This window comes from Barbus barbus (genome assembly GCF_936440315.1).
Source record: "Barbus barbus genome assembly, chromosome: 41".
In the NCBI taxonomy this organism is placed as follows: domain Eukaryota; kingdom Metazoa; phylum Chordata; class Actinopteri; order Cypriniformes; family Cyprinidae; genus Barbus; species Barbus barbus.
Window position 1 is genome coordinate 1,104,341 of NC_136719.1, and position 58,308 is coordinate 1,162,648.

At 40.6% G+C, this 58,308-nt stretch overlaps 2 protein-coding genes across 2 annotated transcripts; one reads left to right on the plus strand and one right to left on the minus strand.

The window, feature by feature from the left end:
* The first annotated feature begins 1,069 nt into the window (after positions 1-1,069).
* LOC306860354 (V-type proton ATPase subunit S1-like) lies at positions 1,070-38,216 on the plus strand. The gene is made up of 10 exons (XM_079402012.1): positions 1,070-1,206; positions 2,117-2,243; positions 2,815-2,889; positions 3,071-3,261; positions 4,146-4,186; positions 4,322-4,407; positions 4,966-5,228; positions 13,793-13,843; positions 13,983-14,220; positions 36,892-38,216. The coding sequence occupies exons 1-10, from the start codon at positions 1,088-1,090 to the stop codon at positions 37,099-37,101; spliced, it is 1,401 nt and encodes a 466-aa protein (XP_079258138.1). The 5' UTR covers positions 1,070-1,087; the 3' UTR covers positions 37,102-38,216.
* A 5,367-nt stretch (positions 38,217-43,583) lies between these two features.
* On the minus strand, positions 43,584-53,974 carry LOC306860975 (troponin C, slow skeletal and cardiac muscles-like). Its single transcript, XM_079403004.1, has 6 exons — positions 53,584-53,974; positions 47,809-47,839; positions 46,350-46,496; positions 44,676-44,790; positions 44,454-44,590; positions 43,584-44,339 (listed from the first exon to the last, which is right to left on the minus strand). Exons 1-6 carry the CDS (start codon positions 53,605-53,607, stop codon positions 44,308-44,310), a joined length of 486 nt encoding a protein of 161 aa, XP_079259130.1. The 5' UTR covers positions 53,608-53,974; the 3' UTR covers positions 43,584-44,307.
* Positions 53,975-58,308: the final 4,334 nt, after the last annotated feature.

Sequence of the window (58,308 nt, forward strand, 5' to 3'; positions counted from 1 at the left end):
ATTTGCAAAACACTGGATTTGTTTGATAAATATTGGCACAAAAATCGCTCCATACAAAAGAGACAAATAATACAGACCAAAGAACAGAACATATGAGGGAATACAGAATAGAGAGAAAAATATAATACAATTTCCAATTTACCATTGTGTAATACAAGATGTCTTCAGAGCTTTTTTATTGGAGGAGATTTCTGAAGTGATGACAATAATAAATGTAGATCAGAAGTTTTGCAGTTGGGTTTAAATTGAAGGTATCTAGCTTTGTGGATGTGGTATTTACCCATCATACATACCAAATAAAGTTTAAGACGTCATCTAACTCACTATTATCAGAAATATCAGAATGGAAAACAACATTACTGATGGAAATACTACAGAGCAGAAGTAGAAGCTGATATTTGAAGCCAGAATTGTTTATAATAATAACAGAAACAGAATAAATGTGAAACAGATTCTTCTTCCTCTTGACAGAAAGAGCAGAGTGGAGAAATATTATGGTTAAATTTGCTCAGATACTTATTACAGGGGGAATAATGATGAATGATATTAAAATAAATTCATTTTACTTTATTATTAAACAAAAATGTATTTGGCATGGTCCATACCTTAAAAATAATAATGTTTGGTTAAAGTGCTAATGAGAAAGTTTCTCAAAACGTATTAGTACAATTTGAATGCAATATACACCATTTATAAATGTTGAGGTATTTTCAAACTGACCCTGCTGAAACAAAAAACATCGATAGACACCAACACAAAATTTGTAGTGGTTTTTACTGGTTATAATGGGGCTTGTATTGGTTTTAATAGACCCTGTGGGTCTCTACTGGTAATTGGTCACCTTCTACTGGTGGCTTGTTATTAAAAAAAAAAATCCTAATGGAATATGTCCCAAAAACACTACAGGAAACCATTTTTTAATGGTTAAAAGTGGATTGTTTGTAATGGTATTTGTTTTGGATACCACTGGGATTTTCTGTGATTTCACCAAAAACACAAATTAAAGGTGCTGGTGTTTTTAGCCTATCTCGGTATACGTCACTGCTCGGCCGGTTGTGACGTCACGCCTCAGCTGCGCGCGAGGAAGATGGCTGCTCTGAGGACGGTCTCCGGTAACACCGGGATGATTTCGCTTTTCCTTCTGTGTGTGATCGCAGCAGCGAAGAGCGACGAGCAGGTCCCGCTGGTCGCATGGGCGAGCGACGGGTAAAGAGCGACAGGAACGTTATTTGAGTGTAGTTCTGGAGACTGGAGATAGTTAGCTTCGGCGGTTTGCTAGCTGGATGACACGGTCGCTGTCCAGTACTGAAAACCAGAGTAAACACTTCAAGATCAGCTTTAAACACTTACATTCTCTGATAAACAACACGCGTTTAGTAATCGAACAATATGTACACGCTTCAGTGTGCTGGCATTAGACTGCAGGGAGCAGTGTTGATAGATGGTTGTCTTAAAGCTAGTAAACTGTCAGGCAGCATTATGGCCTCATGGATGTCTGGACCGTTTACTAGGATCAAATCCGGCTCGTGTTTGTCAAAGTTACACTCCTGATGCTTATTGTGTGTTTCTGTCTTATGGATATGTGACCCTGGAGCACAATAGCACGGGGATATAGCCAAAAATACATTGTATGGGTCAAAATGATCGATTTTTCTTTTATGCCAAAAATCATTAGGATATTAAGTAAAGATCATGTTCCATGACGATATTTTGTAGATTTCCTATTGTATCAAAACTTAATTTTTGATTAGTAATATGCATTGCTAATAACTTAATTTGAACAACTTTAAAGGTGATTTTCTCAATATTTAGATTTTTTTGCTCCCTCAGATTCCAGATTGTCAAATAGTTGTATCTCAGCTAAATATTGTCCGATCCTAACAAACCATACATCAATGGAAAGCTCATTTATTAATTTATTCAGATGGTGTATAAATCTTAATTTTAAAATAGACCCTTGTGACTGGTTTTGTGCTCCAGGGTCACATGTGTTTTTCTAGACCTGTGCTCTTGTAATGTCTTGTGTGTAGGTTTGCCTTGTCTCCTGTGAATACTCCATCAGCGGGTCACACATGTGCTTTTCTAGACCTGTGCTCTTGTCATGTCTTGTGTGCAGGTTTGCCTTGTCTCCTGTGAATACTCCATCAGCGGGTCACACTGTGTCTGTGGAGGAGCTGGAGTCACACCTGAACACAGCGCTGAGCACTGCACCGCATAATCTGCTGCTCTTCCTGCAGGATAAAGTATGCACTATACTCAAAACACATTATGCAAACAGCTTTATATAGGTTTGATTTAGTGTGCTAATAGGAAATTATTTCCTGATCTGTGCTGCTTTTTGTGGTCATCATTACAGTTTTGTCACTTCCACAGTATTGGATGACAATAGGAATTGAACCCCAGGGTATATAATTATATATAATACAATACAATTTATATATAATACATTTCGTGACAGATTTTGCATACAATCATCAGTCATACAGTCAGTGTGTTAATGAAGTATAAAATTAAATGAAAAAAGGAAGAAAATAAAGCATGAAAAAACCATTCTAAGCATATACAGTTTGCTTTGTCCACTTGTGATTAGCTCACATTACAGAATACATTAATAGTAGTTGTAAATGAGGCCAGAGAGACAGACATCGAGAGAGGGAGAGAGGATACTAGGCTATAATTTCACAATATCACTAATAGATACACATTTCTAAATGAATTACTACTAGAGTTCCTGATGGGTTTTATTGAAGACAAGAATCTGAATTGCTAGTTGAGGTAGTGCTAATCTTATTGGTTGAACTCTGTTTCATTCAGTTGAGTGTTGATGACTTCACATTGTATGGAGGAGTCTTTGGAAACAAACAGGATAGTGTCTTCCAAAATCTTGAGGTATGTTGATGTCTTTTCCATCTGTCACTACTTATATTTATTACTTCTTATGTTTTTGATTTTAGTTGACTTAAAGTTGTTTGTTGGTATTGAGTTTTTTCAGTTATTTCAGACTAAATCACTTGTGCTTGTTAGCTCAAATATGAAAAAGCAGCTCTCAGGTTCTGTGGCATGTTCACAGGCGGCTCTGCTGTCCTCCTCCTCCCTATGGTTGCCATCGGTATCATCGTCTGCCACTGCTTTGGTTTCTACACTGCTCCAGAATCAGATTGATGCGGCTCCTCTCTACATGAACCCAGACACGCTTGCTCAGCTCCGCCTCAATGCATCTGTTGCTGCTTTGCTGGTCTTCCGCCTCCCTTACAGCGGCGGGTAATCACATCTCTTCGACACTGGCTGGAGTCCAGAATGAAATAAATACTGTACTCTGACTACAGATTTTCTTTAAATAGTATATGAACTAATACATTATGCAATTGGATATTGTTTCAAATTGTACTATGCTGCGTTGTCACATGACCTCATTAATGCAGAGTGCCATCCAGTTATCATCTCCAAAAACTATGGCGGTTCTTTTACATATTTAATTATATAAGTTTATTTACAAAGTGTTTTATGCTGAAATGCATGAAGAAGATATAACTAGATTTCTCATCTGTTACCACCTTCTGCAACCAATGATGCAAATAAGCACAGTTAGAAGAGCAAACTGTGTGGGACATTTATGGGATCTTACTATATTTTAAGGCAATAGGATATGCATTGTGACAGAAATTATTACACCACTGACATGAGATTAAATGCACAAAATAATAATTAATGCTAAATAACAATAAAACCACTAATTGTAGCCAGTGTGTATGTTACCATGGATAAATATCTTGGATATAGTGAGTGAAGGGTAGAAAAAGAGATAAAGTGTCTTTTGAAATCCACATAGTAAAAAGGATGAGAGAGGCAGAGCTGAAAAAGGAGAAAAATCCAAGAACAGAATTAGATTTTCTGTCTTCTTTTAGAATTTTCTTCACCATGTGACAGAAATTTAAAGTGACAATAGTATGGTATGCGATTCTGAACACAGCCATTGTTTTCCATTTATCGGGTGAGCATTTCTTTATATAAAATCTCATTTAATTTGGAAACACATAAAGTAATAAAGGGTGAATAGATGAAAATCCCTTACATTTGGCACCTTCTTAATACCTGAAAAGGAAGTCTTGATCTTACGAGGACTGTAAGCTGTCTTTTTCTTGCAGGGCTGATTTGATGTCTACTAAAGAAGTGCTCAGCGGAAATGGTAGGTGTCATATTCAAACATCACTAAGTATCAAAAGCCTTGTGCTCCAACAATTATTATTATTATTATAATTATTATTATTGTAAAACAGAAGTGTTTTCCTGCAAATGAGTGGCATTGTGTTGTTTGTTGTAGATGAGGTGATTGGTCAGGTGCTGAGCATCATGAAGGCTCAGTCTGTGCCGTATACTGCAGTGTTTACTGCACTTGGGCCCTCAATGGTAAGACTTCTCTACAACTATCCTGTATGCATGTACATACCAAAATCAAACCAAAATTGAAATGAGTGATTTTATATGAGTGTAACGACATACATTGAAGTGATTTTAATATTACTGGAAATCAACCGAAAATGATTTATATGCTAAATAATGTATATTGTAAATCCTTTTGTTTAATTAAATACTTTTCATGTAAATTACTTTGTCTCAGTTGATGATTTTTAATTTTTTTATTTGGAGCTTAATAATGTAACGCATTAAGTAGAAAACTAAAAATCTAAAACCAGTAAAACTAATCATTCAAAAGGAATAGTTTCCACTGTAATATCTGTTACATTCGAAAATGTGCTCACATAAAATGGACAGTTTTCAAAAGAGTTGAATTTGTCAACGCAAGACTACTAAAATTAGTTTTCACAGGTGCAACTTTTAATATATTATTTAGGCAAGTGGCCCCACTGCTTTACATTTTCAATGGGAGATTGTGTGATTATATCAAACCAGTGTAGGAGTTTAATGTGAGCAGAATACATTTAAGGTGGCTTGTGTTTGTCTCAGGTGTTAGAGGAGGCGTCTCCAGCTGTGCACTCGGTCTGGTCACGATCCCTGCTGCAGTCCCGTCGTGAGGAAACTACTGCTCCAAAGCCGCCTTTGGAGTTTAAGGAGAAAGGCTCCACCTGCATTCTCTTGTGGGCGGAGAAGCTGGTGGTCAGCCAGTATCGCTCAGGAAAGTGGGAGAGGCATGACCTTGCCCCCAAAACCTTTGGTGAAGGTGTGTCACCCAGCCTGTCGGGATCATCCTGCAACGAGACTCACTCCCGGTAAATAGTGCTCAACTGCTTGTGAGGTTTAAGTTAAAGGGAACATTTTCCTCAGGATTTTATTTTTCTTCTAAAATCAATTTCTAATGTTAGATTTAGGTTAGTCATTATCATCATTATCATGACAATTTTCCACCCTTTTTTGAGAATTAGATGAAATGACTAAACTTTAAGACTACTACTGCTTTTATCATGATTGGCTAACTACTGTATGTGAAAATAGTAACAGTGCCCCTCCATACTAAATAGCCATTGATATGTAAACATACTCTGTCATGTTGATCACTGTGATTCAGTAGACCCTTCATAGAAAATCTGACCTGTGGAGGTTGGCCTACAGGGTTTGGACCATTCACATTAGAGCAAAGAAGGGGGCTGTGTTTTAAATTGCTCTGTATATTCTTGTATCGTACATTTTTTTGGCACCTCATGATCTGATTCTGATTCTGGCAGTAATAATTCTTATCATAATTGCATGCATTCATTCACACTAATGCAAAGATCTGTTTGCACGTACGGGATGTTTTTTCCTGTCCTAAAGACATAACTGACTGTTTAAAATTATTTAGCATAAGATGCAATTGCAAATTTAGAGATTCAAGTGCATTAAACTGCTTGCGTGAATCACCTGCTTGCGGTAAGCATCCTGTCTCTAGTGCACACAAGTGCACTTGTGCATATGCAAAAAAATTAATTTATTTAAATGTAATTTTTATTCTTATGTAATTTTTTTAAATTTAAACATTTTAATGTATAATTTAGATTCAGAATCATGAAAAAAGAAATGCATAATTTGATTTTTTTCGATTTACATCCTTTTTCGAATAGTACTCTCAATGTTGACTGTGCTGCATGATATATAAAATAAAGTAATATTCACTGCTGTATAACAGAGTATTGCAGTTATAATTCAAGATTTTAGCAATTCAGCTGAAGTGACCACAGGTTACATTGAAGTACAATTTCAGAAAAAGAAAATATGTAAATGAGAGCTGCTTTATTGGGCATTAGTTGTATTAAATGCAGTCAAGTCAAGTCAGTATTATTTGTATAGCACTTTCAACAATGCAAATTGTGTCAAAGCAGCCCTACATCGGCTTGATACAAAGCTGGGTGGCTCCACATCAGCTTTACAGTATTTAGACGGGGAAATATTTTGTCGAAATAGTGTCATTCTCCTCTGGCCTGACAAAATCATCAGTTTAAATCTAGACTAAAGCAGAATCAGATTGTGTAAAGGACTCATCTGGTTCCTGTGGTCTTGTCCCGATTTCCGTCTTGGAGACAGGGTCTTCACTGGGGATCAGTCTCTGGGGCTCATCTAGGTGTCCTGGCTGTAGAGGTCATCTCTAGGTGCTGATCCACCATCTGATCTGGATACAGTCTGGATCTGGGTGGCTACGGTTACCTCGGAATAAGAAAGAAACAGACTAATATTAGCGTAGATGCCATTCTTCTAACGATGTAACAAGTACATTGGGTGTTTTGGGAAGTGTTCCCGGTTCCAGTTGACCTAATTAATACAGCCTAACTATCCTTTAACGGATTTGAATTATAGAAATGCGAGAGTATATTATGTGTAAACCAGGTTAAAGAGATGGGTCTTTAATCCAGATGGGTCTTTAATCTAGATTTAAACTGACAGAGTGTGTCTGCTTCCCGAACAGTATTAGGTAGATTGTTCCAGAGTTTGGGCGCTAAATAGGAAAACGATCTCCCGCCCGCAGTTGATTTTGATATTCTAGGTATTATCAAATGGTCAGAGTTTTGAGATCGCAGCGGACGTGAAGGACTATAATGCGATAAGAGCTCACTCAAATACTGAGGTGCCAAACCATTCAGGGCCAGAGCACAGAACCGGGTCAATGTGGTCATACTTCCTGGTTCTAGTAAGAACTCTAGCTGCTGCATTTTGAACCAGCTGGAGTTTGTTTATTAAACGTGCAGAGCAACCACCCAATAAAGCATTACAATAATCTAGCCTCGAGGTCATGAATGCATGAATTAATGTTTCTGCATTTGACATTGAGAGCATAGGTTGTAATTTAGATATATTTTTAAGATGTTTCTAGCATTTGTAAAACTGCATTTTTCCATGTTTTTCGAAGGAAAGATTGCTATCAAAAAGTATGCCTAGGTTCCTAACTGATGACGAAGAATTTACAGAGCAGCCATCAAGTATTAGACAGTGATCTAGGTTATTACATGCAAAAGTTTTTGGTCCAATATTTAACACCTCTGTTTTTTCAGAATTTAGCAGTAAGAAATTGTTAGCCATCCAGTTTTCGCGAAGAAATATAGATGATACCCAGCATAACAGTGAAAGCTAACCATGTTTCCTAATGATATCTCCCAAGTGTAACATGTAAAGCGTGAAAAGTAAGGGGCCAAGTACTGAGCCTTGAGGTACTCCATACTGCACTTGTGATTGGTATGATCCCTCTTCATTTACTGCCACAAATTGATGACGCTCAGATAAATACGATTTGAACCATGCCAGTGCACTTCCTCTAATGCCAACATAATTTTCTAGTCTATTTAAAAGAATGCTGTGGTCGATAGTGTCAAACGCGGCGCTAAGATCCAGTAGCACTAATAGAGAGATACAACCACGATCAGATGATAAAAAAAGGTCGTTTGTAACTCTAATGAGAGCAGTCTCAGTACTATAATATGGTCTAAAACCTGACTGGAAATCCTCACATATATCATTTTTCTCTAAGAAGGAATATAGTTGTGATGATACTACCTTTTCTAATATCTTTGACAGAAAAGGGAGATTCGAGATCGGTCTGTAATTAATTAATTCTTTGGGGTCAAGTTGTGTTTTTTTAATGAGAGGCTTAATAACAGCCAGTTTGAAGGTTTTTGGGACATATCCTAATGACAATGATGAGTTAATAATATTCAGAAGAGGATCTATGACTTCTGGAAGCACCTCTTTTAGGAGCTTAGATGGAATAGGGTCTAACATACATGTTGTTAGTTTAGATGATTTAACAAGTTTATACAATTCCTAATTTCCAATAGAAGAGAATGAGTGGAATTGTTCCTCAGGGGATCTATAGTGCACTATCTAATGAGATACTGTGGCTGACAGCTGCATGGTTGCAATTTTATCTCTAATAGTTTCGATCTTGGAAGTAAAGTAGTTCATAAAGTCATTACTACTGTGCTGCAGGGTAATGTCTGCACCTGCTGATGTTATATTTTTTGTTAATTTAGCCACTGTATTAAATAAATACTTGGGGTTGTGTTTGTTTTCTTCTAAAAGAGACGTAAAGTAAGCAGATCTAGCAGTTTTTACTCTAATTTAGTTTTTCTCCAGCTGTGCTCCATTTTCCGGGCTGCTGTCTTTAGGGCACGAGTGTGCTCATTATACCACAGTGTTGGACACTTTTCCTTAATCTTCCTTAAGCGTAAAGGAGCAACCGTATCTAAACTGCTAGAAAAGGGATAGTCAATAGTTTATGTTACATCATCAAGTTGTTCTGAGCTATTGGATATGCTGAGGAATTGAGATAAGTCAGGAAGATTATTTATAAAGTAGTCTTTTGTGGTAGAAGTGATGGTTCTACCATATTTGTAACAAGGAGTTGGCTTTACAGCTTTAGCTATTTGGAATATACACAAAACTAGATAATGATCTGAGATATCATCGCTCTGCTGCAATATTTCAACGCCACTGACATCAATTTCATATGACAGTATTAAATCTAAAGTATGATTTTGACAATGAGTAGGTCCTGAAACGTGTTGTTTAACACCAATGGAGTTTAGAATGTCTATAAATGCTTTTCCCAACGAATCTCTTTCATTATCAACAAGGATATTAAAATCACCAGCAATTAGGACTTTATCTGCAGCCAGTACTACCTCAGATAGAAAATCAGCAAATTCTTTAATAAAGTCTGTTTGGTGCACTGGTGGCCTGTATACAGTAGCCAGTACAAACATCGCAGGGGATTTATCATTAACACTTTCTTTGGATAACGTTATATGAAGCACCATTACTTCGAACAAATTATACGTGAAAGCCGACCTCTGAGAAATACTGAAAATATTGCTATAAATTGTGGCAACACCTCCCCCTTTACCTTTTGGACGCGGTTCATGTTTGTAACAGTTATCGTGGGGGGTAGACTCGTTTAATGTAGTCATCTGGTTTTAGCCAGATTTCTGTCAAACAAATCAGATCTATATGGTCAGTGATCTTATTTACAAAAAGTGCTTTTGTAGAAAGGGATCTAATATTCAATAAGCCAAGCTTTATCATTTGTTTATCTGTATTATATCTTTTTTTTATTTGTTGAACATCAATTAAATTGTTACTCTTACTTTGGTTTGGATGTTTTCTGTATTTTCTAGTTCGGGGAACAAACACAGTGTCTATAGTGTGATATCTAGGTGAAAGAGTCTCTATGTGCTGAGAATTAATTGATTTCTGTGACGTGAGGTGGCTAGCAGGCGATCGGTTTAGCCAGTCTGTCTGCTTCCTGACCTGGGCCCTAGTTAGTCAAGTGCGAACTCTAAGACTATGTGCCACATTTCTAAAGAGAAGAGCGGGACCACCCTAGGAGGGATGAAGACCATCTTTTTTCAATAGGTCAGGTCTGCCCCCAAAATTCTTCCAATTGTCTATGAAACCTGTTATTCTGCGGGCACCACTTAGACATCCAGCCATTGAGTGACGACAGTCTGCTATGAATCTCATCACCCCGGTAAGCAGGGAGGGGGCCAGAGCATATTACAGTGTCTGACATCGTACTTGCAAGTTCACACACCTCTTTAGCATTATATTTAGTGATCTCCGACTGGCGAAGTCGAACATCATTAGCACCGACGTGAATAACAATCTTACTGAATTTACGTTCAGCATTAGCCAGCACTTTTAAATTTGCCAAGATGTCAGGCGCTCTGCTCCCGGTAAACATTAGACTATGGTGGCTGGTGTCTCTATTTTCACGTTCCGTACAATAGAATCGCCAATAACCAGAGCACTTTCATCAGGTTTCTCAGTGGGTGCCTCACTGAGTGGGGAGAACCTGTTTGATGTTTTGATCGGAACGGAAGAGTGGTGTTTTGTCCCGCGACTAGGCCGCCTCACAGTCACCCAGCTGCCCTGCTGCACGGCTTCTACCGGAACCAAACAATGTACAGGACTCCCTGAGCTAGTCGCATCCAAAGCAGTATCTACAGCCCTCACATTCTTACGGTCCTCAACTAAAGTTTGGATGCGTGTCTCTAATTCTGAAATCTTCTCTGTCAGCCTAACTATTTCCCTGCATTTATCACATGTGTTACGGTACTGTGGTTTTAGAATAAATGCCACGACGAAGGAGTAAACAAACAAAGAAACTTTAATCTGCATAAACACACTTTCTATTAATTAACATACGGTCTAAATCCTGACTGGAATTCCCCACAAATACAATTTTTCTCTAAGAAGGAATATAACTGCGAGGATACTACATTTTCTAGTATTTTTGACAGAAAAGGGAGATTTGAGATCGGTCTGTAATTAACTAAATCTTTGGGGTCAAGTTGTGTTTTTTTAATGAGAGGCTTAATAACAGCCAATTTGAAGGTTTTGGGGACATATCTTAATGACAGTGATGAATTAATAATAGACAAAAGAGGATCTATGACTTCTGGAGGCAGCTCTTTTAGTAGTTTAGATGGAATAGGGTCTAACATACATGTTGTTGGTTTAGATGATTTAACAAATTTATACAATTCTTCCTCTCCTATAGTAGAGAATGAGTGAAATTGTTCCTCAGGGATATAGTTGTAAGGGAACTGTTGTGTGTCTGTATTGTGTTCCTGCCTCTTGTCCCCATATTTGGTTTGTTTCCTGTCCTTGTCATGTCATTAGTAGTTTATTCTGGTCCAGCCGTGTTTGTTAATTTACCTGTGTATTTATAGTCCTGTCTGTGTTGTGCCATTTCGTCTGGTCTACTCGTTACTCCCCGGTGTTCCTGTCAGTGTCTGCCTTGCCTTGTCCTGCCCTGATGTCCTAGTAAAGTATGTTTTTGAGTTACATCCTCGCTTCCGTGTTTCCTGTGTCCTCCCTGCTGTGTGCACCGTGACAGAAGACCAGACCAGTACAGTAAGCGTCGTCCCTTCACCGCGTTTTGTTTTGTCCAGTTTTCTAGTGTTTTTTTTGTTCCTGTGTTTGGTGTTTTTGCCCGCCGTTTGCGGGAGTCAAGCCCGCCGGATCGCCGCTGAGTCAAGCCCGCCGGATCGCCGCTGACTCAATGCCCGCCGGATCGCCGCTGACTCCAGCCGGCCGTTCGCGGGAGATCACGCCGCCGTCCGCGGCTCAAGGACCCCGCCGTTCGCGGGGTATCACGCCGCCGTCCGCGGTTCACCGTCCCCGCTGTTCGCGGGAGATCACGCCGCCGTCCGCGGCTCACCAACCCCGCTGTTCGCGGGAGATCACGCCGCCGTTCGCGGCTCACCTTGCCCACTGAATCGCGGGGAAGGCCAACCCGCCGTCCGAGGTCACTCGGCCCGACACCGGTTGGGGCTGCCTCCAGCCCACCGGTCCCTGCTGTTGGGATGGTCAGCCGGCCAGCTGCCACCGTTGTTGTAGTGGCAGCCGGCTGCCGCCGTATTGACCAGTGACCGAGGACTTTTTAACTTGTGTCTAGCCCCGGAGGGCTCCTGATACCCCCACGCCCCCAGGGAAATTTTTGGGGGGGGGTAGTAGGGTTCCGGCTGTAGGGGCCGGGCCGAGAGGGGTCCGAGGCCAAGGCTCCGTAGACCATTTGCCTTGGCCTTCTGTGCTCCCTGCACCGCCATGGTCACCTGAGCCCCTGGCTCCACCATGGCCTCCTGGGCTCTCCTGGGTCTCCGCTGGTCTCGTCCAGCTCTCCTGGGTCTTCGCTGGTCTCGTCCAGCTCTCATGTGTCTCTGCTGGTCTCGTCCAGCTCCGCTGTGTCTCCGCTGGTCTCGTCCAGCTCTCCTGTGTCTCCGCTGGTCTCGTCCAGCTCTCCGATGTCTCCGTCTGTCAGTATCGCTCTGGAGGTCCCTGTCCTGTGTTCCGGTCCGTGTCTGTCCTGAGAGGCCTCCAGAGCGCCCACCCCCCCTCCCCGATGGAACTGTTAAGGCTCGGGACGAGCCTTTCGGGAGGGGGGGAGTAATGTAAGGGAACTGTTGTGTGTCTGTATTGTGTTCCTGCCTCTTGTCCCCATATTTGGTTTGTTTCCTGTCCTTGTCATGTCATTAGTAGTTTATTCTGGTCCAGCCGTGTTTGTTAATTTACCTGTGTATTTATAGTCCTGTCTGTGTTGTGCCATTTCGTCTGGTCTACTCGTTACTCCCCGGTGTTCCTGTCAGTGTTTGCCTTGCCTTGTCCTGCCCTGATGTCCTAGTAAAGTATGTTTTTGAGTTACATCCTCGCTTCCGTGTTTCCTGTGTCCTCCCTGCTGTGTGCACCGTGACAATAGTGCACTGTCTGATGCGATATTGTAGCTGACAATATCGCAAACAACAAGAGAAGGAGAAGCCATTACGCACCGTGATTGAAGAATGATTCTCTTACTGCTGTTCTTTGATGAACTCGTGAAAAACGGAGCGAGAAAAAGTATAAATAATAACAATAATAGGCGTGAATAGAAAAGCTAATGGAACTGCGAGTGACAAGCTAACCGGCTAACGAATGCTAACGCGCTGCACGCGCTTTGCACTCACGGTTTTAAAAAGCGAATGATCAAATTAGGTAGATTAGTTTGATAGATAATACCAGAAATATGGTGGGAATTAAGTTATATATTATCACTTTAAACAACAGAGAGTGAAAGTAAGAGAGATTCAACAGAAAAGTGAAGCTATACGGAGCTACAATCGCAAACCTCTCAGCAGCACGACAGATAGAAGCAATCGATCAGCAATTCAGTAGTCTACTGTTACAGTTCAGAGTTAAAATAACCATGGTTTTATTATAGAAAAAGTCTAGTAACCATGTTTTTTTGGCAAATTGATTACAATTTGCATAACCACAGTTTTACTACAAATACCATGGTTAAACTATGGTTAGTGTAGCAAGACAATGGTTTATTTGTGGTTACCATGGTTTAGCTCTAGTAACCATCGTTTTTTTTGTTTTATTTGTAGTAAAACCATGGTTAATTTTCGTTAACACGAGCACTGATGACTTCATGAATATGATAACTAAGCATATATAAAGTTGAATTGTTATATAAAGTTATAAGTATGTTTATTAAAAACAAGTTTTGTAATAATTATTTCGGACCTTTTGACGTTGATGATAATTCAGATTCGGATCTTTGAATGTAAACTTTGAAAACCCCTCCTATAGGAGACACTGATTCAGTGATGCTCCGACAGTGAATCAGTGCTCCTTTCTATTTATCACATTCTCCATGGACCTGCAAAATTTATGACCACAGGATAACTGGATTTGAAACTTGCACTTTGATATGTTCAGTATAGGTAGCATGGAACGGCAACAGTGTAGTAGACAATTAAAGTGCTGTGCTATTAACAAATAAATGTTTATGTTGGCAGTTCATGAACCACAATTTTCTCTTGAAACACAGGTTGGTTTTGAACTATGAAGACGTCCTGGATTACCGTTCTTTTAAGATCATGTAAGTGTTTAATTTTCGTATTTACACACACACACACACACACACACACACACACACACACACACACACACACATACACACAATCTCTGTGTTCTGTATCTCTGTGTTGGGCTTGAACTGTGTTCTGTATTCTCCTCAGTTTTGTAATGAACCGCCGTTACTATAAGGTTTCTGCCCGCCATTGGTTCACCATGAATCTGGTTCATCTGGAGTATGATGGGAAAAATGCCATGTTCAATGGCAGCCGTTACATCTACGCCCCGGCCGAGTACTCGTACCGCTGTGAGTCCGTGAGCAGTTCCCGCTACACTCAGCTGTCACCCCACTCAGACAAGGACAACGCCAACGACTGGCAGATCTCTTTTGATGACTTCCAGGTAGGTTCTGAAACAGTGAAACCAAAGACAACTAGACTTCATGGTTTCCATGGTTTAAAGTCTATTATAAACATTTTCTATATTAAATGAAACATTTTCTTGTTATGCTCAGCTTAAAAAAAATTATCGACTAGAAATTGCTCTTTGTGAGTGCAGTCTACTTCAAAAATTTATATCCAGTGATCACGACTGTAAAAGCCATGGAGAGTGCTTTGCACACATAGGCAGGCAACAAAACCAAAGTTTAAAACAAACAATTCCTTACTAGTGTGCAGTTAAAAGTTAAAGCATGCTATATACAGTAGTACATTAACTATTACCTAAACATTAATATGCAGTAGTCGATTAAATATTTAACACTTAAACGTTACATTATAATATAAATTTTAAGTATAAAGTATACATTTTATTCTACACTACCAGTCAAACTTTTTTGGACAGAAAGATTTTTTATGTTTTTAAACAATTCTCTTCTGCTCACCAAGCCTGCATTTATTTGATGTAAAGTACAGCAAAAAAATATTTTGACTAATTAAAATAACAGATTTTTATTTGAATATGTTTTAAAATGTAATTTATTTCTGTGATCACAGCTGAATTTTTTAGCATCATTACTCCAGTCACACGATCCTTCAGAAATCATTCTAATATTCTCATTTGCTGCTCAAAAAGCATTTGTTATTATTATTATTATTATTATTATGTTGAAAACAGTGTAGAATTGTTTTTTAGGTTTCTTTGAAACTTCAGAAGAACAGTATTTATCTGGAGTAGAAATCTTTTGAAATAATTATAAATGTCTTTATCATCACTTTTGATCAATTTAAAGCATCCTTGCTAACTAAAAGTATTAATTTCTATAATTTCTTTCCCAACAAAAAAAATGATGCTGTCATCAGAAGAGAATGATGCTGAGCAGAAGAGAATTAAAAAAAAGCATTAAAAATCTTGCTGTTCAATAACTTTTGATTGGTAGTGTACTTCTAATTCTCATGTTGCCAAGAACTTTTTCTTTGGGTACTACAGCTAATATTATCTGTAGCAAAGAGTTTTCTACGCATATGCTTGTAGAAGTTGTCAATGAGTTGTTCTAGTTAGTCTAGTTACTTCACTAATAGTTACGTTTTTGCCTGTCTTTGAATACCAATGTAATCTTCTAATCTCAGAATATGTTGTGATCAGGGTTTGAAATTAACACCCGCCACCCGCCAAATGCGGGTAAAAATCAGCTGTGGCGAGTAAATCAGCTGTCAAATCACTAGCCAATTTGGCGGTTACTTTTCGTAAGTTGTGTTCACTCATTAATGTCTTGGGTAAGTTCATGCAAGCCAAGTCTGCGCAGGTTTAGCACAAATACTGAACTCATAAGACAGCATGACATTATCGAGTATATTGCAAAAACCAAACAAAACACCTACAGAGTGCACGCATACACGACATGATAGTCTGGTTAGACTAACTTAGACTGAATCATGCAGTGAAAGAAAGCACTCTATTAATATGCATTCAGAATAATCACATAATTCAAGATAAGGGGGCAGAAATTGTATATATTTATATCAATTCATATAGTTAATCAATATCACATGAAGAGTGCCGTTTTTTCTTTAAAAATCAGGTTACAAATGTGATATTGATTTTATACAACAGTTCAATTAACAATAAGTTAATATCAAGAGACCTACGCTTTAGACATTATATTGGCTGTTTTTTTCTCTTTCGCCAACAAAAAAACAAACAAACATTCCAAACACAACCACAGCACTGTTTTGCGTCTCTGAGCAACATGAATGAATCAAAATGATTCAGTTCAATCACAACGACTTGTTGCCACCTGCTGGTGTTTTTAATTTCACATTTAAAGTATCTTTTCATTTTTAAAATAATTTCAAATGTCAGTATTCAACATTTCATGTTTAAAATATCAAAACATTATTTATGCATTTGTAACTGCAGGTTAAAGCATTCCATGTCCCTCTAAGCTGCATTACCATGTGTAAATACATATAAATGCCACTTCAGATGCATCTTCTGTAAAGATGAATTTTCTTGATACTGATTTCATTTGTTTAATAACAGCCTAAATTTATTATTATTATAATTGTCTGATTAAATACAAGAATTTGACTCAAGAATATCAAAAACTTTAGGACTCAGCTGTCCACTTAAGATATCAGTACAATAAAACACTCAGCAAAATGTTGTCTAATTATCATTACAATCCAAGAAAATACTGAGATATTTTTCTTTCTTTTTTGTCAATATCGCACACCCCTAGTACTAACACAAAATGATATGCAACAGTCGCTTTGTCACGTCCAGTGTAGAGAGCCTCAAGCTGTTGTTTATTTCCCTTTTTGTTGGCTAGTAGAAGTTATGAATGGCCGGTAACTTAAAAAATGTGTAGCCAAATTGGCTTGTGAGTGAAAAAGTTAATTTCAATCCCTGATTGTGATATATAGCGGTGGAGGAAATTGTTACTAGTAAACTGGTTTATGTGGTATATTGGATTATTTTTTCATCTAGCCACTGAATAAAACTATGTATCCTCAGTATATTTCACAGTAAAGATAGAGCTCTCAGTATAGTAATTCTTTCTGTGTGGCTTATTTTTATACCGAGCCATTACTAATCAAAATTAAAGTCGTGCCTAATGTTTCTCAACATTGTTACATAAATGACTGCTGAACAAATTTTAAACATATGTTGAACTCTCATCAGACTTTTAAACGTCTCGGTTACGTATGTAACCCTCGTTCCCTGAAGAAGGGAACAGAGACGTCACGTCGGTGACCGACGAATTGGGATCTCGCTTAGAGAGACCAATCCCCTACGAGAGTATCTAAACGAGCCAATGCACATTGGCATGCGATTATTGCATCCAGCTGCCGCTAGTCACAGCGTGAGTATAAGTAGGCAGCGGGTGCAGCGCATATTCAGGTTTTCGCTGAGGAGCCGAGCCGGTGACCCGGCCGCTCAGCGGTGGTACAGCAGCCGTGGCGACGGGACGTGACGTCTCCGTTCCCTTCTTCAGGGAACGAGGGTTACATACGTAACCAAGACGTTCCCTATCAGTCGGTCACTCCGAGTCACGTCGGTGACCGACGAATTGGGATCCCTACCAAAGGGCCACGGATACTGCCCCTTCCAGTGTCCTGTGGAAGCCTCCTGTGCCCCTATTTTTTGGCGCAGGTCAGGGCTAGCACAGAAGACCAGCTACTGTTGTCATGGCACTACCCACTCAGTAAGACTGGATAACACTGGGAAAAAGCGTACCCGTTCCAGTTGGAACCGGACGCTGCGGAAGCTCGCCCTTCCCGAAGGAGGTCCGGAGCAATTACGCATATGATCAACCTTTAGGCGCATATGGAAATTAGAGGAATTTGTACCTCATGGAATTTGGCAGAAGACCTGCCGGGGAAACACGGCTCTCAGGCTATACCGTGGACTATACACATATGGGGTCCACTAAGGCCTTTCATATGGAACCCAGCCCTCTACCGGTTCTCATGGATTCAACGAGTGAGGGCCTAGCGTCAGATGCTCCGCCACATCTGATTGCCGAGGGGATGGAGGAACTCGACAGGGTCTACAGTACGGACTCTCTGGAGCAGTTTTAGCAAGCCGACCCGAAAACGGAACCTCTCAGTGCTTCTACCCATTTGAGGTGAGAACACAGGAGGAAACCGGTTCCCCACGAAGGCTATAGAACCTAGCGAACGTGTTAGGGGTCGCCCAGCCCGCAGCTCTACAAATATCTGCCAGCGAGGCGCCACGAGCCAACGCCCAGGAGGATGCAACAGCTCTAGTAGAGTGAGCTCTCAACCTGAACGGGCAGGGCACACCCTGTACCTGATAAGCCAGGGTGATGGCGTCCACTATCCAGTGGGCCATCCTCTGCTTGGAGACGGCCTTCCCCTTCTGCCGGCCTCCGTGACAGACAAAGAGCTGGTCTGAGGTCCTGAAGCTTTGTGTCCTGTCAACGTAGCATCTCAGCGCTCGGACGGGACAAAGCAAAGCAAGGGCTGGGTCTGCCTCCTCCGAGGGCAGCGCTTGCAGGCTCACCACCTGGTCCCTGAAGGGAGTAGTGGGAACCTTGGGCACGTAGCCAGGCCGGGGCCTCAGGATTACCTGGGAGTCAGCCGGCCCAAACTCTAGGCACGAATCGTCGACCGAAAATGCGTGCAGGTCCCCTACCCTCTTGATGGAGGCCAATGCAAGCAGGAGCAGAGTCTTCATTGAAATAAACTGCAGCTCAACTGACTGCAAAGGCTCAAATGGGGCCTGCTGTAGTGCTTTCAGCACTAGAGACAGGTCCCAAGAGGGTATAGAGGGGGGCCGTGGAGGATTTAACCTTCTTGCCCCCCTAAGGAACCTGATGACCAAGTCATGCTTACCCACCGACTTCCCTTCCACGGGGTCATGGTTGGCAGCAATCGCAGCCACATAGACTTTAAGGGTGGAGGGAGACAGCCTTCGCTCCAACCCCTGCTGCAAAAAGGAAAGCACGACTCTGATCGGGCACTTTCGGGGGTCTTCTCGGTGAGAAGAACACCACTCGATGAACAGGTTCCATTTCAAGGCGTAGGCCTGTCTCGTGGACGGCGCTCCAGCCGAAGTGATGGTGTCAACTACCCCTTGGGGTAGGTCACCTAGAACCTCCGCGTCCCGTCCAGGGACCAGACATGAAGTTTCCAGCTTCTTAGGTCTGGACGCGGGTGCCAAAGGTGCCCCGTCTCTGAGTCAGTAGATCCTTCCCCAGAGGAATCTGTCAGGGAGGGGCTGTCACGAGGAGCATCAGTTCTGAGAACCAAGTCCGAGTGGGCTGGTACGGCGCCACGAGCAGGACCTGCTACTCGTCCCCCCTGATCTTGCATAGTATCTGTTTTTGCGAGAAGGCTCACTGGGGGAGACGCATACTTGCGAAGGCCCCGCGGCCAGCTGAGCTGGACCGTCTGGGGATGGAGTCTCCATTCTCCGGGGAGCACAGCTCGTGACAGCTCGTCGGCTGCCCGGTTGAGCAAGCCCGGAATATGAATGGCACGAAGCGACCTCAGATGCTTCTGACTCCAGAGGAGGAGGTGGCGGGCGAGTTGCGACATGCGACGGGAGCGCAGACCACCTTGTCGGTTGATGTACACAACGGTCGCAGTGTTGTCCGTGCGGACGAGTACGTGCTTGCCTCGTAAGCGCCTTCTGAGACGGATCAAGGCCAGACGTACTGCTAGCAACTCTAGGCAATTGATGTGCCAGTGCAGTAGGAGGCCCGTCCAAACCCCCGACACTGCAAGCCCGTTGAACGTGGCGCCCCAACCGGTGGTGGAGGCATCTGTGGAAATCACAGCAAGCCTGGAGACCTGTTCCAGGGGCACTCCTGCCCGCAGAAACGAGAGGTCTGACCACGGGGTGAGGGTTCGGCGGCAGGCCGGTGTAACTTGGACCCGGTGAGTGCCGCGCTGGCACGCCCACCTCAGGACTCGGCCATGGAGCCAGTGTTGAAGCGGTCTCATATGAAGCAGCCCCAGCGGCGTGACTGCCGCTGGAGCTGCCATATGCCCCAGTAGCCTCTGAAATTGTTTCGGTGGGACCGCTGACCTGCTCTTGAACCTACTCAGGCAGTTCAACACCGACAGAGCACGTTCCTGCGTGAGGCGTGCTGTCTGGCTGACCGAATCCAACTCCATACCGAGAAAAGAGAACCTCTGCGTCGGGGAGAGTTTGCTCTTTTCCCAGTTGACCTGAAGGCCCAACTGGCTGAGGTGTGACACCAAATCCCTGTGTTCGCACAACTGGACCTGAGACTGAGCCAGTATGGGCCAGTCGTTGAGGTAGTTGAAAACGCGAACGCTCTGTTCTCTCATGGGAACAAGGGCTGCCTCCGCAACTTTTGTGAAGACACGGGGTAACAGGGACAGCCCGAAGGGCAGGACCTTGTACTGATATGCCCGTCCTTCGACGCAAACCGCAGGAATGGGCTGTGGCGCGGAAGGAATCGACACATGGAAGTACACGTCCTTCAGGTCGACCGCTGCAAACCAATCTCGGGGACGGATGCACCCAAAGATGCGTTTCTGCGTGAGCGTCTTGAACGAAAGCCTGTGAAGGGCCCAGTTCCAGACACGCAGATCCAAGATTGGTCGTAACCCACCGCTTTCTTGGGCACAATGAAGTAAGGGTTGCAAGCCCTGTCTTCATATCGGCTGGAGGGACCGGCTCCATCGCGTCCTCCGCCAGTAGGACAGCGATCTCTCCACATGAGACACGAGCATCAGCTGCCTTCACTGCTGTGAGGTGGATGCCCCTGAACTGGGAGGAAACTGAACCGCATAGCCGAGTCAGATGGTCCCCTGGAGCCAGCAAGACGGGCTGGGTAGACGCAGGCACCCAGACACCGTACAAGCGGACCAGCGGGACCACCGACGTACCCGCGGTGGGGCAGCGAGGTGGAACACAGGAACACGGCCCGTGGCGGACCAAGGGGTCTGGGTGTGCGGTGCACGCTTACCTGGTTCCGAGGTTGGCAGAGGGTGCGTGAGTAGGGCCTTTGATGACGCTCTCGAACCGCCCACTGCTGCCAGCTGGCGAAGAGGAGGATGAGCGCGGTCCGGAGTTGGTCCGTCCGTGACTCTCCATACCCTCTTGGGACCCAGAGGCAGAGACAACCGCTTCTTGTCGAGATTTTTGAAATAGAAGAATCTCCACCCGGCCCTCCTCCGGGGGAGGGGGAGGCGCATCCGCCACCTCCCAAAGCAGTCCTCTCTCTCTCTGGGTTGCCCGTCCTGCGCCTCTTGCTCTTCCGCTCACCGCCAGGTTTGACGGGGGCCAGGACGGGCGGGGCGGCCTGCCTACGCCCAGCTCAACGGCACCGCCTCTGGAAGCTGCTGCGGATGCGGTGCGGGAGCAGGGACAGACGCAGGGGCCGCCCTCGGCGACAAGCAGGCTGGGGCGCTGCAGCCGGCGGACGGGTGGAGGCAGCAGCTGCCCGCCGGGGCAGGAGGTGTTGGATCACCTCAGCCTGCTCGTGAGCAGCCGAGAACTGCTGGGTCATGTTCTCGACTGCGTCGCCGCAGAGGCCAGTCTGGGACACAGGGCCCTTGAGGAACCGATACTTTGTCGGTGTCCCCATGTCGACCAGACACAGCCAGGGGTGAACGTCCTGGACCACAAGTGTGGACATCGCACGACCCAGAGACCGCGTCACCTTCGTCGCTCGTAGCGCGAGGCCCGAGGTACAAGCTCTCAGAGCTTCCGGATCGTAACCACCCCCGTGCATGTCCTCAGTGCTTTTAGCCTGAGGACCCTGCAGTAACGCCGTAGCGAAAGATGGAGGCAGCTTCCCCACAGGCCATATAAGCACCGCCGGACAGACCAGACGAGTACCTACAGGCCCGGAAGGGGAGGCACGGTTCGCCCCGCCGAGTGGAGACGGTATTAGGACACAACTGCATCGCAACCGACCGCTCCACCGGGGGGACCCCCGTATACCCCCTAGCTGCGCCACCACCGAGGGTGGTGAGGGGGAGGAGCTAGCAGGGCGGTTTCTGGCAGTAAAAGGTGCCGTCCACGACCTGGTAAGCTCCCCATGCACCTCCGGGAGAGAGGCACTGGGGCAGGGCGCTGAGAACCAGCGCAAACTACCCCGAGAAACCAGTCGTCCAACCTCGAGGGCTCGGGACACGGTGGGATCTCCACTCGAGCCCTACCCTCTCAGTGGCCCGGGAAAGCATAGCCGTGATTTCTAGATCCGACTCAGGCACTGCTACTGCCGGAGCAGCAGCAGCCGAATCTTCTTGCCCAGAAATCTCCAGCTCACCCTCCGATGCAGCAGTCGACGTCTGGTCATCGGGAGGAGCGCCAGGGTAACTGCTGGTGCTCCCCTTGTAGAGGGCCCAGCACGCTCCACTGACAGCTCAACTGGTTTTGGAGCGCAAGAGGGGCGATGGTCCCTCAAGGGTTGGTTCCCTGGAGGGTTTGCCACCATGCCACCGCCTGAAATGGTCCCCGTCTGTCTGCAGCCAGAACGAGAGCCAAATCAAGGCAGGGGCAACAGAGTTCCGTCCCTTTGTCGAGGTATTGGAGCCTGGCCCGCAACTCCAAGATGATCATCTTCCCACCATGAGAAGATGCCTCATCCACGAACGCCACCTCAGCATGCTTACTGCCCAGGCATGTGAGACAGTGATCATGACCATCACCCGGCACCAGGTAACGACCGCATCCAGAATCGCACGGGTGACACGTTGTCTGAAGCAAGACCCAACTCGTCTTTACAAAGACGCAACGTCGAGTTTGCCAGATGCAACGTCGTCTTTAAAAAGACGCACCCGTGAATGCTCTTTTAGAGAAATCACTCTTTCAGTGTGCTGAAGCGCACAGGGGAGATGGCCACTTGCAACACAATCAGGGGGTAGTGCAGCCTGATGTGTGCAATCCACTCGACACAGGAAGAACCACCGCCGCTGAAGCGCCGTACCGCCAGCACGAGAGTCTCCCAAAGAGCGTGCTTAACTCGTTGAATTCACTCGTCAGCAGAGGTCAGGAGCAGAACAATGTAACCGCTCGGCTCCGAAGCGAAAAGCTGAATATGCGCTGCACCCGCTGCCTACTTATACTCACGCTGTGATTAGCGGCAGCTGGATGCAATAATCGCATGCCAATGTGCATTGGCTCGTTTAGATACTCTCGTAGGGGATTGGTCTCTCTAAGCGAGATCCCAATTCGTCGGTCACCGACGTGACTCGGAGTGACTGACTGATAGGGAACAACTGATTATATTCACTTAGGGCACTCATATTTTCATGAATGCTTTTTGAGAACCTCTTATTCCCACTTACACCAAAACTAATATTTTTATCACTCGTTTTATCGCTCTTGGCATGAAAAAGGAAGGTTAGGAGTTGCTTTGTTGAGAGCATGAGTGTGACACCTGTGCCATGGCACAGGACTTTTCTCTCTAACTTTAATTTATTAATTAATTTTATTTTTACCTGATGGGGGCAACAGTATCTAGAGTGCTAGAGAAGATATTGGCCATAATTTACTAGTCACTACATCAAGTTCAGCTGTATTTACAGGTACGCTGAGCAGCTTAGACAGATCTTTCTATCTGGTTAATAGTGATGTATTACGACATGACTAATCTCAGCCATTATTTGTGAGCACAATGAAACAATATTTTCAACACCACAAAAATCACAAGAAAGTTTCTGTGTCAGTCCCAAAAAGTAGACCTCAGACCTTAGTTGCAATGAGCAGGAGTAAATCTTTTCTAATTCCTGGCAAAATACCCGACCAAAAGTTTTGGACCATAAAACGTTCCCAAAAACAGTATAAAACAGTTATCTTAGAGCTCTTATATGTATTGCAGAGTCAGGATAGATGAGGGTTAATTTTAGGTCTTTGTGCCAAATTGATGTATGGGTCATTGACGTATAAGGATTTTCGACAGGCAAATTTTAAAATACAAAAAATAATAATATCTTTTGTAGTTGTTCAAACATTAAGAAGGTTGTGTACACATTCATATTAAAATTTTAAATGAAGTGATTTTAGTGTTTTTTCATTCTAGATGAATCATCTGTAGCCTTAAAAAATGTCATGTAGTGCGACCATGATTTATATTAAAATTAATTAATTTCCTTAACATGCTTAACACTTTTTTTGACAAGGATTTGCATTTCTTTTGAGTTTTTGTACATAATGATCTCATATTTTTGTTCTATAATTTCAGAGTTGCCTTCTTAATTGTAGTTAGCAGACTTATTTTTTCTGTAAATTGCATAAAGCTGAGAAAAATATTTTTAAAATACCATTCACTTAAGCATACTATAACAGTGATTCATATTTCAGCCACAGAAATTTGATAATTTATTTTTAATTTAATACAGTTTTTGCTATTATTGGTTGCACCACATGATGAGTGGTCGCTCCAAATGACAAAAAGACCTTACATCATTAAAAATCTATTTAAAGAAACGTGTGAAAAGTTCAGCAGTAATTTTTTAGACCCAATTATTTCTAAACTTTGCCCAACCTTGGCTGCTCAATTGACCCTTTGCCGGGAGTTTGATTAACAGGCAATTTGAGCAATCATAATGCCAAATCTGCCATTTTTGTCCGACAAACAAACCAGAGAGGAGAGTAGATTAACGTCGGTGGACTTGAACTTGAAAAATAGTGTTTATTGACATATTTTCAGAGTTGAAACAAGATACCTTCTGATGTTCATTCATGTTTATTTTGTGCTATAACTAGTAAGAGATGATCGGTCACATGCCGCTTGAACTGAGGTGCAACAGCGATCTGTAACAACACATAAAGAGCCACAAAACAGTATTTGTTGTTTGAATTTCTTTAAAAAATGACTAAATTTGAGCCGAAATACCGAAAGGTACCTGCTCTGTCAGCGTGTTGTCAGTGTCTTCTTTGTTCCGATGTATTTTTCACTGCATGAGAACATGATGTGTGGCATAAAGGTGCCATGGTTTGTCGTATGGATTGTCTAACTTAGCAACAGTAACTAAGGGTCTTTAACTAAGGACCCTTAGCAAAGGGTCTTTGCTAAGGGTCAATTTAGAGTTGCTGGCTCAGGTTCTGAGATGAAATCATAAATATCTTTCTTACAGCAGAAAATTACATCTAGAGTTTGTGCTAGACTGCAGGGTCAGAATTAACATACTGCCTATGGGGAGTGTTTATTTTACTTTGCTTGGCAGTGGAATCTGGTAAAATAGATTAAAATAGTTATTAATAAATATATAATAAATTACTAATAATTACCAAACTGAAATTAGATGCTTTCATTTTTTCTCATATTGTACAAAGATTACACATAAACCGCTCAAAATGACCCAAACTGCATAAAAATCTATTCCAAATTATATTAAAATAAAGTATTTTGTGTATATAAATCATTCATTGAATATAAAAGCACAAAAACTATGAATCTGGGACATATATCTATAATGGAAAACAGTATGAAGTGGTCGCACCACATGATATTTTCAAATTCAGTCAAAATTTACAAGCACAGAATTAGCCACCTAAACAAAACAAGCTAGCTTCCTATGAAAGGTCACTATGATATTTATGATAAAAATAAATGTATTTGTAGAAATAACTTAATATTCATTGTTTTTTTGAGGTAATACCACATGATATCCAAATGTGGGAACTACTTACCAGCCATTAAAAAGTTATTTTTTTCCAAATTTGAAAGAGAATTACAAACCAGCTTGATGCTTCTATGGGTCCTTGACAAATTATTATATGATGCAATGTCCTGTCTTTGAATGGATTTCAACATAAAAGTACCAAAATGGTAGTTTCTTGATGGTTGCACCACATGATATTTAATAAAATGGAGATTATCGGACAAAGTTTGTTTGAATATTATGATGGAAATATAAATACAAATGCTTTGCAATTTTATACAGTATTACAAAACACTTTGGAAAAAATGCCAAATAGTGCAGAAAATTAATCTGAATAAATTTAGGGTAATTTCAAAGATGTTTCCAAAACAAAAGTTATGGTCACACCACATGATGTTTTGACACTTTGAATAACAGAAAAATTACAAATAACTAATGTTTTTGAAACATTTAAGTTGGTACATATGTAGAAGCGGTATTTCTTATATATGGCTTCATTTTATGCATTTAGACCAATTTTTAACTGAAAAAAATGCAATCGGACAGAAAATTTAGGCTTCACGTCATTGACCCATATAGTAATATGTACACTGCCGTTCAAACGTTTGGGATCAGTAAGATTTGTAATGTCTCTTCTGCTCATCAAGGCTGCATTTATTTGTTCAAAAATACAGAAAAAACTGTAATATTGTGAAATATTATTGCAATTTATAATATTGGTTTCCTATTTTAATATACTTTAAAATAGAATTTATTTCTGTGATGCAGCGCTGAATTTTCAGCATCATTCCTCCAGTCTTCAGTGTCACATAATCCTTCAGAAATCATAATAATATGCTGATTTCTTATCAGTGTTGAAACTCTTGTGCTGCTTAAATTCTTTTGGAACCTGTGATACTTTTTTCAGGATTCTTTGATGACTAAAAAGAACAGCATTTGTTTAAAATATTTTTTTTTCAAACAATATAAGTCTTTACTGTCAATTTTTTATCCATTTAACGCATCCTTGCTGAATAAAAGTATTAATTCGGGGAAGTCGTGGCCTAATGGTTAGAGAGCCGGACTTGTAATCCGAAAGTTGCGGGTTCGAGTCTCAGGCCGGCAGGAATTGTAGGTGGGGGGAGTGAATGTCCAGCGCTCTCTCCACCCTCAATACCACGACTGAGGTGCCCTTGAGCAAGACAACTGAACCCCCAACTGCTCCCCGGGCGCTGCAACATAAAATGGCTGCCCACTGCTCCGGGTGTGTGTTCACGGTGTGTGTGTGTTCACTGCTGTGTGTGTGCACGTTGGATGGGTTAAATGCAGAGCACGAATTCCGAGTATGGGTCACCATACTTGGCTGAATGTCACTTCACTTAATTCAGCTTTGCAACACAGAAATAAATGATAGTTTTTATTATATTGAAATAGAAAACTGTTATTTTAAATTACAAAAATATTTCACAAAATTAAAAAAAAATTCAGTATTTTTGATCAGATAAATACAGTCTTGATGAGCATAAGAATCTAAGAACATTAAAAATTTAACTGATCCCAATCTTTTGAACGTCAGCGAATCTTTAAAAACTACATTTCCCAGCTTTATTTAGGTCTCAGACCGACTCCCCATAGTCCGATAGTGTTTATCCCTGTTTGAATTCAGTATAATGTATATTGTAAAAGCAACTAATTGCTGATGGAGTAGATGACATTTTGTTTAGCTGTTCCTCTAAAGGGGACAGACCAAACACACTCAGATGTGTCTTGAGCTTCTAGATACAACATTATGTATTTGGTGATATGTAAGAAAATGTTTCTTAATATTTTGTTGCAATTTGTTCAAAGGGCGTCAAGTTTCCATTTTATATTAAAACACAAGTCCCTCAGTTTTTCCAAAGTGCCATCCCTCATTCATCCCTGGAGGACTTTGCTCTTTCTCACTGATCTTGAAGGCTGTCAGGAGTGGATCAGCACGAGGCATGTTCAGTGTGCGATGCCTGCGGACACTTTCTGCTCCAGTGGGACCTGCTTTTGAATAGCACACAGGGCAGTCCACAATAAAGTTGTTTTGTAACGTTTTCATAGGTTTAATCAAATCATAACTTTCTTAACTTTTTTTAGTGATGTTTTATTAACAATTTTCGGGAGGAGCACGCGCAGATAATTAACACGGCCAATTCACCGTCAGCAATCACACAGTCTATCCTATCAGCCGAGAGAGAACTTCTATAAATAGACCAAGCCATCTTACCTTCATTCTCGCTACAGTTTTAGCATTGGTACTCCCAATCGCCACGATGTCAGAGATCGAACTGTTCGCGAACGATAACGCCCTCGACAACCAGGGTCCTCTGGAGTCTCCCAGTGCTCTAGCACCTGCCAAGACACCGCAATCGAGCCCGCGGCTACACCGCGGGGCCGTCGGCCCTCCCGAGCCGCCTCTCGCTCCTCGAGACGCCGAGTCTCGCCCTCGACTCCCCCTTCCAGGCGTCCTCCACCTTCTCCCACATCCTCATATGCCTCAGCCAGCTCCTTCGTCCCCGCTATCGATAAGTGGACAGTCTTAAGCCTAAGACAAGCGCTGAACAACGCCGACGTCTACTTCTCACGGCGGATGAACAAGGCGGAGCTCTACAACCTCTACTCATCTCTCCAGCCAAGAAACCCAGCGCCGACTTTCACTCCTCCATCAAAAACGGCCGACAAACCGGCCTGGAAACAATACCACGTCCGTGAGGAGAGGTCTCCGGTCTCCAAGCCGCCGTAGCAGGCCCTCGGCAAGCCTGGGCCATGCCCCGGATTCCGTTGCTGCTAGCCCTAGCCCATTTCTCCGTCCAGCTGCCCCCGGCGCCGTGCCGGCCCCCTCAGCCACAAGCTGCGTGAGCATGGCTCCGCCGGCAGCTCCAGCTCACCCGCAGTCTTTCCTTTCTCCTTCCTGCTATGCGCTCCCCGGTCCATGGCCTGAGGCTCCGCCTTCAAACCCTAGCACGAGGCTGCCTCCGCTAGCGGCGCGAGCCCAGACTCCTTACGGTTCGGCGCAAGGAGGGGTGGGCGGAAAATGTCCGTTCTCTCCTTCCGTTCCTTCCTTCCATCTTCGCTCCCGGAGCCGTCGCCGGCGTGAGGCTGCCTCCGTCAGCGGCACAGGCGCAAATGCCCCCCATTCCCTCTCTCCCTCCTTTCCTTCCTTCCGTCTTCGCTCCCGGAGTCGATGCCAGCGCGAGCCTGCCTCCGCCAGCGGCTCCAACGGCCGCCATTCTTCCTCCTCTTCCTCATCCTCAGGCTCGCCCTTCGTTCACGCTGGCATCCGCCATTCCGACGCCCATTCCACCGAACGCTCCTGCCCTGGAACCACCTCCTGTCGCCAGCAGCATCAGAGCACAGATCCTAGCAGGTGCGAACATAGACCTTTTTTTTCTCCTGTCATCACTTTCACCACCCTCTTCAGACCGCCAAATTGATTGCGGCGATTTCTCCGTCACACTAAAAAATTCAGCGCATAATCCGTCACGCATTCTGTCATTTTCCGAATTCACGATCGCCTTCACCCGTTACTCCGAGGTAATTTGCACAGCTTTCCCACGCAGGAGACGCGAGCTCAGCGACTATCTCTCAATAGTCGCCGAGCTCGCCTTATCATACGGAGGCACTCACTTCTACACCTACCACAAGCTGTTTTCAACAAAATGTGCCATCAAATTCAAATTCAAATTCAAATTTTATTTGTCACATACACAGTCATACACAGTACGATATGCAGTGAAATGCTTGTACGGCAGCCAGTGACCTTAAAAAATATTAATAAGAAGAAATACAAAAGAAAATAAATTTAACTAGTAAATAAACTGTACAAATAAGGGCATAATAAAAAATATATATATATATATATATATAAAAATTTTAAAGTGGCATCAGGGTGGCTCAGTGGAACCAGTGCCCTTACTGGGGGGCTCTGGACACTGAGCTTCACAACAGAGTCTTCTTGGGCTGCCGCAACGTCACATGCTCAGTCTGCCGTTCTGTCGCCCATTCCACCACAGCATGCCCTCTCATCACCCCGCCCACCCCTCCTTGCGCCGAACCGCCTCAGCGCAAATCAACCAGCTATGTCCCGAGCCAGCTAACCACTCCAACCGACCCACTTCCAAACCACCGACACCACCCTTCCTCCTTCTCCAACAACCAGATCTGCTCCAACTTCAACACGGGCAGGTGCTCTAGACAGCGCTGCCGCTACATGCACGTCTGCAGCTTCTGCGGCGGCGCACACGCCCGCACCATATGTCCAGTGTTTAAATCCTCCAATAAAAATGAAAAACCCTACTTATCGACTCCTGTGCAAATTTACTGTCTGTCTGTCGAACTGTCCCAGCACCCCGACATCAACTTTACTGATTTCTGTCAGGACCACTATCGTCAAAATGATAGATACTCAGCATAAAGTTTGGTTTGGCGGTATGGTTCTGTTCTGGGCAAAACTCCCTGTCCATCCATGCAGCCTGTCATGAATGAGCAGGGAGAGCAGCAATAATAATAATAATAATAATAATAATAATAACCCCCCAAGGGTTAACAGAACAGAACAAAGCAGATATCATTGATGTACTCAATGATATTTAAGTGTAACATTATTCAAGAAGTCTGATTCAGCAAGTAAAATCAGAAAGCAAAGTCCTGACTGCGCGGAAGGAGGAGTTGGGGATGGAGGAGGGTAATTTGCTCCTGAGCAAGCGGGAAAAGCTGCCGATTCAAACTGAATAGAGCTTATATAGGAATGCCGCAATAGGTGTCGTATTCCTATAGGTAGATGTGATCAGCTGAGAATCAGCTGATGCAAGCTTGACTCACGTGACCTGCCAGAATTGACGCTAACGCTCGATTTCTGTCAGGACCACTATCGTCAAAATGATAGATACTCAGCATAAAGTTTGGTTTGGCGGTATGGTTCTGTTCTGGGCAAAACTCCCTGTCCATCCATGCAGCCTGTCATGAATGAGCAGGGAGAGCAGCAATAATAATAATAATAATAATAACCCCCCCCCCAACACAAACGAAAGGCCAGAACCCCCCAACACACGATAGGCCAGAACCGCCCAAACCACAACTGATGGCATTCTGAAAGAAGCATAGCCTTCTTAAAATAGCAGAGACTGGGGCAGCAGGAAGAAGGCAGTGAAGGGGTGCTCTTCTTTATAAGCAGTTAAGAAGAGCAGCAGCCCCTTACCGGAGGAGAGTAGCAGCGCTACGAAGGGGTGCTCTTCTTTATAAGCAGCTAAGAAGAGCAGCAAGCCCCTTTAATGCAATACCTGAAAAAGATGCAGAAAACGCACTAAAATTGGCAGCCTAATCTGCAGCAAACAGTGCACTGCAGCCATATGAGAAAACATGAATGGTTCAAGAGATCGCCGGTTCTACCTGGCCTAAAAGATTCAGCATACATTTAAAAACTCTATAAAACAGCATATAACAACTCAAATCAACTCATCAGTTTACAAGTGTGTCGTCTCCCACTGACATTGTGCTCGTTGTGTTACGTGTCCTCAATTGACAACCCACATGAGCGAAGACAAAAAACCTTACCAATACACTCGATAGCTTGCAGCAAGCATGTTGCTTGCTTAAATCACAGCATGTTGCAGTAGTCAAGAACTTAAGGAAATAGCAGTCCCAATATTAGATGAGCCATAAGCAACAAGCATATTTCGAGAACAATCAGATGGTCTAAACAACAGCAAAACATTAGCTTCTTGCTGTTGCAAATTTAACGAAGTACCATTTGCAGTAACACCAATAGTTTAAAGCAGCAAGCAGGTCTAGCAACAAACATGATACTGAGCACTAGATAAGCCCTAAAAAGCAAGCGAAATCCCTAGACCCTAACAGCTTTAAAGCAAATACCTTCTGAAATAGCATAGACTGGGGCAGCACGCCCTTTAAGAAGAAGAGAAGCAGCGAAGGGGTGCTCTTCTTTAATAAGCAGCTGAGAAGAGCAGCATGCCCCTTTATTGCAGTACAGCATATGGTCAATAGCCGAAGTTTAGGCAACACCATGTAGCCCTTATCCAGATAACCGTTAGCATTAATAACCTTTGGTAGCAAAATCTATACTGCCCATTAGTATCAAGCATGTTACAGGTACACTAATTAAAGCAACAGCATATCACTAACTTAAAACACAGCGTTTTGAAAATAATGGTAGGATAAGTTTAATGAAACACAATTCCCAATACTAGATGAGCCTTAAGCAGCAAGCCTGTTTCATATCAGATAGCCTTAAACAGATTAAAAATAAGCCTGGCTGTGGTAAATTTAACTGGGTAATGTTACCAGTGTGTCAAGATACACCAATGAGCCTAAAGCAACAGCATGTCTAGCAAACAAACATGTTACTGAACAACTGCCTTAAACAACGAGCAATATTTGATAGCATAATTGCCAACATAGCATAAGGCAATGAGAATGAAAAAGAACTTCGCTTAGCTTTGTGAAGACATTCAGAGTGAGATGAATAAAGGGTTAAAAGTTCAGTTGTTACGTATGCTTTAACCCTCCGTGATATCTTTGCTTTTTCCAGCAGGGAAAGCAGATCTCTTGTAAAAGTGTTGTTGATGCAGTCACATTAGCACAACTTCAGCGAATTGAGGGCATTGCAGTCTATATCAATGATATATCGTTGTGAGAAGCAGTGCTTGCTCAGGTCACTTCCGAGTCTATCAGCTTATATCAATCACGGCGAATTCGCGTTCAAGTTCACAAACTTGAATCTGGTGAGAACTCTGTGAGAAATGAACCCATGAAAATTCCTGATTGAAGATTTCCCATAGAGATAGAATTTGCGGTCTAATTTGCTCCTGAGCAAGCGGGAAAAGCTGCCGATTCAAACTGAATAGAGCTTATATAGGAATGCCGCAATAGGTGTCGTATTCCTATAGGTAGATGTGATCAGCTGAGAATCAGCTGATGCAAGCTTGACTCACGTGACCTGCCAGAATTGACGCTAACGCTCGATTTTTTATTGTCCGGTCTTACTCACGGCTTTAATCCTGGCGTCGAAAGCCTCCCGCAACAAAGCATCATTTGCGCCAACCTCCAGTCAGCCCTCGCCGAACCCGACACAGTCGATCTTCTAATCAAAAAAGAAGTTGAGTCAAACTTCATCATCGGCCCCTTCAGCGTTCTTCCCTTCCCCTGTTTTCGTGTCAGTCCGATCGGCGTCGCGACCCGAAAATTTTCTGGTAAAAAACATCTAATAATCGATCTCTCATCCCCGCACAACTCCCCCTTCCCAAGCATTAATAGCCTCATTCCGCTCGAAGAATTTTCTCTCCACTACCACGACATTGACCAAGCCATAACTCTGATTAAAGACGCGGGTCGCGGCACCTGGCTGGCCAAAGTCGACATCGCCTCCGCCATCAAAGTAATGCCCATCCATCCAGATTTTTGGCATTTATTCGGCATACGCTGGCACGAAAAATTTTACTTTTCCGTCCGCCTAACCTTCGGCTGCAGAAGCAACCCAAAAATTTTTGACATGCTGTCAGAGGCTATCTGCTGGATCCTCTCCAATAATTATGAAATCCCATACCTCATCCACCTTTTAGACGATTTTTTGTTCATCTCGCCTCCCGGCTCCATCCCAGCCAAACACCTCTCAACAGTCCAGGAAGTCTTTTCCAAACTCGGTATTCCGCTCGCCCAGGACAAAACCACGGGCCCAACCACGTCCATCAAATTTTTAGGCATCAAACTAGACTCGAAAAAATTCCAGGCTTCCTTGCCCAAAGAGAAAATCGATAGAATGATCCTGGTCGCTTCCGCCCTCTTAGACAACCCAAACTGTTCCAAGCTGGATAGACAACTAGCTGTTGTCTATCCTCGGTCACCTAAACTTCGCAATGCGCATCATCCCGCAGGGCCGCCGTTTCATTTCTCACCTACTCTCCCTCTATGGATAAACTTCCTCAAACAATGGAACGGCTTATCCTTCTTCTATAACAGCATGGTTTCCCACCCTGACGACATCCAATTATTTACGGACGCCGCCCCCTCCTGCGGCTTCGGGGGATTTTACAGAGGCCGCTGGTTTGCATCCACGTGGCCCCCCCAGCTGTCAGATTTACCGCAGTTCCTGTCATCCTCAGCATTGTTTGAGTTATATCCTCTCGTCACCGCAGCGGCTCTGTGGGGGAAAGAATGGTCCACCGCAAGCATCGTAGTGCATTGCGATAATGAAGCGGTCGTGCATTGCATAAATAAAGGCCGGTCTCATTCCTCATTAATACCCTTTCTAAGACGTCTCATCTGGATCTCAGCATGCGGCCAGTTCATTTTAAATGCAAAACATGTCCCTGGGTCCAAAAATCAAATAGCTGACTCTCTCTCTCGGTTTGCTTTCCAGAAATTCAGGCTGCTGGTGCCAGATGCAGACAAACTCCCAACGCCAGTACCTCCATATTCAGAGCTGATATTCCCGTAAATCATCCTCTAAGGACCCTCCTAGATGCCTCCCTCAGTTCCATCCTCCATGCCGTCTCCCCCAGGACCCTCCAATCGTACTTAACTGCTTGGAATAGTTTTAAAAATTTCCACCACACCTACGACCTGCCTTTCCCCGATTTTTCCCTACTCACCATCACCTCGTTCACCTCCCATCTCAACGTCACCAAAAACCTCCAGGCTAGCTCCATCAAAGGCTACCTCAGCGGAATCCAATTTTTCCACAAACTCACGCTCGGCTCACCCTCCCCAGGAATAACCAGCTCGCAGACATCCATGCTCATTAAAGGCATCCAAAGAGCCCAACCCAGACGCTAGACAGCCAATAACTCTAGAGATCTTAACCAAATGCATTTCCACCCTCCGCAGAGGCTACTATTCCACGCACACCGCCCGCACGCTCGACGCCATGTTCATTTTGGCCTTCTTCGGTTTCCTCAGATGCTCGGAACTCACCATCACATCCAACTTCAATCCAAAAATCCACCCAACCCTTTCAGACCTATCAGGACTAGACACCGAAGCAATCTCTTATCTCATTAAGCAAAGCAAGACAGACCAAGCGAGAAGAGGCCACGTCATTTATATCTTCAATCTCCAGTCACCAATCCAACCATACCAAACCCTCTTAGCTTACCTACAGTACAGGAGCCCGCAGGCCAAACTCCCATCCGACCCGCTTTTCGTCGACGACTCTAATCGCCCTGCCACACGCTTCTGGTTCCAAAAACACCTCAAGTCCGTTCTACTACTATCCGGCATCCCAGCGGATCACTACTCCAGCCACTCCTTCCGCATAGGCGCAGCTACCACAGCCGCCCAAAAAGGCCTCTCCCAGCCTCAGATCCAGGCACTCGGCCGCTGGACATCAGAGGCATTCAAGACCTACATTCGGTCAGAACGCTTCCTCATCAGAGAAGCTCAACGAACCCTCATCAGCTGACCCCCTTTCAATGCCAGTCCATCCCTGTTCACCCAACCTCAGACCCGCCGTAGCCATCCCCTTATCCACCCATAGCGACTCACCTCCACTCCAACCATCCCAGCAGCACCCCGCTCCCACAGGAGCCTTCGTGTATTTCCGCTCTGCCGCATTAACCGCTCCCGCAGGAGCCTCCTTCTCTTTTCAGATACCGCAGCAGTGGCCGCTTCCGCAGAAGCCACTTTCTCTTCCAAAATGCTGCAGCAGTGCCCCGCTCATTCGATACCGCCGCAGCAGTGCCCGCTTCCTCAGAAGCCACATTCTCTTTTCAGATGCCGCAGCAGCGCCCTGCTCATTCGATACCGCCGCAGCAGTGCCTGCTTCCGCAGAAGCCACATTCCTTTTCAGACGCTGCAGCAGTGCCCGCTTCCGCAGAAGCCACATTCCTTTTCAGACGCCGCAGCAGTGCCCGTTTCCGCAGAAGCCACATTCTCTTTTCAGACGCCGCAGCAGTGCCCGCGTCCGCAGAAGCCATATTCTTTCAAAATGCTGCAGCAGTGCCCCGCTTGTTCGATACCGCCGCAGCAGTGCCTGCTTCCGCAGAAGCCACATTCCTTTTCAGACGCCGCAGCAGTGCCCGTTTCCGCAGAAGCCACATTCTCTTTTCAGATGCCACAGCAGTGCCTGCTTCCGCAGAAGCCACATTCTCTTTCAAAATGCCCCAAGCAGTGCCCTATTCATTCGATACCGCCGCAGCAGTGCCCGTTTCAGCAGAAGCCACATTCTCTTTCAGATGCCACAGCAGTGCCCGCTTCCGCAGAAGCCACATTCTCTTCCAGATGCATTCTCTTTCCAGATGCTGCAGCAGAGCCGCTTCCACAGAAGCCTCACTCTCTTTCCAGATACCACCGCAACAATTCCACTCCAAGCGACGTCCAGCGCCCCTCCATCCTTAAGCCTTGCAAATTTCGGGGGGTTACCAACGCCCCACTCCGGCTGCTGTCCCGCACTAATCGCATCTTTGGGGGAAGGGCTCTGGGTCAGGGCTAAATCCGAGCTCGGGCCCCTCTCCCCGGACAGGGGGAGTGCCCCGGGTTCGGGAGTAAATTTACCGAGCTCGGAACCCTCTCCCCGGACAGCACGCCAAATACGCATAAACCTTGACTCTGTTCATTCAACTCGTGAAGTGTTGTTTTATTAACAAATTTCGGGAGGAGCACGCGCAGATAATTAACACGGCCAATTCACCATCAGCAATCACACAGTCTATCCTATCAGCCGAGAGAGAACTTCTATAAATAGACCAAGCCATCTTACCTTCATTCTCTCTACAGTTTTAGCATCCCTGCTCCACCCCAACTCCTCACCATCAGCCCACTCCTACCCCAGCGTGGGGAGGAGCACAGGGGGGAGCGCTCTGGGTCCGGGCTAAATCCGAGCTCGGGCCCCTCTCCCCGGACAGGGGGAGTGCCCCGGGTTCGGGAGTAAATTTACTGAGCTCGGAGCCCTCTCCCCGGACAGCACGCCAAATACGCATAAACCTTGACTCTGTTCATTATACGCAAGGGCGAACTCGTGAATGAATATATATTTTAGGACAATTTGTTTCTTACAGTTTTTCTGAAAACACAAATCAAGAAATTTGTGAAAACAAAATCCCCCAAAATGTATACAAAAAAACCAAACAAACACACACATATCTGAACACGCACCAGATACAGTGAAAGATACACACTTCAGAATATAAAACATGGAGTGAAATAATATAACTATAATAATATATTATATTAATAATATAAGATTATCTACTGTATGTTACGTAAGTGCCCAAACAAATTTCAACTCTTAAAAAGATTCCACTTCTTAAGAATATTAATATTAGCAATATTATATTACATCCGCAGGGATATTACCCTATAAAAATATATTACCCCATAATGTAATAGCCAAAATTTCACAACCTAAATTAAATCCTGATAGTTAAAATCGGGTTCCATCTTAAATTGATTTCCATGAAATACCATATTTCACTCAATAAAATGAAAGTGAGATGTAAGCCAGGAATGGTATTTAAGCAGGAATCTCTCTGTCTCTCTCTCTCTCTCTCTCATGTGACAGATCCAGGGCTTTAATGTGGCTGGGAAGGATTTCTCTTACGCCAGTGACTGTGCTAGTTTCTTCACTCCTGGTATCTGGATGGGGCTCGTCACATCTCTTCTCATGGTGCTGGTCCTCACTTACGGCCTGCACATGATCATGCAGCTGCGCACCATGGACCGCTTCGACGACCCCAAGGGTCCTGCCATCTCTGTTCCCCAGACGGAGTAAAAGACACAGAGCCAGTGTCCTTTCTCCTCCTCACAGGAGTGTTTACTTTGGTTATTGATTTGGTTATTGATTTCTTGTTATTACATATCATCGGGGTGCTGTTGGATTTTTTTTGTGATAATCATTCCTTTAATAAGCATGTTTATGGATGAATCTCAGGAATACATGTCCAGATCATATTAGAACAAAAAAGGAAATATATATATATATATATATATATATATATATTGCATAAAGAAGGATAATTTTTAGGATGGTTAAGATTTTTTTTGCATTGTGGCATTATTGTTACTCCCTTACATTACTGTAGTACAAAGCATTTTAACTCAAGTGTATATGTTAGAGGCAGTGCATAAATACTTTACTATTTAAATAACATTTCACCTTACAGTGTAAAATTTTGCCTTCTTTTTATGCAAAATATAATTTCCTGAGCATGTCTTTACAAGTTTTGTGAGATTCATTCTTGAGTCTTCTGTGGACTTTTTTTTTTTTGTAGCTCCAGAATAACCATATTGTATTTGCAAACTGAGGCACCATGTGAACTCCACACTTTACATTATAAATGAATGATATAAGATAAATATCTATTAACAGACAGCTTAATGTTTTGTGTGCTATAACTGTAAATATGAAAAGATTATTATTTTTTTGTTGTGTAAGTTATTAGATTAAATATTAAAACTAAATAATATTTATTGGTGCTGTGCAGAAATATTTGCATCCAGTTTCTCTGCTGTTTCCCACATAGTTCTGTGGTCTGGTGTGGGTCCATAGATGTTTCTGTGTATTGTTGTGAGAACTGACATGTTTTTTTTTGACCACATAATATGGAAATTTCGGCTTTGTTTTAAATGAAAATATGTTGTATGCTGTATTTAAATATTAGAGAAAAAAAGAGTACCACAAACATTCTCACATAATGTTTTTCTTTGTGTATTATTATTGTAGTGAATCATTTGCACAAATAGCTCTCATAAATAATGTTTTATGTTGATGGCACATGGTTTATAAAAGGTGATCTGTTGTCATGTTTTGGAGATGTATGCTCTTGAATGTGTATATTGTGCCAGTGTTTAATAAACAATTGAGACATTACCTTGTGGTACAAAATGTAATTCAATTACTTTATGTACTTTTAGCTGAGTTTGTGGTTATGAATGTTTATATGGTCTAGGTTTCAAATAATTTGATTATATTTAAACCTGCTCAGCACAGGACACATGCGAAGGCCTACCGTGCATCGACCCAGAACTGGCAGAGGGGTCACAAATATTAATGTGCTACTTTATAATAGCCTGAATTGGCATACATACTCAATAGCCTTCAGTTTTCAATAAAAAATAAAAAAAAGCTGGTAGTCAAGATATTCAGTCTGAAGATACAGTCTCTTCTCAGTCTGCAGTCCTTCTCTAAATCACAGTTTAGCTCAAACTTTTACAGCTTCTTTGACACCTATAATTAAATTGTGTTCATGTTGATATCATGTGCATAAATGCATGAAGATTATTTTCAGTTGAGAGAACTATTAATGCATAGGGAAATCTACAGAATGAGCAGTGGCATGGAAAGAAAAGCGTAATTTTGGTGGTAATAATAATACATTTGGGACAATGCTACACCGGCAGAACCAATTCCAATGGCTAAACAATTTCAATTGCAACGTAAACACTAATTACATTAAGGCTGATGATACACAGGGCAACTTTTTGAGCAATTTTGCCAGGCAGCTGTTTTTGAGAAATGTTGCTTGGGCACTTTCCCATTGAGAATGCGTAACAAATTTCTATCTGGACATTTTAGATCAGTCCTGGGCCCTGTGCCTCACCTGGATGCCTGCTGACGGCAACATTGCTCAAAAAGTTGCCCAGTGTATCAACAAAAGCTTCTTTCCCCAGGAGAGTTAGTTTTTTGCAACTTATGCCATGAAACTTGTCCTTACTTAGAATGCTTCTTACATGTGAAATGAAAACTTATTTACAATACAGAAAGGCAGTTCTTAATGTAGTAGGCATTTTATTTGCAAGTCACGTTAAAGCTTCTGTGCACAGAAAGGTAATGTTCGAGCTTCTATGAACAGGAATAGTGTGTTAGTGCTTCTAAGCAAATAAAGACAATGAAAGCATACATATGCTGTAAAAAGTGTCTTTAAGGTTTGCTTGCTAATGCAGTGGACACAGATTATTAGCTTTGGCAACTATTCAGTCGTTGTGAGGTCCAACATGGTTTATTGGAGAGCGTTTTATAAATTCTTTCAGAGGGAGCTAATGCCATGGGAGGTCCAGACCCTACTGTATATCTGTGGTCATACAAAACTGGGTTGATCACACCTCTTTATGAAGCTGAAGGCATTTATCCACCTCCAACAGATTGGCCCACACATTGATTATGTAATAGATATATATTACTTTCACCCGGTGTAGACAACCTGGAACTGACTGTACTGGTGTGTCCATCAGAGAAATCTATCCTGTCTAAGCCAAGCAAAGTCCAAATCTTTATAAATGTTCTTATTTATTTGATGTAATTTAAAATGTACAAAGAGGACAAATCCTTCAATAAATACATCCCAGGATACTGAATATGTAGATAAATTCCAATTAAAGTCATACTTTGCCAGTGCTTGTGGGGGAACAAAGTTCAGTATCAGTAGCTCTAATACGGCTTTAAGATGCAACAAAGACACTTCTGAGTCTGGGTTTGGTAATGTTACCAGTATATCACACATAGACTTTCACATGATCACTAATTGTTTGAGCCAATGGTTCAATAAAAAACTAATGGGACAGTAATGTAATGTGCAGGGTTCTCCAAATATTATTGTGGGTTTGCCTGTATTGTGACTCAACTTTTCTTACCTGCTTTATATGATAAATAATAAGTGTAATTGAAACCCATATAATTAGTTTTCATGTTCATCATTGGATAAGTTATTTTTGTGCAAAAATGCAAAAATTCTTTAATTTAAGTACCAGCTTACTCCTTTTAAATTTAGCCCATTCGCATTTAGAGATAGGATATCAGAAACCTGAAAAAGACACTTTTCTTTTTTTTTTGACAAACTTGCAATAAAGAGGAAACATTTGTGACAATGAGATAGAGCAGCCACAAGGTGGTGTCCTTTGTTCGCCAATAAAATAAAGGAAAAGAAGTAAACAAACTACCTAAAATGAGCTGTGGTGAACATCAGTCAGTAGTTATGACCAAACATAGAAATGCTAATTTTAACCCTATACATACCCTATTCAGTCCGTACACTTTCCATGTCAGGAGTGGGATTAATATATGACTATATTAGCCATAATTCCTCTCTGCAAGTTGATATTGAATAGCTGATATCAGCATTCTCTGTACCTCAGGGGGTTAGACACAAATCAACTCTCCTCTACCGGATCTTGAACTCGCTTGAAATTCAAACAGTTCTTTGTTCATTTTTGACTTCTAGTCACCCACCCATTATGGCTAAAGAGACGGGCCCCAAAAATGAATCCTCTGTCATCATTTACTCCCCCTCAAGTGTACAAGTTTCTTCCTTCTGTTGAACACAGAGGATATTTTGAAGAATATGGAAACAACTTGAGGGTGAGTAAATGATGAGATAAGTTTCATTTTTGGGTGAACTATACTTTTAAGTCAGCTTTGCTTGTGAGATGACCTTTTCAGCTTCTGTCTCTTTTATGCCTCTTAACATCTCACCTTCCTGTTTTTCCTTCCAGTTTTAACAGGGATTTAAAAAGCAAACACAAGCTTTTATTTTAATTTAATTAAAATTAAATTCACATTAATTTTTTTACAAATAAACCTGATCACGTACTTAAGGCTTTTAATATGATTACAGGATTGTCAGATCATAATTTAACTTTGGTAGTAAGAAAACTGACAAAGAAGAGGTTTAGCCACCAGACTATGAATAGAAAAACATGGAATTTTAGAATACCAAAAAATGGTTTAAACCATTTAAAAAGGGCATTGGAAGATATAAAGTGGGAAGAACATTTTTCTCAAAATTGTGTTGAAGGGGAAACAAATGCTAGAATGGATGTTATTCAAACTACTGTAAATAGGTTTATGAGACAAGTTAAAAGTAGACCAAGGAAGAAAAATTGCCTACCTTGGTTAAATGAAAATATTTGGTCACTTAAGAAAAAGAGATAACGCATTGAAACAGTTTTTAAAATCTAAGATGGAATGTGAGAAGTGAAATTTTAATAAATTAAGAAATAGAGTAATAAATGAGAATAAAATGAAAATCTGAGAAATTTTACAGGAAAACATAAAAAATCTGTGAGAAATATAGAACTAGAGTTAGAAGGAAAACGAATTAGCGATCATGCTATGATAGCAAATACTTTTAATAATTATTTTGTAGATGTATTAAGTGTTCTTACTAAGTCTATTTGTCCGGATATTCCATGTATTGCATTGATGGATGGTGTCTTGTCCAAGTTTACTCTTAAACAGGTGTCAAAGTTGATAGAATAACTCAACAACTAAAGATAAATATGGATTAGATACTCTTTTTATAAAAACTCTTTGCTTACTGGACCTCTGGAATTATTTACTGGACCTCTAAGATTATCAATCTATCGATAACACAAGGAATTTTTCCCTCTGCATGGAAATTTGTAGTAATTACCCGTTCATAAATCTGGAAGCCATACAGAAATGAGTAATTATAGACCAATAATTCTCCCTGTGATGTCGAAAGTTGCTGAAAAATGGGTAGCAAATAATCACGATAATAGTGCCTTTTCCCTTCCTCCAATGCAATTCGGTTGTAGAAAAAAATATTCTAAAGAAACGGCAAATTGTTTTATATTGGAAAATATTAAATTTTTGATGGATAAAGGAGGTGTAGTTGGTGCTGTATTCCTGGATTTTAAGAAAGCTTTTGAAACTGTAAATCATGAGATTTTACTTTCTCGGTTATTAAATGTATTTTTTTCAACTTATGTGGTTTAAATCTTATTTAGGAAATAGAAAGCAATGTGTACGGGTTATAAATGCGACATCAGATTACTTGGATTATAATATCGGAGTTCCGCAAAGTTCTGTTTTAGGTCCATTATTGTTTAGTATGTATGTAAATGACTTACCAAATGTTTGTCCTCCAGATGTTATGTGTCAAATGTATGCGGATGATGTTGTGTTGTATATACATGCAAAAAGTCAACAACAGGCTGCACAGAAATTGACTGACACTATGAATCAAGTTGCACAATGGCTTATCAATTCACGTTTACATCTTAATGTCAGGAAAACTGTTTGTTTTTTACTAAAAGACCAGATTATGATGTGAAAGCAAAAACTTGAGGTAGTACATGAATTTAAATATTTAGGATTATTACTTGATTCTCAACTTTCTTTAGAGGTAAATATAGCAAAATTTTATTTAGCAAATTTCTAATTTATAAGAAATAGTTTGACCAACGAAGCAGCAGTTCTATTCATGAATTCAATGATTATTCCTCATATCACTTATTGCATGACTACCTGACCTCAAACATGTAGGTCTTTTCTTAAACCAGTTGACATTATTTATAAACAAACTCTTAAGGTCTTGGATAAAAAACCAACCAGTTTTCATCATTGTAGCATATTAACTAAGTTTTCTATTTTGAGTTGGGAACATCTGATTCAATTTGCTGATTTGGTACTTATTTTTAAGATAATAACGGTTTTGCTCCACCTGTTTTAAAGGATTATATAGATCAGATAACAGGACCATATACATGTGCCGGTATTAGAGGTGATTGTAATGTGCCATTAAGAAGAACTACCTTTGGTCAATTATCTTTTGTTTTTAGGGGAACACATGAGTGGTTAGCCCAGTAGAGCTGAAAGAATTAAAACAGCACATTGTGGTTTCTTGAAAAAGCTGAAAATGTGATCATTTATAGTGATTTATGGATATGGTATGGTAGTCTGTAATTTTGTTTCAGTATTCTTATTTGTTTCAATATTTTCTTCTTGTTCTTAATTTGGTGTATCAATATTTTTTGTTTATATTTTCTTCCTGTCCTTAACACCAACCTGCCAAAAGGGACTACGGATGAAAATTAGCCAGTGTTGGCTAAATCTGGTGCATTTTGCATATTTGAATGTATAATTAATGTGCATTGTCCCTGATTAAATAAATAATAAAAAAAAAAGAAAAAGAAGAAGCAATATCTGCTGCCATTCTACTGACCAATTCTGCTGAAGGAGAAGCTGTTGTGAATCCTCTCGGGAATGGCAGAGGTGTCATTAGCTGCTATGTCACCGGGTTGTCACTTATTTGCCCTGCTGCAGGGCCTCTGCTGCCAGAACCCAAGCCCTTGTGTGCCACGATACTATTTGTGTCTTATACTATAGCCATCTGCTTTTCTTTCTCACTTTCCTCGACTAGCTTAGGCTGCAGTGAAAGAAGAGCTCTCTGATAAGATTAGCATGAGGCCCCCTGAGTAACGCAAAGTAAATACTCTCAATAAGGCAGATGTTTTGAGAGTCGCTATAGTCATATAGCAAACACTTTTATTTTACAGATTTAAAGTTCACTTACAGGTTAAGTCCTCCTGGAGTAACCTGAGGTTTAGTGTCTTGGTCAGGGTGGTGTGTCTCATTGCTCACTTTTTAGGGGACTGAATCCTCAGTCAACAAACCAGTCAAGTTTGAGCCATTAGAACACAGCCCACCATATCATAAATACAACTAGAGATGTTAGTACAACTCATTCTCAGTGTTTCAATGCATGTCTCAATGAATCAAACAAAGCTAAATTCAGAAATTCTTTATTTTCGCAGACAAGTCAAAATAAATTAGATTGGCAGATGTGGACTATAGGAATGTCTTTGGAATTTTTATTTCTCTGTGATAGAATGAAATGAACATTTAGGCTCAGATTTGAAGTCTGGTCAGTGTGGTGTGATTTTGTTACATTATGGAACCATGACTAATTTCCTAAATATTTTTAATAAATGTATATATAAAGAGACAAATTAAATGCAAGCAAAGTCTTAAATCTGCACAAATTGGCATTGACTTCAGTCTTTACACATGTAAAATAATTTAATCTTCTGAAAATATTGTGCTGAAAATTATAAGCAGCACAATAATGAGATATATCATAGACTCTCTGTTGATATTTCTCATCAAGCTTGAATATTTACTCTGCTTTTGTGTACAGACAATCCAGGGAGAAACACCAGGAAGACATTTCTTCATTATTTACTCCACCCCTTTCATGAACTCCAAGAACTCTGCAATAGAAGGATAGTGGAAATGATGGAAAAGGCACACATTTGCATCACACTGGTTCACTGTTTTTTTCTGTTAATACCAGTTAACTTGCATGTAACAGAACGCATGCTTACCATCATAATCAATTTTCCCATCACTGTTTTTGTCTCCATCCCTCATTAGCTCCTCAATGTCATCTTCAGTGATGGTTTCACCTGTAGCTTCCAGCATCAGCTTCAGTTCATCAAGATCAATGTAACCATCTGCATTCCTGTCCAAATACAATCAAAACCCATAAGAAACCCTAAACCCACCGCAGGTCAGTTCTCTTAGTTCAGTTTAAGAACAAAACATACTTATCAAACATGCGGAAGAGTTCTGCCAGTTCTTCCTCTGACTTTCCTTTGCTATCATCTTTCATGCATCTCACCATCATGACCAAAAACTCCTCGAAATCCACCGTACCACTGCCTGCACAAGTACACCAACAACCATTATAGCACAAGATTACTTTTACATTTTAATGAGAGCACCTTAACATTTCATGTTAAGAGATTTTAATTCTACATTTTAAGTCTTTTGTTTTTCCATTGCAATCAGCTGTTGTTGTCAGTTTTGCAAAAATTGTTATTATTATTATTCATTATATTATACATAAAGCAGCTGTTTTAGAGAGAGAGAGAGAGAGAAAGAGTCATGGGCAGAATTATATTGGCACCCTAAAAAAAATGCTCAAAGAGGACTGTGAAAATAAATCTGTATTGTTTATCATTCTGATCTTTCATTAAAAAAGTAAATAAATAAAAATATTACAAAAATCTAACATTTCAACAAAATCACATTATAAAAATATTTTTCTATAATACACATTGGCCACAATTATTTGTAGTCCTAGAAATTATTATTAGTCAAATCTCTGAAGATCTATATTCCCATTCATATATATATATATATATATATATATATATATATATATATATATACTTTTTTTAGCTCACCAGGGTGACCAGGAACATGAAATTATCCAGCCAATGACTTATGAGGAACACAAAGGCCAAATTTATCTTTATCATCCATCACAATACCCCCCCCCCCCCCCCACAAGATTGTTGAGCGTTACAAAATATGAAGTAAAAAAATAGCACAAAATAGTCAAAAAGAAAAAGAAAAAAAAAAAAGTCATTGAATATTTTCATTTCCACCATTAAGACAATAATTAAAGAGTTCCAATCAACAGGAAATGTTACAAACATATGTTAAAAATCTATATTTTCTTAATACAACGTTAGGAGGATAATTTAAATGGCCAATGACTCTCCAAGGATCACAGCTGGATAATTGCAGAAAATAATGGACCATGATTGGATCTTCCAACAAAACAATGATTCAAAAGAACCATCAAAATAAACAAAAAAATTATAAAAAAATGAAGGCTCTGGTTCTGCCATGGCCGTCCCAGTTCCCTGACCTTGAACCCTAAAGAAACATGAAGAGGAAAGAAACATGGAGCTGGGAGTCTGAAGGGTCTGAAGTGAATCTGGATGAAGGAATGGTCTCTGATCTCTTGTCAGGTGTTCACCAAACTCACCAGGCATTATAGGACAGATACATAGCTGTTAAATTGGCAAACGTGTTGAATAAAAAGGGTGCCATTAATTATGGCCAATGTGTATTAGAGAGAGAGTATCAATAATTGTGATATATAAAGACTGTGAACACAATGTTAATCTGAAGTTAAACCTGCCTCCTGGTAGGTTTAATTTAAGCCTCCATTTAGTCTCCCTCCAGGAAATCAGCCTATTAAAATCTGGACTAGGCTAAGTCTGAGACTATTTAAAACCATGACAGAGAAAGCAGATTTCTGTTAATCTGGTTTAAAGGGCCATTATAGTCTAGGACTAGGCATAATCTCTGTCCGGTAAAACACCCCATACAGATTATTTTTATGCTAAATTTGGAGCAACATGAGGGTGAGTAAATGAAGTTAAGAGTTCTGGAATGTTACTAATTCTGGATTGTTCTGGATTTACCGTCCTCATCCACCTCATCAATCATCTCCTGGAGCTCCTCCGGCGTGGGGTTCTGGCCCAGCATCCTCAACACCTTCCCGAGCTCCTTAGTGCTGATGCATCCATCCTCAGCATCCTGAATGAAAATATCAAATGCTGCACGGAACTCTACAAAACACCAACACAGAGAAATTTAGTTTACTTAATATTATGTGGCCCTGCAGCACAAAAGCAGTCATAGTACAGGTAAATTTGTAGAATAGCCAACAATACAGATGATCAAAATTATACATTTTTCGTTTATGCCAAATATCATTAGGACATTAATGTTCCATGAAGATATGTTGTAAATTTCCTCCCATAAATATATCAAAACTTAATTTTTGATTAGTAATATGCATTGCTAAGAACTTCATTTGAACAACTTTAAAGGCGATTTTCTCAATATTTAGATTTTTTTTGCACCCTCAGATTCTAGATTTTCAAATAGTTGTATCTCAGCCAAATATTGTCCTATCATAACAAACCATACATCAATGGAAAGCTATAATAAATAAATAAAAAAATTAGTAAAAAAAAAATAACCCTTATGACTGGTTTTGTGGTCCAGGGTCACATATTGATAGTGGGAGTCAGTTTAGTAAATCATTATTTCACATAGACTATGAATAATGTTGTGTTTATTAGTTGGGCACAGGTGTTAAATTCAGGCAGTTTTTTATTGGTAGTCCTGCAATGTTACAAGTGCTTCAAATTCATAAACATACAGTACTGTGAAAAAGCTATTCTAACATTCCATTGTATGTAAAGGCTGGGCCATCCCACCAAATTCACCTTAAAACAAGAGCATGAGACACTACAGAAAGTCCAGAAGAAGCACAGGGTGTTATGATAAGATCTACAGGCAGCTCTTTCTAGTTAACCGTTAGAAAGAGGCTGCACAAAGAGAAGATACTGTGCAACATTAACTTCTAAATACAATGTGCACAGATGAGTCAATGTAGAGTTCAAATATCACATTTGGCGAAAACCACTCTGCATTTGAGAAAAAGAACCTCAGACCGGCTGTGAAGCATTGCCAGATTATTATAATTATTTCTAGGTATTTTGCAGCCTTTGAGACTATCATAATGAAAACAATAAATTCAACATTATATCAGAGAGTGCTTGAGAACGACATGAGAGCATCTGTTAAAAAGTTAAAGCTGAAGTGTAAGTGGACCTTTCAACACAATGACCCAAATCATGCAAGAAGACAAAGGAATGGCCAACGTAAAGTCCAGCTCTCAAATCTAGTTGAAATACTGTGCGGGGACTTAAAACGGGGCATTCCACATTTTCATTGTCATTTTACATTGTTTTCATTTACTTCTTACACATCACTAACAAAAAAAATTATTATTCATTGTAGAATATATAACATAATGTTCATGGCCATTCTGAGACCAAATGCTGTTTGCTGTATAGTATTATACCATACCATTCTTCTGCTCATCGGTGAGCTGCTCTACCTGTTGAAGACATTCATGGGTCAATAGTCATACTGTAATAATATAATAATATACTCTACACACATTAACACAAACATGCATCCACACACATATATTACAGTTATTTTGGTCAGTGGAAGGATTAACATTTATTTTACATGGGGTTTGTCATTGTTGTGACCATGTGACCCTGCAACCAAATAATTACATGTTTTGTGTGATATTTTTGCAGCAACAAACATGAACTAAAATATTAAATTTTAAAGGATTTAATAAAATAATTTTTTCATAGAGTAACATTGTCCTTTAGCAGACACTTTTATCCAAAGCGACTTACAAATGAGGACAACGGAAGCAATCAAAATCAACAAGAGAGCAATTGATATGCAAGTGCTAAGTCTCAGTTAGCCTAACGCAGTACACGTAGCAAGTTTTTTTTAAAAATTTTTTTTTTATTATCATATAATAAATAAAAAGAAAACAGATAGAATAGAAAAAGAATAGAGGAATCTAGTGTTAGAGGCCTTTTTTGCTTTTTGTTAATTGTATAATAAATACAATTAAAACAATAGATAGAATACAAAAAGAATAGAGAAGCTAGTGTTAGGTTTTTTTTATTCTTTTTTTTTTAAACAAGCAGTTAGTAAATAGTTAGCAAGTCTAAAAGGTTTTTTTTTTTTAAGAATATAATTAGAATAGAAAGTGCTAGAGTTAGAGGGTCAAATAAAGATGGAAGAGATGTGTTTTTAGCCGATTCTTGAACACGGCTAAGGACTCAGTTGCTGGGATTGAGTTGGGCAGGTCATTCCACCAGGAGGGAACATTTAATGTAAAAATCTGTGAAAGTGATTTTGTGCCTCTTTGGGATGAACAATAAAGCAACATTCTCTTGCAGAACGCAAGCTTCTAGAGACTCATGTGCAGAGCCAGTGGTGGTTTTGTAGGCAAACATTAATGCCTTGAATTTTATGCGAGCAGTTATTGGTAGCCAGTGCAAACTGATAAACAGGTGTGACATGCATTATTTTCGGCTCATTAAAAATTAATCTGGCAGCCTGGATTAATTGTAAAAATTTGAGAGAACTGTCTGGAAGACCTGCAAAGAGAGCATTGCAATAGTCCAGTCTGGACAAAACAAGAGCTTGAACAAGGAGTTGTTAAGCATGTTCCGAAAGAAAGGGCTTGATCTTCTTGATGTTGAATAAAGCAAATCTGCAGGACCGGGCAGTTTTAGCAATGTGGTCTGAAAAAGTCAGCTGATAATCAATCATAACGCCAAGGTTTCTGGCTGTTTTTGAAGGAGTTATGGTTGATGTGCCTAACTGGATGGTGAAATTGTGATGAAATGATGGGCTTGATGGAACCACAAACAGTTCTGTCTTGGCAAGGTTGAGTTGAAGGTGATGGTCCTTCGTCCAACAAGAAATGTCTGTCAGACAAGCTGAGATGCGAGCAGCTATCGTCAGATCATCAGGATGGAATGAGAGGTAGAGTTGAGTATCATCAACATAGTAGTGATATGAAAAGCCATGTTTCTGAATGACAGAACCTAGTGATGCCATGTAGACAGAGAAGAGAAGTGGTCCAAGAACTGAGCCCTGAGGCACCCCAGTAGCTAGATATTGCGACTTGGACGCCTCACTTCTCCAAGATACCTTGAAGGACCTATCCGAGAGGTAAGTCTCAAACCACTGGAGTGCGGTTCCTGAGATGCCCTTTGCCAATAGGGTTGACAGGAGAATCTGGTGGTTGGCCGTATTAAAAGCAGCGGACAGATCCAGCAAGATAAGTAATGAAGATTTGGAATCCGCTCTTGCCAGTCTTAGGGCTTTAACAACTGAGAGCAAGGCAGTCTCGGTTGAATGTTCACTTCTGAAACCAGACTGGTTGCTGTTGAGGAGGTTTTTCTGTCTGAGAAAGGCAGAGACTTGGCTGAACCCAGTTTGTTTAAGTGTTTTTGCAATGAAGGGAAACCCCTTCAAAACACTTACACGAATTGTGTTCAACCAAGTCTCTTCCATATAGTTCTCTAAAAGAAAGGAGTTTAGGGTGGGTTTCTTAAGTAGTGGGGTTATACGAGCCTGTTTAAATGCTGAGGGAAAACACCAGGGTGAAGGGATGTGTTAATGATGTGAATGAGTCCAGGTCCAACTGCAGGAGAAATGGCTTGAAGGAGATGAGATGGAAAAGTATCAAGCGGACAAGTAGTAGGATGATTAAAAAGGATGAGTTTGGAGACTTCTGCCTCAGAGAGTGAAGAGAAGGATGTGAACGAGTGTATGTTTGCTGGTAAGATGAGCTTGACAGATTGTGGTGTGGAAAACTGAGCACTGATGGTTTTAATTTTATTACTGAAGAACGTGGCAAAGTCGTCAGCTGTTAGAGTTGACGAAGGAGGGGAGGAGGAGGACAAAGGAAGGAGGAAAATGTTTTAAAGAGCATGCAAATTGTTAATTTTGTTATGATAGTATGTCCTAGTGACAGGGTTGCCTCACACAGTTGGGCACGGTTGCTCAGTCTGGAGATTTACTTCCAACTCTCCTCTATTATAATGTGTAATTCTTTAACAAATTTCACAACCTTCCTTATCTCTGTACATTTGTGTAGTTCTTTATTGCATAGGCAGCATCATCATTCAATCACAAATAAGTGGAGGCATTACAAAATATATATAGCTCTCTTCATCTCCTTGCACTGGCTACCAGTGGCAGCTCGCATCCAGTTCAAGTCACTGATGCTTGCGTACAGATCTACCACAGGCTCTGCACCCTCCTACGTCCACTCACTATTACGAACCTACATCCCCTCCAGAAGTTTGAGATCTGCTAGTGAGCGACGCCTTGTGGTACCATCACAGAGAGGCAGTACTTGACTTCATCCTAAACTCAAAAAAAAAAAAAAAAAAAAAACTTTCCCTCTATCTTTCTCTCCACCTACTAGCTTGTACTTATTTGAACAATGACTGAGACTTGGTGTTACGAGCACTTCCTCTGTCTGACTGCCTCTTCAAGATGAATCGCTTTTTGTATTCCCCAATTGTAAGTCGCTTTGGATAAAAGCGTCTGCCAAATGACTAAATGTAAATGTAAATGTAAATATATAAAATCCCAAAAGTTAAATCTGTATATGTTTATGTGTTAAATAATATGTATATGATTTTTTTTAAATATGGTGTCATATGTAGCAACCATATATGTCAACAACACAGTATATATACAGTATATACTATATATATATATATATATATATATATATATATTTATTTATTTATATATGCAGCTTCATTAAAAAATATGAACAAAAAAAGAATATACAAACAAAATCTGTATGTTTATATATGGTAAGATGTATGTATACTGTATATAAATAAAATTGTTCCAATTTCTAATTTCATGTATGTTTTTATATATTCATATGTAAACATAAACTTCATATTTGTTTCATATATGTTTTACTTCATATGACAATATATTTCATATATGGACGTTTAATATATGTACTATTAATTAAAATCAATATCATTTGCATATGGGATATTTAAAAGGTGTGTCCTCGTTAGCAAAATGTTTGCTTTAGTCCAAACCAATATTTTATCCAAAAACACAGACTGAGGTTAGATCTGAGTAATGCGGATTACACACAGCAGATAAAGGTACTGTCACATGTATATATGTTGAATTTCTGTTTTGACCTAGTTTTTGCCTGTCTAGTTTAGGTCATCGTCATCACCTGTTGTTTATTAATTATCCCATTAGCCCCTGTGTTCTTAAGTCCTGAGTTCTTCCCAGTTATTTGCCAGTTATTGTTTGTTACATGTATTGAGACTACCCTGAGTTATTCCCTTCTATTCGTGTGGCTTATAATATTAAAAGACTTTATTTTGGATTCCCTTCTCTCTGTGAAGTTTGTTCCCCCTGAGACCGTAACAGGTACTCTGGAGTTAAAAATAACAAACCGCAGATAAAGGACATAATATGAGGTGGCATAACAATGTAATCCGGCAAAGCTAACTCATGAGACAGCTGCTGAAGTAGCAGCTGTTAAGTAAGTTACTGTCTATAGTCCTATGTTGGATCCAACACAAACTAGTGTGACACATAAACATGTGTCAGGATGTTCCTCCCAGACTCACAGTCTCATGTACATCTCCGAGAGATCAGTGGAGAAACACGCACACACGCACACACGCACTCTCAATCAATGCTGGAATCTGACTTTGAGTGTTTTATCTTAAGCGCCTGTTTTTCCAGCATGCAGACATACAAGCATGGCTGAGCAAATCATGCCAAAATTAGCCATGGGAGGTAGGCGGTGCTCCATGTGTAGTCATGAATGATAGCGTCTCTGCTCTCTCGAGTAGCTCCTATCTAACTCTGATAATACTCAAGAGTCAAGGTATTTTCAGTTGTCTTTTTTTAACTCTTATGGCATAAAGTTGGCCAGATGAGTGATGTACTGTCCTGTATGACTAACATTTACACTTCATTGTTGCCAGAAAATATACAGAAAATGTTGTACATTATTATAGTTTGACCGTTCATATGTAGTTGTATAAATCGTTAAAATATAAACTTAGCCACAGATATTGTTGGCACTCTTTCTATTAAGCAATGTAATTTGTGAAGACTTATAATTCACCTTAAAATAAGTATGTTTTCATAATATTTTTTTAAAATTCCCCGTCACTATACCGGGGCGTTAGGACCCACACAGACTGCAGGGTGAGCACCCCATTCTGGCCTCACTAACACCTCTTCCAACAGCAATGTAGTTTTCACCGGAGGTCTCCTATCCAGGTACTGACCAGGCTCAACCCTGCTTAGCTTCAGTGGGCAACCGGTCTTGGGCTGCAGGGTGAAATAGCTGTGGCATGTAATGTAATAAATGTAACTGTTCATGGATATTCATGGTTACCTTTAAATGGTAGAAGTCGATTACAATACATGATCAGCACTAAATGCCAAATGAAATGTGTTATAATAATGCGTTATAAGGTAAGTTAGGGGAAGATGCCCCCCTTAAGAACAATGTGCCTTTTCTTTTCGATTGTAACATATTTAGATAGAAATTTGGCATGTACAGAATAAATAGCCAATGTGTTATTAAGAGAAATAAACATTTGCTAATTTAGTTATTTTTTATAAATTAAGTTTTGTTAATGTAAAATACTAAATAAACTACTCTATTTAAAATGGAGTTTTTAGAATTTAGTTGTACAATTGAATAACTGGTAACAAAGTAGAATTCCAGTAAAAGAAATTGTAAGTAATTTAATAAATTTACCTTATATAATCCAATCAAGCAATTCATTCAATTAGTTTATAGGTTTTAATGAATGAATCGACGTAAATATACATTACAATTATTGAATAATAACCCCACGAATTACAATGAAAATAAAATAAAAAATAATCACACTATTAACATTCCACTCTGAGCCTTCTATGACAGTTCTGGGAGGGACGTCTTACCCCAAGGGTCTAATTTGATCTTTTTACTTCAGATTAAAGACAATGACAATGTCAAGGAAAAAACACACAAACAAACAAACAACAACAACACCAACAAAAAAACTACAGAAATAACACCCCATTTTTCAAAAGCGCAATCTTGAATTAGTAATTTTGTTATGATGTTATAATACTGTAGTTACAACCATTTATGAAAATTTTATTGTTGGCAATAATCTTTGTTTTTAAGACAAGAAAGCCAAGAAAGTGCTATGTGGAAAATTTGCCAGAAAAAAAACAAATGTATGGACTCACCGCTGCTTTATAGATATCGTTCATTGTATGTCACCTGTGAGGAGATCAGACGTAGTGCTGGTGCTGGTGAAGAGCAGAAAACCCAGTGCTAAATGAACTTTATGGAGCAGGACAGCCTGTTCCCTCCTGCCCCTCTGAGTATGGGACGTCCATCACAGTCACTCCAGCCTGATAAAACAACTATGCGGTCATCATGGGGGTTCACTCACAAATGTGAGGACAAACTATCAGCAAACTAATCTAATCTTTGTGTCTGAGCAAAGAAATTCACTTGCATACATTTTAGTATACCAGTAAATAAAATAAAATAAAACTGGGTCTCTGTGTCATTTGCAGGCATTTCTCTACCATGTATTCAGAAGTGACACAGAGACAAAGGCATCAATATACTACATATAGCAACGGCATCAGGTCAGCTGAATAGCTCCAGTATTAAAGACATAAGAGAAACACTGGCAAACTGAATACACACATGAACACTCTCACACATACAACATAGAAAATGATAACATACAGAGAGCATCATAACTGCTGAATTGCTTCCATTGTCCTCATTTGTAAGTTGCTTTGGATAAAAGCGTCTGTAAATGACTAAATTAATTAATTAATTAAATAACTTTGATAATATAATAGACAGTGGATGAAAGACAGGCTTGCTGTTAGTCTACAGGCAGCTACATTTTAAGACAGAATGAAATGAAATAGAATATTTGAAACATACAGAGCTCTTATAGTGTGGAGCCCATAAGGAGACATGGTGATGGAAAAAATAAGAGATGAAGCAAAACTGCGTTTGCGTTCTCTCACAAAATTATTGTACACAAATGTATTGCAAAAGCATTGAAATGTTTCCTCCACCTTATATTATTTCCTTCACAAAAGTTATGCAAGCAAATGCAAAGGGTTCTCTGGGAACTCATAAGATTTCAGAGAGAACACAAAGGGATTGACGTAATCAGACCTAATGCCAACAAATCTATGCCTTGAATCAGTGGGCAGAGACTTTCAAATGAATAGGACAGGCTACAAATATGTAAAAGAAGTACAGTTTATAGTTTATGGTTTATAGTTTATATAGTACAAATTACAAAATCAAAATCCTGTCATTTTTTCCTCCTGTGTGACCCTAGGGGGACTATATTTTTACATAGTAGAACCAGGAAAAATACAGTATTAATAAGGAACAATGAACAACAAGAGATAGAACAGCACCAGCTATAGGTCTTAATGGAAAACAGAACATGAACTACCCAACCCTAACTCCCTGCTCAACACAGTACTTGCAAATTCTTCATAATCCTTGTATCAATCAAGCCCTGTTAATTTCATTTTCAGATTTTTTTTTAGATTTAATTAAGACTGTTTGCTTTTCTAAGATGACCTGTTTCTGCTCACATCCCTAATTTCTGAAGTATTAACTTTCACTGACATAGGGACATTCACAGTCATTATGCTGTTCTGCTCTGTTCTCTCTGTCTGAGACTCAAATATTCATTCAAGTTGGAAAACTTCAAGTTGGAAAAGTTTTTAGTTTCATTTGAAATCCATTGAGGTGGTGTATAGAGCCAAAAATGTTAGAATTGTGTCGATGTCCCAATATTTATGGACCTGACTGTATATAATCAAATCAATAGAAATTAGAATCAAAACTGATTGTGCATGCTTTTTATAAAAGCGACTCCATGAGACTAAACTGATCATTAATTTACATGTAAAACAACACACAAATAAAAGCACATTGCTGTACAAATGATACTAACTTTCTGTGCACTCTGAAGGGGGCAGTAGATTCAAATATTTCCTCTGGCATGTAGAAGATATGTAACAGAACCATAATATGAGGACAGGAAGTATGCTTTTATTAGAGCACTGCACACTTCCCTTTACAGCGATGGCTAACAGAAACATCAGCCTTCCTTCCTAGACTGTAATCACCCCACATCTCATGAAACGCCATTCAGAGCACATCATTTTTGAGAGGTTGCCATAGAAACCATATAGTAGCAGAGCACAGATGAACACAGCAATTTCCTCTCACACTGTGTCCTCAAATGAAAGGAAAAAAGAAGACAAAGACAGCAGAACATGGAAAAATGCATGCACACACACATTCCAGCCTATTTTAGGATTAGACATTTTCTGTTTTTGAAATAATATTACAATTCGCTATGTTTATGTCCTCACACATACTCCAACGTCAAAGAATTAACATTTGACACAGCAGACTGTTGATGAAGATTCATCAACGAAGATTCTGTTCAGTGTGTTAAATTCTGAAAAAGGTGGATGCAATAAAAAGTGCTAAACACTATCTTAATTTAAGCATTTAATAGATGTTTATCCTTTTATCATCTATTGAAACCCACAATAATATTAAAATTTTGAGGTAAATGTGTTCCCAAGTCTGAAAAATCTGTGTAACTTTAAAGAACGTCAGTACCGAACACCTTTTTTCTGCAATTAAGCACATTTTCTTGGGAGTTATTCCATTACATTTAATTGTTATATGTGTACAACTGTTCAGAACTGTTCTAGGTTCAGAAGTATCTAAAATTGTCACAACTGAAACAGTCACAACCAAAACATTTTGTGAAGTTTTGGTAGGGACATTTTTGTTTTTTGGGTCTTATCCCATAAAATTGTCACGACCGAAACATGTCATCATTGTTTTGGTAGTGACAAAAGGGAACACATAATCTTAACAAAATTTTAATACAGGTATGCACATATTATTTTAGTATGTTTTAGTAGTGTTTTAGTACGCGAGTTAAAATTCTGTAATGTGATGTGGTCGCAACCAAAGCATTACTGTCACTACTGAAAATGTGCTGTCACTACCAAAACATGGGATGTTTTGTCAAAAATAAAGTATACTGAATTATCAACTAAGATGTTATGATAGTGTTTGGTTCAATGTATATTCAAACTAATGAATCCTTAAGTTTGTAATCAGTATGGCCAACTTTTTGCCTTTTACAAAAGAAAGATTGGATTCAAAATACAACAATATCTTAAATCACACTTGAAATGTTGTTTAAATTGTAATTGTTAATGATTTACCTCTGAAAACATTTGAATAAAATAGAATATATATATATATATATATATATATATATATATATATATATATATATATATATATATATATTTACAAGGAAGATGTAAGCAAATTCTTAATAGGTCAATATAACCCTTATGAGAATTAACTGCACAGATACTATAAATGTGGACCTTGGATATGAAACAATTTGCACACATTTTTTTCAAGATGTTTCCAACTCTGACTTTCCACCAGTCCAAATTCTAATTGAATCAATGAATATATGAATTTAAAATCAAATAACTTTGAATCAATATAACATCACTGGAGCAAGTATTGGCATAATTTGCATTGGATTGGGAGAGTAACTATTTCTGTTACTGGAATTTTTGGACTTTTGTGATTAAAAGAGGAGCTCGTGCTGATGGACTAATGTATAATGTAACTATGCTGTTTGTTGTTGCAATAGACTTTCAATTTTTGACAGCAATGAAAGTGAGACTGAGGGATAGAAGTACAGTGTGTACAATGGATTGTGAGGTTGTTTAACAACATACACTGAAAAAAATTATTTATTGAATTTACAATTTTTCTAGGTAAGTGGTTGGAATCAATTTATTTTAGCTAAATTTAAATAAACACATTTAGTTTATTAACTTTAAACATTAAAAAAAGGTAGCTAAAATAAATTGTTTGCAACTACTTACCTTAAAAAAAATTTGTATCATTTTTTTTCAGTGTACCTATAACGTGGGTTTTGTTTCATGTTCATGTTTTCATGTCTTTTATTTTGGAGTCATGGTCCCTGTTTGTGTTATGCTTCCCTTGCCCTCATGTATTCATGCCATTGGTTCTCTTGGTCAATGTGTCATGTTCTGATTGGTAGTCTTAGTCATGTTTCCTGTCTCTCATTGGTTGGTTCTTGTCACGTGACCTGTATTGTTTGTTATAAGTAGCCATCTTGTTGCCATTGTTCCCTGTCGTGTATTGTTGTTGTAACCCGCTGTCGGTGAGTCAAGTATGTTTCAAGTCAAGTTTTCGTCTGTTTGGATTATGTTTGTATTTTGGATCACGTTGTAAATAAAACTGCACATGGGTTCTTAAACTCACCTCCAGTGGACTGCCTGTTACAGTACCAAGATTCAAGAGTTTTTATTTGTCACATACACAATTATACAGAGTATAACCAGCAGTGAAATGTAGGTCAGGTCCGCTCCAAGGACAGTGCAATTATAAAGTATACAAATATTAAGAAAAAGAAAAGTAGAAAGAATAAAATAAAATGAAAGATAAGATAAAAAATATAAATATAAATGTGCAGGTCCGTATGTTGTTGACTTAAATAGTAATAAGAGGAATGTGCAAAAATAATGTGCAAAAAAGTACAGGGTATTTAAATAGCAGCAATATGAGGTAGAGAATAATTATGAATAGCTTATTGATATATGATATTTACATGGAGAAAAATTATGAATAGCTTATTGAGATGGTGATATTTACATGGAGAAAAATTATGAATAGCTTATTGATATGGTGATATTTACATGGAGTCATGATATGTTATGACACAGAGCTAGAGTTTAGGAGCCTGATGGCCTGGGGGAAGAAGCTCCTCCTAAGTCTCTCAGTTTTTGCCATCAGGCTACGGAAGCGCTTACCAGATGGAAGCAAAGTGAATAGATGGT

Excerpts from the sequence above, each read along its gene's own strand:
- LOC306860354 (XM_079402012.1), top strand. The coding sequence starts at position 1,088 with ATGGCTGCTCTGAGGACGGTCTCCGGTAACACCGGGATGATTTCGCTT. Across the intron at positions 2,890-3,070 it reads GTGTCTTCCAAAATCTTGAG|GCGGCTCTGCTGTCCTCCTC; the intron begins GTATGTTGATGT and ends GCATGTTCACAG. Across the intron at positions 4,187-4,321 it reads AGAAGTGCTCAGCGGAAATG|ATGAGGTGATTGGTCAGGTG; the intron begins GTAGGTGTCATA and ends TGTTTGTTGTAG.
- LOC306860975 (XM_079403004.1), bottom strand. The coding sequence starts at position 53,607 with ATGAACGATATCTATAAAGCAGCG. Across the intron at positions 46,497-47,808 it reads CACCGATGAGCAGAAGAATG|AGTTCCGTGCAGCATTTGAT; the intron begins GTATGGTATAAT and ends GGTGTTTTGTAG. Across the intron at positions 44,791-46,349 it reads TGATGAGGTGGATGAGGACG|GCAGTGGTACGGTGGATTTC; the intron begins GTAAATCCAGAA and ends GTACTTGTGCAG.